The sequence below is a fragment of the Diabrotica virgifera genome, chromosome 1 (genome assembly GCF_917563875.1).
Source record: "Diabrotica virgifera virgifera chromosome 1, PGI_DIABVI_V3a".
Classification (NCBI taxonomy): domain Eukaryota; kingdom Metazoa; phylum Arthropoda; class Insecta; order Coleoptera; family Chrysomelidae; genus Diabrotica; species Diabrotica virgifera.
This window is the reverse complement of record NC_065443.1, coordinates 31,527,482-31,599,570: the sequence shown is the minus strand read 5'-3', so window position 1 is coordinate 31,599,570 and position 72,089 is coordinate 31,527,482. Positions and strand designations below refer to the sequence as shown.

Sequence of the window (72,089 nt, the reverse complement as noted above, 5' to 3'; positions counted from 1 at the left end):
GAAAAGTTGTTTGGAATTAAAAACTTTATTCTAGTATGCAACTACATTCTTCTAAGTGAAATTTTTTTTTGAAAAATTATGGATAACGAACAATATTTTCAGTTATTTCAATTCAGATAACTCTTTTATTATTCATTTTACGAAAAAAGTGATTCTTAATAAAACTTAATTCTGCATGGTCGAAAACCTAAAATACAACCATCTTATGTCAAATTTTATCAATTTTATAGGAGGTATGTCAACAAATATGAATTTCGCTTAAGGTCAATACGTTTATTTTTCACAATATCGAAAATTGTTATTATGAAAAGTTATTTAGAATTAAAAACTATGTTTCAGTGTGTAATTACATCCTTCTAATTGAAATATTCTGAACTATAAAGGTACTTTACTTTTGATCTAAATTTATCTGTTTTGACATACCTCGTATAAAATTGATAAAATTTGATATTAGATGGTTATATTTTAGGTTTTAGACCATCCAGAACTTTTTATTAAGAATCACCTTTTTTCGTAAAATTTTTAGTAAAAGAGTTATCAGAATTGAAATAACTGAAAATAATGTTATCAATAATTTTTCAAAAAATTTTTTTTTTCATTTAGAAGGATGTAATTGCATATTAGAATATAGTTTTTAATTCCAAACAACTTTTCGTAATAGCAATTTTCACTATTGTGAAAAATAAAGTTACTTTATTCTCGAGTGAAATTCAAACTTTTTGACATACCTCGTATAACATTCATAAAATTTGATATCTGATGGTTGAATCTTGGGTTTTGGACCATGCAGAACTTTTTATAAAGAATAACTTTTTTTCGTAAAATTAATAATAAAGAAGTTTTCCATGTGGATACAACTTACAGGGACATACTGTACTTATATGTAAAAGGGCAAAACTGACCGACAACGGCATAAACATAAACGGAGAAAAGCTTAGCCATCTGAGATTTGCAGATGATATTGTACTAATAGCTGATAGGATACATGAGGCCAAAGAACTCTTAAATCAGCCCTACCTTTCCTCGCTAGAAGGGCGATTAAAAATAAATAGATCTAAAACCCAGATGATGACAAATCTTGTAGTGTGCGAAGATATATGCGTAGGAACAAGATCCATAGACAAGATAATGGCCTATAAATACCTAGGTCATGAGATTCGCATAGGAAAAAATATCCAAACCGTTGAGCTTCTTCGTCTTATAAGACTGACCTAGGCAGCCTTCGGCAAGCTGAACTATATTTTGGAATAGTCTGACATACCAATATGCCTTAAAGGAAAAACCTTCAATCAGTGTGTTTTGCTTAGACGAAGATCAGGAGTGGCTGATGCAGCCCAACGTGTCCACCAACACGTTGGGCTGATAACGCTGATAACTGAAAACGTTGTCATAGGAATTAAATGCAAGAAGCACAAGATCGAAATAGATGGAAAAGTCCATTAGTGGACAAGCGAAAATTGAATGATGAATAAAATATACTGTAACGTTCTATCATTCACTAATAACTATTCTTCGAATACAGTGGCGTGCTGGCCATATAAATCAATCGGTGCAATCACCGAGAGGCTGCGGCCTCTTGAGACCGGTTAATAAATTTTTTTCACAAAAAATTTTAGATGTAAAATTTTTTTTTAAATTCTAGTCGAATGATATTAACAAACCATTAAAAAAATAAATCTTTTTTAATTGTAAAATACAGTTTAAGTAAATAAATCTATATACCTACATAAACTATTGCTACAGATAATATTTATTTTTATATATACAGTCATATAAGTATACAGTCTATTCCAACGAAAATTTGACCCCCCATAAACTCAGAAACCAACAGCTTCTTCAAAATAAAAAAAAAACACGTCAATTTTTAATGGGAGGGCGACGAATTTTCATGCAAAAGTCATGCCCTCAAATGTAACCCCCTACTGCCCCGCATCGACCCCCACTTTTTTTTAAATAGCAAGTGGGGTCGAGTGGCACATCAGTTGAAATGTTATTTTTTTCTCTACATGACGCTCTATTTCTTTTTAATTTACGTAATAAGTTTGAAGATAATTTTGGACTTAAAAATTTATTATAAATTAGTTAAATCCAAAATTATCTTTAAAGTTATTCCACAAATAAAAAAATTAGAGGGTGCTGTAGAGAAAAAAATACCTTTCAAATGATGCCACTCGACCACACTTGCTATTTAAAAAAAACTGGTGGTTGATGCGGGGCAGGGAAAGGGGTACGAATTTTGCATGAAAATTCGCCCCCCTTCCAATACAAATTGACATGTATTTTTTTTTAAGTCTGAAGAAACTCTTGGTTTCTGAGTTACTGAGGGTGGGGTCAAATTTTCGTTGGAACAATCTGTATTTATGATTTTCCAATTTCCTTCAAACATCTAATATGTTCTCTGCAGAATATAAAAATGGAAACACGTTTTGCACATTTTGGACACAATTATTGGAAGTATCGAAAACGATTTAATCAAGACAAATCGTTTTATGATTATATAAGCACTCTACATCATAGAAATTTTGCTACAATGTTACTTTAACGCCATTTAAATAATTTACTGAAAAAATTTTATCCTACCATAAAAGAAAAAAAGAAATTTTTATCCTATCATATCTGCGACTGCAATTAGAGAAGGACTTGTGGATTTTGGTGATAAATGGATTGTATTAAAAAATAGGATTTTGCAAAATACCGAAATTATAGAAAATCGAATTAATGATGAATATGTTCAGTCTACAGAAAATGTGAAGGATATTATTAATCTGTAAAGATTGTATAGCTTGGTGTTACGCTGTTTTGCATAAGTACAACTTATATCAGTGTACTTATCCAAATTTAACTATATAAGGATTCTTTCAGTGATACCAAATTTCTTGCGAAAGAAGCTTTTCAACGTTGAAATACATAAAAAATCGGTTAAGAAGTAGGTACTTGAACACAAGATCACTTGGAAACATTTATGCTAATGACAATAGAAAAAGAAGCTTTGTATGAGCTTAAAAATGATGAAATAATCGACGAACTTCTTTAAAATATACTGTAATGCGGAAATTATTGATCGAGATTTAATTACTTTATAAAATAATTGCAAAAGGATGTTTAGATTATTGCGTTGTATTAACATTTAAATATTGTTAAATTAAAGTATTTGCACTCTACCTATTTCTCTACCTGACTATTTAGAGCAATAAATAAATAGTCAGTCTGTAAGAAAAATTTTAACACCCCGTATCTCGAAAACAAATGAAAATCGAATAACAACATATTATAGATTATTTTTAATTATTAATACGTATATTATACATTAATTATTTATATGGGAAATAAGCCACAATTAAAATGAAAAAAATAATTTTATTAACGTTTCGAGTATTATTATTAATAGTACATATTTTATATTTTAGTATTACTTATATATCTAGTATTATTAATATTATTTATAATTTAAACATGTTACAAGTCAGAATTTGGTATTATTTTTTGAGAGTAAATTAATGTAAGACCAAATACTTACGATGTCGGGATAGTATCACAGGTTTTTCCTGGTTTTCCCTTGTGATTTACTATGAGGTCTCTAACGCGAGAATTTTACTGTCGTTGCATTTGGTTGTCTTTTTAAAGACATATCACATGCTATAATTTTTTATGACGGATATTCTTGAGTTGGGGTTAATTTCATGTAATCGAATGAACTATCTTTCAGTAAGTCGTCCCAGGAACGCAACTCATAAATATTGGCAATATCATTTTAAAGTCTTCTACTTTAAAATGTATAATATATGTCTGAATTGCCAATATAAATGAGTGAGATTAAATAAATTATTAGAAGAATTTTTTTGCTTAGCAACAACACTTTAGTTTATTTTAGTAATATTTTGTATTTTGACAACGGCACCCGATTTGGGCGTCGAAACGTTAATAAAATTATTTTTTTCATTTTAATTGTGGCTTATTTCCCATATAAATAATTAATCATAAAAATGCCACAAGGAAATAGCTTCAGAACAACAGTATATTATACAGTCTTAAAGTTTTTGGCTTTCCTCCCCACTCACCCTGTATATTTATTCAGGAAATTATGGTTTCTGCCTTACTGCACACAATATTGTCGTACGTATGATAATATTTATTATAATTAACTATTTAGATGAGAAATAAGCCACAATTAAATTGAAAAAAATAATTTTATTAACGTTTATAATATTTTTTCCCATCTAAATAGTTAATTATAAAAATGCCACAAGGAAATAGCTTCAGAACAATATTTATTATTTGTAAGATTGTTTATTCTTAAATAAAAAAATATAGCAAATTTAAAAACATTTCATTAAATGAAACGTTTTATAAATGTATAAACATTCTTAATTTCTTTGCAACACGAAAATGCAGCAGCTGCATAATACTCATCAGTAGTCCCATATCCTCCTCTCTCAGATTCTTCCACGTACCACACTTTGGGCCTTTCCGAATTGCAAAGAAATAAATGTCACGGATAAACTAGGGCCATCTACCGAAAAACAAAGTAAGTTATCAATCGAAGTAGCACAGAAAACGATAATAAATATCGTCTCCATACCACCAGATTGACAACAGGTGGAATACTATCTTTGGTTACAGCTCCTGAGATTTTCAAAATTTATAAATCCTACAGGATGCCGAGAAAATTAAGATGAGAGAATTTTAAATAATTCACAACTCATCTGCTCAGCGTGGTAAAAGCTCCAACAAGAAAGATACCTTAATACTCAAACAAAAGAGTAAATGAATTAAAAATGTATAAACATTCTCAATTTCTTTGCAACACGAAAATGCAGCAGCTGCGTAATACTATGGTCAAGTCTGAGAGTGCAGGAAGAGTCTATACCGGTTTCGGGGGTTGTTTCCCCCTCATCAGTAGTCACATATCCTCCTCTCTCAGATTCTTCCACGTACCACACTTTGGGCCTTTCCGAATTGCAAAGAAAGAAATGTCAGGGATGAACTAGTTTTATGTTTGATTTAAGAGTAATTTATATTTTTGTTTTATAAATAACGAATAAAACATCCTGATAATAGAAGGTAAAATGAGGATGGGAGGCCGTTTTTCTATAAAATGACCGGGCCACTTGAATGGTTCCAGCACGCCACTGTTCGAATATCAATACTATAGAATTCGTGTATCCGCCAGGATCTGTCTGTTATTCTGAATCTGTACTGAAATTTTAGGTGCGTGTCCTAGAGGTGTCCTACTTCGTTGCGCTAAGATCCACATCTTGTTTAGGTGACAATCTTCTTCTTTATTATTTAACTTGATCGAATGTTTTGAATTTTGATATCCTCTCTGAACGACCGTAGATAGTAGTACGATTATCGATTAAGCATCTGTGTTTTTCGGATAAAATTAGACGAATATCTTCTGTGGTCGTATATTCGGTAGTATCTGATCTACAGGGAATGCAATACATTTCTGGTTAATTTCTTTGTTTCTAATTCTTTAATAATAATAAGTTTGCATTGTCTGTTGTTATTTGCATGTTATTCAAGTTCCACGCGTACTCCACGCGTTCCATTCAAGTTCCACGCGTATTGTTGTCGCCGTTTGAGCCACTGGATATAGCTCAGGCTGTAGAATGTCTGACTTCCAGGCAGACGGCCGGATATCGAATTCTAGTGCCGTCGAGAACATCTAAATATTTTTAAATATCTACTGGCCCCCAGGTCGACTCAGCATGAATAAAATGAGTACCTTGGAGGAAGCCAGGGGTAATAATAGGAGGTTGAAGTGTAGCACTGGTCCTATTACCTTCCGTACTTACTTACTTACCTACCGTAGGCCCAAGAGATGGCAAACTACCCTGTCTCTCCTGTCGTTTCCCCATTACTGAGGATCGTGATTTCTTCCAATATTCCTAACAATGTTTCTCCATTGGTCTCTATCTTCAGCTGCTCTAAGAGCTTCGCAGAATGAGTTTCCAGCTGAATGCTTTATTTGGTCAGACCATCTAGTTGGTGATCGTCCTCTTGATCTTCTCCCCGGAACTTTTCCAGAAACAATTACCTGCTTTATTCCTGCTATATTCTAAAAGCCGCGTTAGTTGGTTGCTAGGACCCTCATATCCGCAGGCACAGGTCCAGTATCATATTTTACCCGGACCCGGACCCAATATGGCGCCAGATGCCAACCGAATCACATAGTGCATCATTTTTATCTTTTTAATAGTAGAAATTATGCGCTCAAGGTAGTTAATAAGACCAGAGTTATAGTGTCAACAGGAGAAACAGAATGCATAGAACTAAAAGGAGGAATCCGCCAAGGAGACTCGCTCAGCCCGTTGTTATTCAATATGGTGATGAATCAAATAATTCACGAAGTAAGAAAACGACATGGATACCACATGGGAGCGCATAAAATCACGATACTACACTATGCCCATGATGCATTACTAATTGCTGATAACGAGGATGACCTACAAAGGCAGCTCCACACTTTTAATATCCCAGCAAATAAACTTAATATGAGAATATCAATAGAAAAACTAAATGTATAGTGATAAGTAAAGAGCCGCGTAGATGCAAGTTAGAAATAGACGGCAAAATTGTAGAACAAGTAATGAAATTCAATTACCTAGGAGTAGAGATAACTAGTGACAGGAATATAAGAACAGAGACCACAACACAAGCAACAAAAGCGGCAAGAGTAAGTGGTTGCCTCCGAGAAACCATATGGAGAAACAAATATCTGATCATGGAAAGCAAAATAAAAGTATACACGACAACAGTAAGACCTATCCTAACATATGCAGCGGAAACAAGGATCGATACAAGAAAGACGAAACAACAAATCAACAATATCGAAATGAAAGTATTAAGATCAATAGTGGGCATATCATTAAGAGACAGACAAAGCAACAGAAGTATACGAGAACGATGCAAAATTCAAAATATTAAGAGGTGGATAAAAACAAGAAAGAAAAACCGGAACGAACATGTAAACCGGATGGAACCAGATAGACTAGCTCTGTAAAAACAACATAGCAGAGTACAGCATAAAAACAACGTATAGCAGAAGACCCGTTGGACGGCCGCCGAAAAGGTGGAAAGACAATGTACAGTCAACAACAACTGAAACAGAATAAGAGGCAGACAAACAGGAGTAATCCTAGTCGCGCGAAGAAGAAGAAGAAGAAGGGAGTTAATCAGGTGGCTTCCCGTTGCTTACCTGATCATTATTTTCTTGACCACTTCGTCTTCGGGGCTGATTTCTCAAACCAGGATAAAGGTTCACTGCTCTTTCACTTACCAACTCATCCGCCTAAGCGTCATTGGTCAGTAAGTGAGGGATTGCTTACTCCGGCAATCACTCGGTGAATTATCTGTTGGTTCGCGAGAGGTATTTCTTTTCTCTCCTACCCACCGGAATTGATTAATAACGTTAATAACCTACAATGCCACCGGTAAACCAAGTCAGGCATTTCTCTATCTATTAACAGGGGACGTGTTTTCTACGGGTTACAGGTTCCCTTGGCAGGTTAAGGTTTACGACACTAATAATATTTTATATCTTTAAGGTGCGTAATGAGTCTTAGGCATTTTTCTCCGAATGAACCGAACGAGAAGAGCGCGCTGTAACAAATTATTCTATTCAGTACCTACGTGTTCGCGAGCAAAATTTAGCCGAAAAGACTGAGCTTGAGCTGATTAGATTCTCTGCTGCCATGGTCGGACGAACATTAAAATAAAATGAGCAGAACATGGGAACGCGGCGAATAGAACGAACACTTCGAATAACCTGAGCATTTACTTGCCTGTGCACGTTTGGCTCGTTCGTTTCGTTTGGTTCGTGTGGAAGAAAATGATCTAATAAGTGCGCATCTTTATGTCGTATAATTTACACAAACAATATGCACTGTATTGCCTATAATAGGTCTGGATCCCGCGTATGAAAAAAAGTTGATTAATAGCAAGCTGAAAATTTGTTAATAGCTTAAGGGTGTCTAGTCGGATAAACTTTGATATATGGGAACACTGGAACAGGGGCAGTTTTAATTGTGGAACAGGTTAAAAATTTGGAACGATCACACCGCGAAAACGCCACATTTATTTTGTCCGACTGAACAGACTTAAACTCTCGTAACAGAGATTAAACTGTCATGCAAAAATCAGACTGCTATTTATCACCTGTCATAATTCCTGTCATTTGAAATATTCCACATGTTCCACTCATTAAAACGCCCATTTGGTGATAAATAGCAGTCTGATTTTTTCATGAGAGTTTAATCTCTGTTGGGAGAGGTTAAGTCTGTTCTGTCGGACAAAATAAATGTGCCGTTTTCGTGGTGTGACCGTTCCAAATTTTTAACCTGTTCCACAATTAAAACTGCCCCTGTTCCAGTGTTCCCATATATTAAAGTTTGTCCGACTAGACACCCTTAAGCTATTAACAAATTTTCAGCTTGCTATTAATCAACTTTTTTTTTCATACGCGGGATCCAGACCTATAACTGACCTTATAACTTTCACACACCATTTCTGAAATATGTAAATTGCATAATTCTATACTTTGTACTACTTTGTAGGTAATTCTGCGAAGTATATTTTTCCCTGTCTATAAATTAAACAAACACACTATTATTTATCTTTTCTGTTTTCATAAAAATAATTTGTTACAAACGAAAATAACTTATATAAACATTTTTCATTTGAAAGCGGTATAGGTCTGGATCCCGCGTATGAAAAAAAAGTTGATTAACAGCAAGCTGAAAATTTGTTAATAGCTTAATGGTGTCTAGTCGAATAAACTTTGATATATGGGAACACTGGAACAGGGGCAGTTTTAATTGTGGAACAGGTTAAAAATTTGGAACGGTCAGACCACGAAAACGGCACATTTATTTTGTCCGACAGAATAGACTTAAACTCTCCGAACAGAGATTAAACTCTCGTGCAAAAATCAGACTGCTATTTATCACCTGTCATAATTCCTGTCATTTGACATATTCTACATGTTCCACTCATTAAAACGCCCATTTGGTGATAAATAGCAGTCTGATTTTTGCATGAGAGTTTAATCTCTGCTCGGAGAGTTTATGTCTGTTCTGTCGGACAAAATACATGTGCCGTTTTCGTGGTCTGACCGTTCCAAATTTTTAACCTGTTCCACAATTAAAACTTTCCCTGTTCCAGTGTTCCCATATATAAAAGTTTGTCCAACTAGACACCCTTAAGCTGTTAACAAATTTTCAGCTTGCTATTAATCAACTTTTTTTTCATACGCGGGATCCAGACCTAGTATGCTTAAGCATGAAGGCTACACACTTCCCACACGTGTTATTGGTAAGTATGTCTGAAAAAGTTTCACAGACATCATGAACAGAAGGTCGGGAAAATATTTTTATGTCGCATAATCGTTTTAATCACTTCAGAAATTCCACAGAATTATTGATAAAAATTTATTTGCTACATCTAAAATTTATCTTTGTGGATATTATATTACCACATTGTTTATGAATCGGTCTCATGTTAGGGCAAAATATACCTAATTTATCAATTTTTTGACAATGACTGTTAGTTTTCGCAAGGATGTGCAATGTAGAAAATATAAATACAGTGGAACCCCGATAAGTCGGCCCCCGATAACCCGGAAATCCGGCTAACCCGGACCGATTTTCATCAGATAAACATTTTGATTTTCAATATTTTGTATTTTTCAATTTAATTGTGGCTTATTTCCCATCAAAATAGTTAATTATCAGACAAACCTTTCAACAATAAAAATGTATGTAATATAATATTTGAGAGATAATGTGTATGTGGGTAATTTGAACTATACGATATTAAAAATGACTCATAGCACACGCCGCAGAAACAACAGCCACCTGTCTGTAGTATCTATTCCTTTTTATTTCAAACTGTCAACATTGTTTAGGAAAGACTATTTAAAAAATTCTTTTAAAAACAATGGTCTTTAGTTTTCACTGTTCTAATAATAACATTACATCGTTGTAACTGTATTGTGTGTCTTGTATTGTTCGCTTCCATTTGCTTACGTTTGTGTTTGGTGTTTTTTTTTAGTAATTTTAATGAGTAGGTACTGTGCATATTTAAAAATATATTTCATGTTATTTCAATTCTAACGGAGTTTATCTGTAAGTATACCGTATTTTATTAATTTTTACCATATTCTCCGGCTATCTCGGATTTTCGATAACCCGGATCGGTCGCGGTCCCGATTAATCCGAGTTATCGAGGTTCCACTGTATATGAGTGAAAAACAACTAACAACATGAATGTAACGAAAAGAATTATGATACAAAGAAATTATTAATATAAAAGGATATTTGTTGGCCCAAAAGCTTATCGGTATAATGGGTGATTTTACCAAGGGTCAGTGGCGTAGCTAGCCCCACAGGGGCCCATATCAAAGTTTGTAGCGGGGCTCTTTTCCACCACTTTTACATATCAGACTCAACTCGTCAACCTTAATCAGCTGCAAATCCCTGGCACGGAAGGGTGCTTGGTAAAAAGAGAATAAGTAAAAAATTGTCAAATTATTAATTGTGCCGAAAAAGACTACAAAGGACTATATCTTGACCTTGGTATCATTAAATCAAGTCAAAATGGTAATATAAAATATACATTAAATACAATTAATAACAGTTTATGTTAAACGGCATTATTATTATTTATACAGTGAGGACGTTTGAGTTGGAATAAATTCATTATCTCGAGAATGAGCGAATTTGGAGAGAAATCCTGAGACGGGTCGATTTTTATTTTAAATTATGACTTTTTGGCATATACAGTAGAACCCCGAAAATCCGAACTAATTGGGGGGACAGCCTGTTCCGATTCCGAAAAGTTCGGATTATCCAAAAATTTGCCTAACTAATAATTCAAAGCTTTCATTGTCGTTGATTTTGAGTCACAAAACGTTCTCACAAGAGTGTGGACAATATTTTTGGACTCCAGTTGACTACAATAGAATCGAAGAAAGTTCATGTTTAACCTACTAGTATATAATATAATCACCTACTAGTATATAATATCACAATAATATAGTATATACTATATTAATGTGATATTATTCTAAGCACTACATATACACATATGTCCAACAGTTTGGAATATTGGAATATTTCGTCTTTTTATTGATTTTTATATATTAACTTTTCTGAATAGTTAAACATCATTTTGTTTCAATTCTTAACAATACTAAATAAATCTCAAAACCAGATAAACGATATGCAAAAAAAATATTTATTCTCTTGGAGTGAACAACTTAGAAAGTACAACTTACATTTAAAAATAAATTAGTAAAGAAAAAAATAATTGTTAATTAAACTAATAATTAGTATTTCCTCCATTGGCCTGTATGCATGCCTGTAGGCGATTTGGCATGCTGCCGATTAACTGGTCGAGCTGGGCTTGCGGAATTTTCTCCCATTCTTCACGAGCAGCATCTTTTAGTTCGCGAAGTGTAATAGGGGGATTGTTTCGCTTTTTGATGCGTGTCTTGAGAATGTCCCAAGCAGGTTCAATAACGTTCATATCGGGGGAATTCGAGGGCCACTGTACTGTAATGTAGATATTCCTTCTTCTTCCAGAAAATTGTGTACTGCTGCTGTTCGATGAGGAGGTGCGTTGTCAAGCATAAACACAAATTCACCACCTACTGCCCCTCGGAATAGACGTACGACAGAATTTAAAACTTCCTCGATGTACACAGCACCAGTGACACTTCTCTCCAGAACCAGCAGTGGCGTCCGTGTACCACTCATAATAGCACCCCAAACCATAATACTGCCACCTTCAAACGGGACACGCGGTTGGACTGTTTCTAGTCGGGCTAGTTTCGGGCTAGTTTCTAGTCCTGGGGCCCTCCAAACCAGTGTTCTTCGCGAATCAGATACCAAGCCGATTTTTGACTCATCAGCGAACATCACGTTATTCCAGTTAGGACCATGTTGCACCATTTCTCTAGCCCATTGCAACCTTACTATTTTGTGTTGGTAGGTTAGTTTAGGAACATGTAAGGGCCTTCTACGATACAAATTTACCGCATTTAGCAAGCGTGTTATTGTTTGCCGTGAAATATTCAGTCCTTGCAGCCTAGAAATTTCTCTGGATATACCACTTGTGGATTCCAGACGATTTCTTCGAACTATCAACGTTATCTGCCGATCTTGTGCTGCTGTTGTACATCGACTTCTACCACTTCTGGGACGATCCTTGACGTCATTTGTCTCTTGGATTTTTTTTTTAATTTTAGATACAGCACTCTGAGTAACATCAACAATATTCGCGATATCACTTTGGCTAAAGCCCTGTTGTAACAAAGCAATTACTCTAGATCTGTCAAAGTGAGATATCACGTTTCTAGGCATTTTTAAACGGCTCAATTCAAATTTAAACACATACTGAAATAATGTGTAAATACGTAATCAGTTAAATGTGACCAAAATGGGAAAAATGATACAAAAACGATTCAAAGTTTTTATCATTTTCATGTAAAAACGCTCTAAAATAAATATCAACAACAGTTTTGAAACCACATAGGGGTAGATATATTATTTGTACGTATTCCAAACTTTTGGACATGTGTGTAAAGTACCTACGTATTCATTTTCAAGAAATTTTATGAAATGTCAAAGTACTATGCAGGGGCGTCATTTGGGCGTCCAGGGGGGCATTTGCCCCCCCCCTGGTCCTAAAAAATGACTGAAATTTACAAAAAATACATCAATATTCATCATAATATCATATATAATGTATAATATATATAGTGCTTGCCCCCCCCCCAAACAAAATTTCAAATGACGCTCCTGGTACTATGAATCCTACATTGTTCAATTTTCTGGTTTTACTCTCTATAATAAACATGTTTTTAAGTTTTTGTCTTAAATTTTTAAGTTTTTTTCACATTCCGTTGTTTCGGATTTGCCGAATGTTCGGATTAGCGGGGTTCGGATTTGCGGGGTTCTACTGTATATCATACTAGTTACGTCATCCATCTGAGCGTGATAACGTAATCGATGATTTTTTAAATGAGAGTGGGGGTCACGTGATAGCTCATTTGAAAGGTTATTTAATTCTCTATTCAGTAATATACAGGTTAACATAGTTATTTATAAAGGGTGTTCAAAAAATTAATTTTGAATTAAATTAATTGAGACAAATAGAAGAATGTATGTAATTTATTTAATTCAAAATACATTTTAGTGCTGTCAGAAAACAGAAAGAAATGTTTATTTGACAAAAAAGTATTGTTTTCGCTTAAATTCAATGTTAAAGCTGCAACCCACTTATCTCTTAGCAGTTTGAACATTGAAATAGCCACCTTTACTTAACAAGCCATGAAGTTGAAATATGGTAAAATCTATTGGTAGACTGATTAATTCTGACAGTTCTCATTTGTTTTTAAATAATTTTCACTGTATTTACAGAGAAACTGAAATATTTTACAATATTTCGTGCTCCAAATTATAAAGAACATTAAAAGGTATGTTATTAAGATGATTTTAGTTCAATATAATATATTTTTATATAAACTTACGTGCATATAGAAATCCGTCCACTTAAAAATTTTGTCATGTTTAATGTCTTATATTTCCTTAAACCTGTTGGCAGATTTAAGTGACTTTTTTAATATGTTATAGCCTAATTCTTTTACAATACCGCTGTAATAATATTGTTGCTAACAAGTTAAATTTTTATGGTGTACCGGGCATTTATAAAATACTGAAATTAAAACCCAACTATAGACTCCGGTTTTCTTAACATTTTGTTTTTTTGATTATTTCGCTAATGTTTAACAACTAGATTTGTTCTTGATCAATTCAGGGTGTTTCTAAATAAGTGCGACAAACTTTAAGTGGAAAGGAACAAAATGCAAAATTTTGACGCCTGTATTTTAAATGTAATCATTTTTTTCGAATCCTGAGAAAACTAATAAGTATTTTTAAAAAATTTAAACGCAGAATGAAAGATTACTTTATTACCGAGAGCCGAAAGTCCGTTAGAATGAATAAAAAGTTTTTTTAATAACCTATTTGAAACTAAAAATCACACTAAATTTTCTTAGTTTTTCACCCCTGTAACTTATTAAAATAAACATAAAAGTTTTCAGGGACTTTCGGCCCTCGGTCCTAACGTAATCTTTCATTCTGCGTTTAAACTTTTGAAAGATACTTATTAGTTTTCTTAGGATTCGAAAAAAATGAATCCAGTTTATATTCTTGTTATTTGGTTTTTTTTGTATAATAAACGTTACTTACAAGGAATTACTTATAATATTATTTTGTAAAAACTTCTAATTAATAATATTTTCTTATTCGACTCAAAAAATACTATAAATTTTACCAGAATTTGTACTTTAAAATTGTAGTTTCGAAAGCGGTAGTCCGAAAGTCAGACTACCGACGTCATCAATTGTGACATTGCCTTTTTCTCTTCATGGCTTGTAAAGTAAAGGTGGCCATGACATTGAATTTAAGCGAAAAGCAACGTTTATTTGTGAAATAAACGTTTTTATCTGTTTTCTGACATCAGTATATAAGATGTATTTTGAATTAAATAAATTGCTTACATTCTTCTTTTTGTGTCAATTAATTTCAAATGAGCTATCACACTACCCCTACTCTCATTTAAAAAAATCATCAATTACGTCATCACGCCCGCATGAAATGACGTCACTATATGATATATATGACAAAAAGTCATAATTTAAAAATAAAAATCGAATTTGTTCCAGCATTTTTTCTAAATTCACCCATTCTCGACATAATGAATTTATTCCAACTCAAACGTCCTCACTGTAAGTTTCTATATTGTTTTTTTTTATAAAATATTGCATAAATATGTTTTTATTTTTTTTTTTACAAACGACAAATTTTTTATATCGAGCACCTAATACTATTGACTGTATTGGAAATAAATTATCGTTCATATTAAATTATCTATATATTTATACTAATAGGTAAACCTCAAATTTTTGCTTTATTGCTTGTTTTTTTTTGTAACGATGTGGTCGCCAGCCTTCGCTAGAAGACGAAAAGAAGAAGCATGATAAACTCTTTTTTACATACATATTCAGTTATTAATTTAGTCTTAGTAATTTGTCCTATATTATCTTCTTGTACCCTTCCAATTTCAGGGAGTAGATAAGGGTATTTTTTAAATACCCTTAACCCGGGAACGAAAATAAAACTTTCGGTATGATTTATTAAATCGAAAGAACCAGTTTACACAACTCGTACCGAAAATAGGTACTTTCGGGACTAATTTTTTCACTTTCCGGACGCTTTTTTTACTTTAAGGGACGATTTTGGGTAGCTAGGTAACGGCTTTGACAATAATATCAACTTTGTATTTTATTGTGACAACGCTTGTCATAATTAAAGTGTTTAATAAAAGTTCATAAGTAAAGTTTATATGTACAGCCGGTTCCTAAAAAAACTGATACGACTCTTATTAAGATTTGATCATGTTGAGCAGTGTATTTGATTGATCTGACATTATATTTATTATGACAGACAAATAATAAAATAAACAAACAACAAACAACTGATTCATGAAAAAACTAATAAGTTTTTTAGAAAAATTTAAACGCAGGATGAAAGATTACATTATTCCGAGGGCGGAAAGCCCCTTAGAATAAACAAGCAGTTTCTATTGAATGAAATATTTGAAATTAAATATCACACTTTTTTTTATTTTCAGCCCTGTAACTTATTAAAATAAGTATTATAGAAGTTTTCAGGGACTTTCAGCCCTCGGTAATAATGCAGTCTTTCATTCTGAGTTTAAATTTTTCAAAAATATTTATTAGTGTTTTTAGATACAATTAAAATCCATTGAGAATTTTGACATGCGTCACAATTTTGCATTAACTCAATGTAAAATTCTAAACTGTTGAATTCCAGCTTCCCTAATTATTTGACATCAAAAGACATTAGAAACTATTTGTAGAGGATTGAAATCTGTATTGAAAACAACTGTTAAAATTGGTCTACGTAATTAAACATATTCCAAAATTTTGTAAAAATTTAATACATTTCAGTTTTCAGCCCAAACTTAGGCCACACACAATGCAATAATATTCACATTTTGGAACTGTCAATATTTTTATTTTATCATCTATTGTTTAAAAACAATACAGTTGATAAGATACCCTCAGTTGCGGAGCAAGTATTAATAATAAAGATTAATAATAAAGTCTAAGGCATATATTTTTAAGGCATATAATGACAGATTGGAAGACTAAAATTCACCTCCAAATACCTGGTAAAAACAATATCGAAACGGAAAATATCGCAATCAACCGGGGCCTGTTTCAAGGAGACTCGTTGAGTCCTTTGTGGTTCTGTTTAGCTTTGAACCCCCTTTCCCAGCTATTAAACTCTACTGACTCGGGTTTTAGCATTAAAAACAATAATACTGTGGTAGCGAAGCTCAATCATCTGTTGTATATGGATGATTTGAAATTAATGGCTTCCACTCGAGAACACCTAGAACAGATGCTAAAAACTGTAGAAACATTCTCTAATGATATTAGTATGCAGTTCGGCCTAGACAAGTGCCGTGTTTTGAATATAGTCAGAGGAAAGGTACAGCCCGGTGGATTCGATATGCAAAATGGCCAGAACATCGAGGCCATGGGCGAAAATGATATGTACAAATATCTTGGAGTAAAGCAGGCGCGGAAAATTGACCATAAGCAAATGAAAACAGAGATAACTACTGAGTTTATACGAAGGGTAAAACAGCTGCTTCGTTCACAGCTTAACAGTAAAAATTTGTTTAAGGCACTAAACACCTACGCTTGTTCCGCGCTTAGCTATTCATTTGGTATTGTTAAGTGGACAAAAACGGATATAGAACATCTTCAGCGAAAAGTACGAACACACCTCACAAAAGCACAAAAACACCACACTAAAAGTGCAGTAGAACGAACGACATTACCGCGGTATATAGGAGGCAGAGGTCTTATGGATATAGGTGAGCAGTTAGATAAACAGATTGCTAATTTAAGGACTATATATATAAATATAATATATATAAATATGTAATAGTAATTGTAAGGAAAAATTAAATCTTTCAGCCCTAGGCCTTCACGGCCTGTTGAGCTTAATAAATATAATTTAAGGACTTATTTTCAGATGCAGGCTGAGTCATCTACTCTACATCGCGCTATTTGCGCAGTAGATGACACAGCACCGATCAAACTGAGGGAACCAGAAATGCGCATAAACCACCTCACTAAAGACGAAAAAATGCGCACCTGGATGAGTAAACCTTTGCACGGGCGACATCCCAATGAGGTCAGCCAAGACTATGTCGACAATACAGCGTCGAACTATTGGTTGACGTCAGGAAAGATGTTCCCTGAAACGGAGGGTTCATTACTGGCCATTCAGGATCAGGTTATACCAACCAGAAATTACCTGAAATATATCATCAAAGACCCTCAGGTTCAAAACGACAGATGCCGATATGGATGTCAAGCCCAAGAAACCATCCAACATATTACCGGGGGCTGCCAGGCATTTGCTGCAACTGAATACAAGGAACGGCATGACGCAGTGGGAAAAATCCTTCATCAAGAGATAGCTATCAAGCTGGGACTTCTCCAAACGGACCATCTCCCTTATTATCAATACGTCCCCGAGAGTATGCTTGAGGATGGCAACTACAAGCTATACTGGGACCGCACTGTGCTCACAGACCAAACAGTGGCACATAATAGACCAGATCTCGTACTAGTTAATAAATTAACAAGACAAACAACACTAATTGATGTGGCGATACCTAACAACAATAATCTACGCAGTAAATTTACTGAAAAGATCGCCAAGTACAGAGATCTGGAAATTCAAATACGAAGGCAATGGAGAACGCAAAGTACCCAGACGATACCGATTATTATGTCTACTACTGTAGTCATTCCGAAGACCCTCCTCGAAAGCATAAAAAAGCTGGGTCTAAACGAACACCTTTATAAGACCATGCAGAAAGCTGTATTGCTCGCGACGGCCAGATGCGTACGAAAATTTCTGGGAGAAACTCCAGCATACCAAGTCACCTAGGGCTCGATAACACGGAAAGAGTCCCACCAGAGCTCAATCCTTTTGATACCGTAAGTATCTGGGATGAGTCAATTTTCCCCTTATAGGGAGTGTGAGCCGTATGGCTAAATCTGATAAGTCTAATAACCGTGGAACAGAATAAGCTATCTGACAAATTTTAAGATTTGGCAGTGACATTGACAGTATGTAAATATTAAGTATTTATCCTTCAAAATACACTGCTCAATTTTCTACAAAATACGCGTCAAGAGTCGTATCAGTTTTTTTTGGAACCAGGTGTACATATTATTGTATATTTTTTTAACATACAAAACGGCTGCAGAAAAAATATTGTACGTAAATCCAAAAGTAATTTTACGAGACTCGCAGGATTCCCAGCCTACGGTTCGCCCTGGAAACTTCCTACACGTCTCGTAAAATATCACTTTCGGAATTTATACGTTACGTAAATTACTATTAAATATTATTAATATTAAAAATTAAATTATTAATGTAAAATATTTTATATTACAAAATTTTGCTAGAAACTATTTTTTGAAAATATGGCAACATTGGTTGAAAGGTGACATGACATCCTGACAAGATAGCACTTAGCACTGACGCATGACGGTGGCACTGACATGACACTGACTGACAACTGTCACTGACCACTGACAGCATAATCAAGATGGAGGATTTGTTTGAAAGTTTATGGTTTAATTATGTCAAAACAGTAAATTTTAAATGAGGAATATAGAAAAAATATGCATTGAAATCTTTAAATACAGAACCCGACATTTTTAAAGCATTATAAAGTGAGTGAAAAAAAATACATAATAAATATTTCAAATTTCAGCTAATATTTATTGTCACATTTCTTTCACCCACAGATTTACCTAATTTTAACTGAAATTTGCATATAAAATCAACTTTAATAATATGGAAATAAAACAAGAAACTACGGTGAAAACTTGTAAAATAGAAACATATAATGAGGCGTGTGATGGTTCCTTGGATGTCTTCAAAATAATTGAAATTAAGGAAGAACCCAAGGGAGAATGTGCATATTATGATACATTTGATTATGGAGACTTAAAAAATGAATTTCCCCTAAAAACTGAAGTAGAAGATGAATATAAATTGACATCTTTTGAAGAAAAGCAAACGAAGAATGAAGAAAGTAAGTAAATTACATTGGTGTTTAAGGCCCCCATTCACGTTGAGGTCAATATCCATACATGTCACAAGTATCAGTATCGCGATACAAATCTCATAGTGTGTTTGGCTGTCTCAGTATCGCTACATCAATGTCACAAGGGTATCGTCATCTGTATCACTGTCTTGAAAGCTTGATACCACTCCTTATGGCAAATATTAAATCTTTTGACAATGTAACTGCTATAGCAGTGATCACGGGTGATGGCGGCAACTCCATTTCTAAGTAATAATAATAATAATAGCTTTATTGTCCAACAGGTATCCATTTATAGGACAATTTTACATTAATTATAAACTAAATTTTAAATTACATTACTTTGTATTGAATGTAGATGTGAATTGAAGAAAATTTTATTTCAACTGATGTTATGTTTCATAAGAACTCAATGTATAGGTGCAGTCCAGATACAAATCTCATTATATGTATATCACAACTTGTCTCAATACAGATCTCAACGTGAATGGGACCTTTTGTAACAACTTATAGAAAATTAATTATACTTTGAGCAAGTTCATTGTTAACTGAAAGGTATACATAATATTTATGTAAATTATACAACTATTTGAAGTTGATTTTAAAGGGACGTTTTAACGCTCATGCAACTTGCAAAAATTGACTTGTACATGCAAATGGGTGCATGAAATCGAAAATTGTTGACTTACACAAGCCATAAAGTTTGACTTAGTAAAATCTGGATGGTTAGATAACTTGCATGGAGTTGGCGCAAATGCATGAAAATGTAAACAACACACCAATGTCACTCATGCCTAGTGGGTTGAATTGGTGGGGTAGAGTAAGAATGTGAAAATATTTAAATTGATTAAGATGTTTTCTTACAAAATATGTTTTATTCTGTGGATGAATATTTTAGTAACTGATGATATATTTTACATGCTTATAATTTTAAATTTTGTTTTTTTGTTTGTCTTGTACTTATGTAATCTGATTTAGCGTAATTTTAAGCTACGCACTGCTCTCTAGTGCGCTCAGGACTTGAATACTGCTCTGTTGTTTGGTCTCCATTTCATCAAGTCTACATTGATGGATTGGAGAGCGTTCAGCGGAAGTTTCTAAGATCTTTGGCTTATAAAGCACATACTAATATAAGAAATACTAAAAATTTTGTCATAGATTATTCTGGAATAATGTCTCAATTTAACATTGCTACACTGAAGAACCGCAGGTGGAGAGCTGATATGTTGTTTTTATTTAAACTTCTAAACAATGATATTAATTGTCCCTCGTTGTTGGATAATGTGTACTTCAATACAATTCATAGAACTCGACACACTGCACTCTTTTATATTCCTTTTCATAGAACTGAGTATTCTCGTCATTTTCCCTTGTCGAGAATGCTCAGTTTTTGCAATGACATGAAACTTGATCCATTCTGTCTAGGCATTAATGACTTCAAGAGGCAACTTGAGAATTTAATTAGTTAAATATGTGATATTTTTCATTTGCTAACTGTGATTTGATATATGTACTGTGTTATTTTACAAATTTTATTGGTTAATTGTCTTATATTCATTGTTTTTTATACATGATCTTACTTATTCTATTTTTTTTTGTTTTTGTATTTTGTAAATGGTTCTACCGTAGAAATAAATAAATAAATAAATAAATAAAATTTTACATATACAGTAGAACCCGATTATCCGTGCTGCTCGGGATTGGACATGGCAAGGATAATTGAAAAACATGGATAATCTGAACATTTATTTCTTATACTCCATCTAATTTACTTACCGTTGCACGTCATCTGCGTCATCGCCCAAGACGTCACATGATACCAACACGAAATATTTAGGCGGTAGGTGTGTTCTTTTTTAGAATCACTTTACCGAGTACACTAGCGTTACAGCCACTTGGCATATTTTATTATATACGCGTAGAAATAATATTTAAAGATTTCTATTAATGTTAACTTAAAGAAATACACAATAATATGTTTCATCTAATTTGTATAAATGGATTATAAAGCGTTTGTATGAAGCACATTTGTTCGGAATACACTGTAACTATAATCGAACGGAGGTGATATTTTGGCATAAATTGGTAACATTTATTTGACAGTTGCGATGATGACACTTCATATTTGTTTATATTCTTTACTATAAGTATTTGTTTCATTATATTTACTGTTTTTATTATGTACTTTAACGTAAGATTATAACTTAATTCTTGTTTTCTATTTCTAAAGTTTTTATTTATTTACATTGAATATTAATTTGTTTTGCTGTATAATCCACTTCCGCAAAAATTGTGTGATGTATTTGATTTAAAATGAATTCAAGAATTTTTTGTAATTGGGCAACAATGTCAACTTAGATCTCTAACGTAAATAATGACGTGCAACGGTAAGTAAATTAGACGGACTGTATATAAATATAATACATATGTACGTAATACATACATATGTACCTACCATAAAAAGTTAACAGAAAAAAATAAGTCTTTCATTATGAGTCTCCCTCTCGGCGTATAGAGTATCCTTAGAGTGACTAGTGATGTAAGAAGAGAATATTCTCTGCCAGAAAATTCTCAGCGAGAATATTCTCAGACAGAAAATTATTTTCGAGAATTTTCTATATTGTTTTTGCCAGTTCACCTCGTATATTTTTTACATCCCAAACATTATTATTCTTGAAGCTCAAACACCTACTTGCCGCTTCGCTCATGAAATGCTTTTTCGCTTTCATGCGATTTTAGATCAAATCCCCAAAAATCTAAGTAGGCGGGGCTGGGGAATCCCATGAACCACTAGCTAGGGTGTTTACAGTGTCAGTATTTATTGTTTTGATGCTATATTAACGTGCAAATATTTAGAATGAATCGAAGTAAAGCATAATTTACTAAAAAAACCTAAAATGCTCACTATACTATTCGCAAAGTCGATTGAAGTTCAGTGAGTACGAGAGTGTAGACAGGTTGTTCATGCGACTTTGCTGCGCCTCGGCCTACTTGCATTCTGTGGCGGTTTTTGAGACCAAGCCAAAAGAACCGAAGTCCTTATTATCGCCTAGCGTGAATGTGTTCCTCACGAAGTAGAACGATTGTGTAGTGATGGGTACTTCAGAATTCGATGAACTTTCCTGCAGTAGCTTCGCAAGAGTGTGGTGCTCGCTTTAAAAGGAATATATGGTACTGTAAAATTAAAAGTGTACAAGGTAAAACAAGTACTTTTGCAAATTTTGTGATAGTCAATACTTGAAAAATGCAACAAGAATGACAAAACATTTAGTAAAATGTGTTAAATGTCCAGTGGGAGCGAGATAATTATTTGAAAAGGATCAACAGAAACATTCGTCAACTGCTTTTCAGCCAACACAGTTGTTAGATTCGTCCAATGGCGGTAAGCATGCCTTCATTCAGTGCATCGACTGAAAGAAGTTTCAGTACTTTTGGTTTTCTCCACTCCTCTAAAAGAAACCGGCTTACTGGTAAACGGGCTGATAAGGTAACTTTTATTGCTCACAATTATAAATTGTTAGACGTAGGTAGGGATGGCAACGATGTATCGATAAATTAAATTTATCGACATATTTTAAAATTTTATCGATATTTTTATATCGATATTCAACTTTTGATTTATCGGAAAATATATCGATATTTGAGATTCAATATATCGCCCACCCAAGATTAATATGCCATATTGGCAAGATATAAAATTATAATAAAATCTTGTAATATAAATCATATCCTTATTTTTTTGAGACGCTTAGGGCCAATTTCTCATATCGAGTTCAACTCCAGTTTAACCTGAACTTCTAGTTAAACGTCAGTTTAAAGTCAAAATCATCTTTCTCAATTCACGTTCAGTCGGTGATAGTTTAAACTTGAACGATGCTTGAACGGTGGAATTCGGCCGTTCAAAGATTTCAGAACTCAGTTCAGATGATTTCATGGACTACGCATGCGTTGTATTAACATGAAACGCTGTCATAATATAAATATATCCTATTTTATTATATTAAGCCTAACAATAAACGATAACATTATTTTTGTTTTTATAATATTTATTTATAATTATTATTAAAATGACTATTTGACTATAAATACTTAAATTTAACTTTATTCAAAAACAGCATAAAAAAGGTTGTTCAAAATGGCGATAGTTTTTTACCTTTTGCCATTTATTGGCATTTCTCGAAAGCTGTAGAACGAGCACTGACATGAACGTGTAATGAGAAATGCATTCCAAACAAAACCTAAGATCACCAGTGAACCTGGTTCAACTGAACCATAGATTACCGCAGGTATGAGAAATCGACCCTTAGTATATTATAGGTATGGTTTGTTCAACAGTAAATAGTTTGAGTTCAATTAGTGCTGTCATAAATATTATAAATTTATCTGACCTGGCCCATTGTTAAGACCCACCCGGAGCGATAAGCCACCCAGGTAGACAGAGTTGGTCTTTTGCAGTTAACACTGACTAGATGGTACTCCCATAATAAAGCCTAAAATAAATTTTACCTGAAACCGGGCCTTTTATTCTATTATCGGTTAATCCGCGCTGTTTATAGTGGTAACTAATTGTACTTAACCATTTACTGTTTAACATACCATACTAAAGAAATATTCTACTACACTATAGAAATATCATAATCAAGATTTTCGACCAGTATTATTTTATTTGAATGTCATATACCCACCCTTGCCCTTAACTTGTTGTCCAAGTTGCAGGTAGTACCATATTTTTTAACTTTTAACAATGTTTTTCAAGAGGACAGGCTATGTAAACCCTAATAAAACGATCTCAAATTTACTATTTGTCACGTTCACGTAGTATGTTCTATAAAGTTTTAAAATAATTGTATTGTATTGACAAAAACCCTAAAACTGAAGATGTCAATATTACTGGTGTTGGAAAGAGCAACTGCTACCAAAACAAGGAACTGCTTAGCAGGCAGACGGTTGTCAAAATTAATATTTTTGAATTCACTGGCACAAGAATTAAATTTATTTTGAATATATATATTCATAAATACATACATAAGACATACATTTATATAAACATACATATAATTATACAGGGTGTAACAAAAATACAGGTCATAAATTTAATCACATATTCTGGGACCAAAAATAGTTCGATTGAACCTAACTTACCTTAGTACAAATGTGCACATAAAAAAAGTTACAGCCCTTTGAAGTTACAAAATAAAAATCGATTTTTTCCAATATATCAAAAACTATTTGAGATATTTTATTGAAAATGGACATGTGGCATTCTTATGGCAGTAGTATCTTAAGAAAAGAATATAGTGAAATTTAGACATCCTATAAAAATTTTATGGGGGTTGTGTTCTTTTAAACGCCAAACTTTTGTGTACGTTCCAATTTAATTATTATTGTAGTACCATTGGTTAAAAACAATGTTTTAAAAACTTTTTTGCCTCTTAGTACTTTTTCGAAAAATCGAGTTTTTATCGAGATATTTTGAGTATTTGTCAAATCCACCACATAGACCAATCAAGTTAGTAAAAAATAAGCCGTTTTTCGACATAACTGAAAAGACGAGGTTTGACAGTTGAAATGTGTAGTATGAGATATTACAAAAGGGCTGCCATCTTGGGATTCATCAATTTTTTAGTGGAACAATTTTTAAATAAACAATCAAAACGTCAAACTTAGTTTTGTGCTCATAACTTAAAAACTTGTTTATTTAGAGATTTGACGTTCACAGGTAACTTTTTTAGAATAAAAAGATACATCGAATGAGATACGCCAAATGAAAATCGGTTAATAAACAAAAAAGTTATTGCAAAACAGACGACAAAATCATTGTTTTTTAATATTGTTAATAACAATTTTATTGTTTATTAGAATATGTTTAAATATACCTAAACTTGAGGGCATTATGGTGTTTGAATGGTGTGCAAAAAATGGTCCAGATCTGTTTAATAGTTTTCGCAAAATTGAATTTGTTTATAAATTTTTTTTAAAAACGAGCTAAATTCTGAGGCTGGTCCAGTTAATATAGCTGAATGTATCTCAATAATCGGGAGCTCATTTCCTTCGTTAAAATGTATACTAACAGCCTATGAAAAAAAAAAGTAAAAAAAATTACATATACGTACACAAAATTATTTGTTAATAAATAGCAGTTTTTAAGCTTATAAACAATTACAATAATTTCGTAGAAATTAGATCAAATTAAATGGCAATAAAAAATACGGAAAGCTGGTTAAAATACACAACTTCTAAAAAAAAATTTTAGGTCGTACGACCCTTGGGGTCTGAGATAGCCCCTTTTTTTGAAAAAATCACTGTTACGTTAATTAACAACACTAAGATCTGAAATTAACCAATATTTTATAAGAAAAGTCAAAGTTTTTAACAAAGTTTTTAGCAAGAAAAAATGTTAAAAATTGTTTAAACAGTAGTGTTATAAACAAAAGTATTTTGCGTTCCGACTAAAGTAAAAAATAGCGGGCGTAGTCGACTGACTGAATAGTGGGCGCGCTTGGCGACCGGCAGCAACTCCTAAAATTACGTTATACCGACCACAAAAATCAACTTTAAAGTGAATAACAAATTTTCATCATTCCTTATGTTTTCGAGGTCTCCGAATCCGAATATGGAGTTTATTTTTTTCTAGAATTGGTGGAACATGTTCAAAAATCAAATTTTATGCCAAAATACGATAAATCAATTTTGATGATTTTTCAATTTTAACTCACTGTATTTTTGGTCGCTGTGAATATTTCCTTTTGAAAATTTTACTGTGCTATCTTTGAAGCATTTAGATAACGATGAGATTTGTCCAAAATTATTAAACACATTAAAAGAGAAGTTGTAAATTTTTAAACATTTTGTCGTCAGATTTCGTTAGTTTCATGCTTACTTAAAAAAGTTGAGTGACAAACTTTTAAGTTTATAATTTTAACTAACACAGAAATCAAATATAATTCATTAGTTTTCCAAAAAAATTTAATTTAAAATATGCAATAGGAAAAATGTTATGTGACTTTATAGACGAGCGGCACACTGGCACACCCCAAAAAAAGCTTGTAATACTTTATATTTTTGATGGTGCCGAAAACGAAAATTAGGGTTGTTTTGAAAAAATGCCCCTTTTTTTGAAAAAATCACTGTTACTTTAATTAACAACACTAAGATCTGAAATTAACCAATAATTTATAAGAAAAGTCAAAGTTTTTAACAAAGTGTTTAGCAAGAAAAAATGTTAAAAATTGTTAAAACGGTAGTGTTATAAACAAAAAGTATTTTGCGTTGCGACTAAAGTAAAAAAAATAATGGGCGTAGCCGAATGAGAATAAATTCGCGGACTACCATTCGCTAGTGCTAGACCGTTGCAGCCCATTTTTAACATTGACAGTATACCCGATTTGAAGCTTAATATTATATTTATATATTTTGGTAGAAACTTGCATTTTATGAATATTATTATCTTGCACATTTATTTAGTAAAATTATATTTTAAATAAACAAATATAAAAAATGACAATAAAAAGGCCACTTAAAAAAGGTTTATACATCCTATTAGCTGCTTTGTTTTGGATAATTTTGCAATGAAAATAAGATAAACATGATCATTTTAATGTGGTACCATAGATAAAAAAAATAGTAAACTTGGTACAGTAGAACCCGATTGGTAGGTATAGACCATTTTTTATTCTCTATTTTGAATCCGTGTGTAGTCCAGGCTGTATCGTCGACCCCGTTAGGTAAATTATTCCGATTCTTATTTTTTGCACAAACTTACTCAAAAAAAGTTCCTTATAACAAATCCAAAAGGTACCAAGAGCTACCGCGGCCGGAAAATTGTTTAAACAATTTTTTCATTAGTTTTCTGTTAATTTATAAAAGTTTGGTGACAAACTGTTTAGTTTATAATTTTAATCAACGCAGCATTAAAACATAGGTCCTGAAGAAGTTTTCTGGAAAATTTCAGGTCAAAATATGCAACAGAAAAAAAGTTACGCGACCTTATAGACGAGTGGTACTCCCCAAAAAAAACGCTCATTTCTCGAGATATCAACCACACTGTGGTGAATGGCTAATTTTGGTCTTACTTTATGTTTTTGATGGTGCTGAAAACGAAAATGAGTTCTATTTTGAATTTTAGATGGGGAAACATTGTCAAAATCGAAATTTTACCCTAAAAATAAAAAAAAAATGAAATCACGTTTTTCTTAAAATTAAAAGTTACACCACCTTTTTTCTATAAAACATTTTGTTCTCTGTACTATAGATTTTAACATAAAATTAATTGAACAGCTAAATTTCAAATTTTGTCATTCAACTTTTGCGATTAAACTTTGCAATTCAAGAATCTGCACCTTTTACTTCAAACAATTTATAACTTTCTTTATAGCAAGACAGAAATATTGAATCAGGTCCCATTGTCTTCAGAATGGTGAGAAATATATACTATAAAAATTTCAGAAAAAAATATTACAATGGAACTGAGTTGTAGCAAGCTAAACGCAAAAAACGTGATTTTTATTTTTAGGGTAAAGTTGCGATTTTGATAATGTTCCCCCACGTAAGATTCAAAACAACCCTAATTTTCGTTTTCGGCACCATCAAAAATATAAAGTACCTATTACCAAAATTAGTATCAGTATCTCGAGAAATAAGCTTTTTTTGGGGTGTGCCAGTGTGCCGCTCGTCTATAAAGTCACATAACATTTTTCCTATTGCATATTTTAAATTAAATTTTTTTGGAAAACTTCTTCATGAATTATATTTTATTTCTGAGTTAGTTAAAATTATAAACTAAAAAGTTTGTCACTCAACTTTTTTTGTAAGCATGAAACTAACGAAATCTGACGACAAAATGTTTAAAAATTAACAACTTCTCTTTTAATATGTTTAATCATTTTGGACAAATCTCATTGTTATCTAAATGCTTCAAAGATAACACAGTAAAATTTTCAAAAGGAAATATTTACAGCGACCAAAAATACAGTGAGTTTAAATTGAAAAATCATCAAAATTGATTTATAGCATTTTGGCATAAAATTTGATTTTTGAACATGTTCCACTAATTCTAGAAAAAAATAAGCTCCATATTCGGATTCGGAGACCTCGAAAACATAAGGAATGATGAAAATTTGTTATTCACTTTAAAGTTGATTTTTGTGGTCGGTATAACGTAATTTTAGGAGTTGCTGGCGGTCGCCATGCGCGCCCACTATTCAGTCAGTCGACTACGCCCGATATTTTTTACTTTAGTCGGAACGCAAAATACTTTTTGTTTATAACACTACTGTTTAAACAATTTTTAACATTTTTTCTTTGCTAAAAACTTTGTTAAAAACTTTGACTTTTCTTATAAAATATTGGTTAATTTCAGATCTTAGTGTTGTTAATTAACGAAACAGTGATTTTTTCAAAAAAAGGGGCTATCTCAGACCCCAAGGGTCGTACGACCTAAATTTTTTTTTACAAGTTGTGTATTTTAACCAGCTTTCCGTATTTTTTATTGCCATTTAATTTGATCTAATTTCTACGAAATTATTGTAATTGTTTATAAGCTTAAACACTGCTATTTATTAACAAAAAATTTTGTGTACGTATATGTAATTTTTTTTACTTTTTTTTTTCATACGCTGTTAGTATACATCTTAACGAAGGAAATGAGCCCCGGATTATTGAGATACATTCAGCCATATTAACTGGACCAGCCTCAGATATTAGTTCGTTTTTCAAAAAATTTTATAAACAAATTCAATTTTGCGAAAACTATTTAACAGATCTGGACCATTTTTTGCACACCATTCAAATACCATAATGCCCTCAATTTTAGTTATATTAAAACATATTCTAATAAACAATAAAATTGTTATTAACAATATTCAAAAACAGTGATTTTGTCTTCCGTTTTGCAATAACTTTTTTGTTTATTAACCGATTTTCATTTAGCGTATCTCATTCGATGTATCTTTTTTTTCTGAAAAAGTTATCTGTGGACGTCAAATTTCTAGATAAACAAGTTTTTAAGTTATGAGTAAAAAACTAAGTTTGACGTTTTGATTGTTTATTTAAAAAATGTTCCACTAAAAAACTGATGAATCCCAAGATGGTAGTCTTTTTGTAATATCTCATACAATACATTTCAACTGTCAAACCTCGTCTTTTCCGTTATATCTAGAAAAAACCTAACTTGATTGGCCTAACATATTTGTATATGGTTAAGTACGATTATGGAGACTTTGTAATAATATGAAAATTTATTTATGATTTACATTTTTAGGTATATTTTGAACCATATTAAAAAAGAAGCCACATCTCGATAAAGGTGCCTTATCAGAAAAATACAAAGAGGCAAAAAAGTTTTAAAAACACTGTGTTTAACTAATGGTACCGCAGTAATAGTTTAATTGGAACGTTTACAAACATTTGGGGGGTTTAAAGGAACAAAACCCCCATAAAATTTTTATGTTAACATATTAAAAAAGAAGCCGCAACTCGATAAAAACTGTCTTATCGAAAAAATACCAAGAGCCATAAACGTTTTAAAAATATTGAATTTAACTAATGGTACCACAATAATAATTTCATTGGAACGTACACAAAAGTTTGGGGGGGTTTAAGAGAACAAAACCCCCATAAAATATTTATGGGGTGCACAAATTTCACTATAATTTTGTTTTAAGATTTTCCTGCCATAAGAATGCCCCATGTCCATTTTAAATAAAAAATCTCTAATAGTATTCGATATATTCGAAAAAATCGATTTTCATTTTGTAACTTCAAAGGGCTGTAACTTTTTTTATGTGCACATTAGTACTAAGGTAAGTTAGGTTCATTCGAACTATTTTTGGTCCCAGAATATGTGATTTAATTTATGACCTGTATTTTTGTTACACCCTGTAATTTAAGTAATTTTTTAAACGCTTTTATTTAGTTCAGTAGTTTGCGTCAAATCTTTAGACGTTAATTTGACTCCCTTTTCTTCAATGCAAATGAATGAAAATTTGCAGACATATGCATTCGCGGGAACAATACACGAATAGTCAATAAAATTTTTTTTTTCATGTTTATTAATTGCTTAAATAAAAAAAAACGATTTTAATGGAAAACGCCTAAATTCTCTTGTTTTTTACAATGTAAAAACTTGAAACTTTTACGGATTATATAGCTAATTATATGAACAATACATAATTCACTTTTTACGTCAATTGTTTACGTTATGCTTCATTAATAAACAATAAAGTTTCAAATTTTTTACCGATTCCGACTACTTTTCATGTTAGTATATCATATGTTTTATACATATTTTAATAAACATGACGATATATTTTAATGTTTGAAAAGTGTAAGACTAAAAAGTAAAAAATAAAAAAATATAAAAAAAATTTTTAAGAAACGCTTTTCTTTAGTTACGAGTGACTAACATTAAAAATATTATAAAAAAATCAACGAAAAAGCAAAAAAATAAAAAAAAAATTGAAAAAATCTAACACATTCGTTAAAGAAAAGCGTGGGGCGAAAACCGTTTATTCGATGAACACGCGCCACGCTTTTCTTTGACGGATGTGTTAGATTTTTTCAATTTTTTTTTTATTTTATGCTTTTTAGTTGATTTTTTTATAATATTTTTAATGTTAGTCACTCGTAACTAAAGAAAAGCGTTTCTTAAAAAATTTCTTTTATATTTTTTTATAATATAATAGTTTTAAAAATTCTGTATTGATACTGTATGTACTTCTTTACTGATACTCTGTATGTATTAAAAATATTAAAAGATTTTATACGTAAGTGCATCTTTACTTTTAAATTTTGAAGAAAACCTCATCCTTTTGTTTATTATTTTGTATAATTTACTTTTTTAGTAGTTTATTTTAGTAATTCTTTTATTTTATTTAATTATATAAGAATATGTATATCGATATATCGCACCTATCGATATTTTTTCTCCGATATATATCGTATATCGATATCTTCATTCGATGTATTATATGATACAATATATCGATGTACAATTTGTTTTTGCCATCCCTAGACGTAGGTAGACCAATCCATGACTGAGCTGGTGACTAGTAAAAAACAAAATCCCACAACTTCTCATGAGTACATTGAAATGCAGAATGTACCTAGATGACCAGGATGAGCTAATGATAGAAAACTCTAACATGAAGTAAAACCATTTCTATGTAAAAGGTATATTTAATAACATTTTAAAAATCAAAATGGATTGATTAAAATAGGTTCATTCAGAAAGTTAACTTTCAAAATTTAGATTCACTGATGATGGACTAATAGGTTCGAAAAGTTCTGAATGAACCTATTTTAATCAATCCATTGGGATTTTTATAATGTTATTAAATATACCTACCTTTTACATAGAAGTGGTTTTACTTCATGTTAGAGTTTTTTAACTGTAAGTATGGTATACAGCCAATCCAGGGAAATACCTCTGGGAATATTAATTTAGGGAGCAAACAATAATAATTTTTATAGTTAATGTCAATTTCGGTTTTGTACTGAACTACTTGTAGTGTAGACAAATTTGTGCATGAGACTTAAATGGGTAAATGGATCCAAATTGTTCAGTTCAATTTCCACAAGTTTGCATGCGCAAGTTGCATAAGCTTGAAAACATACCTTAATGAATCAATTATAGAGAATGAATGTGCAGTTTATGTTATAAAGAATATTTTGTTAAACAAAAAACAAATCGTCGGTGATGTGACAATACCTCCTATCTGATTTTTCATGAATTTTGTAAGAGAGATTTCAAACTTTTTTTAGGGTCACCTCCTGTTTTCATATGATATTTTTTGACTTGTTTTGTAGTCAATTCAACTATTTATTTACTACAAAACTATTTTGGGTACGCGGGATCATGGTCTAATAGGAGGTATTGTCACATCACCGATGAAATTATATAATATTTTATAATAAATGTATTGATATTATTAGCACTTTGTGTTCGAAGAATATAAATTATTATTCGATAATAGACAGGTCATACTAGTGGAGTAAGTTAGGTCCTCTAAGAACCTTAAATTAATTTCGCTTTAAAATATATGTGTTGTTTTTAAATCCACTACCATTATACAACATAAGCTAACAAGACAATTTCTTATTAGATTGACATTTAATGCAATCCTTTCATGCAAACCCTGCTCAAAGGGTTGCCAGGACAGTTTTTATTTCTTCAGTAGATTTGCTGTCAAATACAACAGAGCATTAATTATCCAAACTAATTGAGAGACAGGGGTGTTTGGAAAATTGATTTTTCAGATAATCAAACTGTATTGACATAGCTCCACATATTTATACACAGGTGAATAAAAGCGATATGTACATACTTATATATGTATATTTTTAAGATTCAATTACTAACGCTTAAAAAAATCTTTAATTTTCATCTGCAGAAGAAAATCTACCTGTTTTCGAGCGGCTACGTGACATATTTTTTTAACTCCTTAATGTACACATTAATTTTGAAGTTTCAGTAAAAAAATGATCTAATTTTCTTAAAGTGGAAATGTTGTGTTTATATATAATTTAATTGAAAAAAATATATTTTCACTGGCGTAGCACCTTCCTTTTAAATAGGGATGAGGATAGTGATTAAATTCTACTTTCATACATAATATAATAATATACGCATATTGTAATCTATTTAAAAATTAAGGTAGTATTATTATGGTTTATATTGAAAATCAAAGCAATTAAAATATTTTTTTGCATATAAAAAGATTTATTGACAAAATAACCCTAAATACTAAATTTATATAAAAAATAAAATTCTGAGAATAAATTATATGAATAAAGATCTAAGAATAAACAAAAAAAAGAAGAGTCACTTAAAACTTCTTCAAATGCACTAAAGCTTTGTATAAAAACAAAATTCTGACAATTTAAAAAAAAATAAATTAAAGCGTTTATTTGAAAAACAACACTTGTCCAAAAATTAAAATTTTGGCAAATCAAGAAAAACTTTCCAGACATCTGTTGTTTGTCTGTGGTTATGGTTATGGTATATCGGGACAGGGCCCACTTGTGAGCCCTTCAGACACTTAGACCTCCTACGGCGGGTCCATTGTATCACCCCTATCTTACGGACCAGGTCCATAAGAACCTGGTCATTGGCGTTTATGAGGCCCAGGCTGCACCGATCTCCCATGCTAGTCCCCCAGAAACCTTATGGCCTCACAGAAAGCCATAAGTTTCTTAAAAGACAACTCCCTCACCTGACTTGGCTGCATAGATGCCGATCTCAGGATCAGCCACCTCCGATAGGCCAATGCCGGGCACTCCCAGAGGGCATGTGAGGTTTCCTCCTCCTCATTACATAGACGGCACCGTGAGCCATCCGCCAGTCCAAGCAGATGAAGGTGCCGTCGGAATCTACAGTGGCCGGTGAGCATACTGACCACCAGGGAGGATCTTCTACGATCCAGAAGAAGCAGTTGGGCTGTAAGACTTTTGGATGGCCCCACTATGTGGAGCCTGGCCTGTCTCATACCTCCACAACTGGCCCAGGAGTCCCGGAACATCCGCAGAAGCTCCTTGAGACTATCCTGACCACTACTGAAGGGCACTCCAATCACAGGTTCGGGTCCCACTGGCAGAGAGGATGCCAGAAGTCTTGCCAGGGCGTCATCCCGTTCATTACCTTCCACACATGTGTGTCCCGGTACCCATACCAACCTAACCCTGTTGGTTATAGCAACATCATCCAGAGCTCTCTTGCACTCAAGAACCAGCTTAGAGCTGATCTTGGGCGCTTCCAAAGCCCTTAGCGCTGCCTGGCTGAGCAGATAGAGATGGTCCTGTCTGAGCAAACCCTATCTGCAATCTCTTGAGCACATGCCAGGATCGCAAAGATCTCGACCTGAAAGACTGATGCATAAGAGCCGAGAGACTGGCTAGACTCAAATCCGACTCCACCACCATACACTCCAGCCATGATATTATGACAGGAAGATATGCACACTTGCAATTCCAAATTCAATCGACTGGCGCATGACGTCAGTGCGAGACTAAACCAGGGAACTTGTGTGTAACTTATTTTGAGGATGAATCATATGGCAACGCTGTTTCATTACTATAAATGAATAACTTGAAACTTGAACTGTTAACGGTGAGTGGTCCTTGATGCCATATGTTGCACTAAGAATTCATAACTAGTTACTTTATGTGAATACGTGGTTTGAAAATGCATAAGTAATTAATTTGTAAAATTAATTATAGAAATATATGAGTCTACGATTTGTTTGTGTACATTACAAACAAAATAAATAAAGCTATAAGACATAAATTAAATATTATACAAAGCCGGTAAAACGTAAATAATTTGAAAAATAAACGAAAAGCGTGTCATACTTCAGACTTTATGAATATTATTTATTATTATTTATTTATTTATAATATTTGACAATTTTTATGATTTTTTTCTTTCGGATATTATAATTATCTTAAATATTTTTAAAAACGAACAACCATTTTTAATTTCGTTGCAACACGAAACTACAGCCGCATCATTATTCTAGTTCAATCAGAGAGTGCAGCAAGCACCTCTACCGGTTTCGAAACTTATTAGTCTCTCATCAGGAGGCACATATGCTGCTCTCTCTGACCCAACTAGGACAAACCCCGGCGTGCAGTCACGGATTGCAACGAACGAAATGGCAGGGATGCCTTAGCGGCAACTGCTATCAAAAAACTAAGTTTTCAATCTAATAGCACATAAAACAACATTCGAAAATGTTATTCTACATGCTACTAGACTGAAAACAATGGGAACCTTTTTTTTAAATATTTTTATTTAGCATCCTTATTTTAAAATACATTTTACATCTAAAAAAAAGTAATTTTACGTCGTCACTGAGATTTACTTGTTTTGCGGCTTCTAATAGGTTTTTCAGATAATGTTTACTAATTTTTAATGTACTGCGATTATAAGTACGAAAAATATGCTCCAGTTCACTACATTTAGTTACAAATTCCAGGGTTGGTTTTAGTAAACCACCCTCAGAAACGTGGTTTACCCAAGTAAACGATTTATCGTTAGCCTCCGGAATCCCATCGTCTTAACGTTCCTACAGCTGGAAGGGGGTAGCCTCTTTTTCTTAATAAACGATAGTAGCTTGCCCCTGCAGCGTTCAAAGAAATTGCTGAAGCAATGTTTTCACTTGACCACTTAATTTGTTTTTTAGTTTTTAACTGCCCTTTAGTAAAAATTCTTTCAAGAATTACTTTTTTCCTCCTTCTCTCTACTAAGAAGTTCCTTCAATTTTTTATTTTCATTTTGCAAATTCTTTATTTGTTCCATGGCTTTTTGACTATGTCGTTTTCACTGAAATTAAATAATTTTTAAGTAGATCATAACAAATATGTATTATGTAAATTTGTAGATTTCAAAAATAGGTACAATTTGACTAGCGATATCCTTAAATTTTGTGTCGCAAGTTTCTTCTACTGCTTGTTTTGCAATCAGATCTAACACATTTGACATTTCAGGTTGTAGTTCATTTGTGTTTTCTCTGTAATAAAAGTTAAATAAATAAATAACACATTTCATTACCATATTCGTAGTAAAAAGTACATCCAAAATGAGTTATTTATGGAGCTATCAAAATAGGCCTTGGGCCCGCATATAAAATTATTATTTATGACCACACCGTTGAAACTTTTTGTACTTGTTATTTGGATGGAGTCGGACAAATTTTGAGCTTGGCGCATTATGGTAGTGGGGCGTTTGTCTGTCAAGCGGTGACGAAGTTGTCAATTTTATCCAAGAAAAAAATTTATTACCACATTGGTCATTCTATTTTAATCAATGGATTTTATCATATAAACAACGAAAACAATTTTGTCGGACAAAAATATTGGGGCATATGACGCGTCGGACACGCTAAATATGTCAAATTTATGAAAATAATAAATTTATTACCACATCGATAATTTTAACGGTATCTATCATAAAACCTTTTTACAATAATGTGGTAACCTTGTCGGACAATTTTCACGGGGCATATGCGCAGTCAGACGCGCCGAAGATGTCAATTTCCTGAAATTTTTTTATTTACAACCATTTTTCCGACAACATTAGTAGGTTATAAGTAATTATATTCTTAATCAAAAAATCAAAGCGTCGGACAAAAATATTGGGGCAACTCGACAGTCGGACAAAAAATTTAATTTTTATTAGTAAAGTATACTTTCAAATTATGCTGGGTTCGTGCATCCCTTATCTTTACAACCATTTTTCCGACAAAAGTAGTAGGTTACAAGTAATTATATTCTTAAACAAAAAATGTAATTGTCTGACAAAAATGTTGGGGCAAACGAACAGAAAACTTAATTCTTTTAGGCTATCGACGAGGAGGTATTATCAAAAAAAAAATTTAAAACAGTGTTTCTCGGTTACTTTTGAATCGATTTAGCTGAAAATTGGTACACACACTAAGTAAAGCATTTAAAAGGGTATGACGCAGATCGGAACCCAAAATTTTCTTAAAAAATTTTCCGACAAGAGGGAAAATTTTAGAAAAATTGTGATCTGATAATTTGTGTACATACTCCTTGAACAACGACAAACATCGTTCTATATTTTTTTTTCTCGAATTAAAAAAAAAATTTCAGCACATGTATCAGGTTATAAATAGTTATATTTCAAATCAAAAAATCTAAGTGCCCGACATAAATAGTGGGGCACATCCAAAGTCGGACAAAAAATTTAATTTTTATTAATAAACTATACTTTGAAACTATTCTGGGTTCGTGCATCCCTTATCTTTACAACCATTTTTCCGACAAAAGTAGTAGGATACAAGTAATTATACTCTTAAACAAAAAATGTAATTGTCTGACAAAAATGTTGGGGCAAACGAACAGGAAACTTAATTCTTTTAGGCTATGGACGAGGAGGTATTATCCAAAAATATTTTAAAACAGATTTTTTCGGTTATTTTTGAATCGATTTAGCTGAAAATTGGTACACACACTAAGTAAAACATTTAAAAGGGTATGACGTAGAGCTGTACCCAAAATTTTCCCAAAAAAATTTCGGACAAGAGGGAAAATTTTAGAAAAATTGTGATCTGATATTTGCGTACATACTCCTTGAACAACGACAAACATCGTTCTGTAGTTTTTTTTCTCGAAATAAAAAAAAATTTCCGACACAAGTATCAGGTTGTAAGTACAGTCGGAAAAATGAAAGAATACCCATGAACGAACATATAAAACACGCTGTATTTTCCTGTCACCGTGCCACAAAGAAAATTGTCCAGTGCAAGTGCATGTAACAATAATTATTACATGTACTTGCGCTGGCCAATTTCTTGTCTGACACGGTGACAGGAAAATACGGTGTGTTTTATATGTTCGTTCATGGGTATTCTTTCATTTTTCCTACTGTAGTTATATTCCAAATCAAAAAATCTAAGTGTCCGACAAAAATATTGGGGCAAATCCAAAGTCGGACAAAAAATTTAATTTTTATTGATAAATTATACTTTTAAAATATGCTGGGTTCGTGTATCCCTTATCTTTACAACCATTTTTCCGACAAAGGTAGTAAGTTACAAGTAATTATATTCTTAAACAAAAAATGTAATTTTTTTACAAAAATCTTGGGGCAAACGAACAGAAAACTTAATTAATTTAGGCTATCGACGAGAAAGTAATATTAAAAAATTTTAAAAGAGTTTTCTCGGTTATTTTTGAATCGATTTAGCTCAAAATTGGCACACACTAAGTAAAACATTTAAAAGGGTATGACGTAGAGCTGTACCCAAAATTTTCTTAAAAAATTTTCCGAAAAGAGGGAAAATTTTTGAAAAATTGTGATCTGATATTTGCTTACATACTCCTTGAACAACGACAAACATCGTTCTGTAGTTTTTTATTTCCAATTAAAAAAAATTTCCGACACAAGTATCAGGTTATAAGTAGTTATATTCTATATCAAAAAATCTAAGTGTCCGACAAAAATATTGGGTCAAATCCAAAGTCGGACAAAAAATTTAATTTTTATTAATAAACTGTCTTTTAAACCTTACTGGGTTCGTGCAACCCTTACCTTTAAAACCATTTTTCCGACAACATTAGTAGGTTATAAGTAATTATATTCTTAATCAAAAAATCAAAGTGTCGGACAAAAATATTGGGGCAACTCGACAGTCGGACAAAAAATTTATTTTTATTAGTAAAGTATACTTTCAAATTATGCTGGCTTCGTGCATCCCTTATCTTTACAACCATTTTTCCGACAAAAGTAGCAGGTTACAAGTAATTATATTCTTAAACAAAAAATATAATTGTCTGACAAAAATGTTGGGGCAAACGAACAGAAAACTTAATTCTTTTAGGCTATCGACGAGGAGGTATTATCAAAAAAAAATTTTAAAACAGTGTTTCTCGGTTACTTTTGAATCGATTTAGCTGAAAATTGGTACACACACTAAGTAAAGCATTTAAAAGGGTATGACGTAGATCGGAACCCAAAATTTTCTTAAAAAATTTTCCGACAAGAGGGAAGATTTTAGAAAAATTGTGATCTGATAATTTGTGTACATACTCCTTGAACAACGACAAACATCGTTCTGTAGTTTTTTTTTCTCGAAATAAAAAAAAATTTCCGACACAAGTATCAGGTTATAAGTAGTTATATTCCAAATCAAAAAATCTAAGTGTCCGACAAAAATATTGGGTCAAATCCAAAGTCGGACAAAAAATTTAATTTTTATTAATAAACAGTCTTTTAAACCTTACTGGGTTCGTGCAACCCTTAACTTTAAAACCATTTTTCCGACAACATTAGTAGGTTATAAGTAATTATATTCTTAATCAAAAAATCAAAGTGTCGGACAAAAATATTGGGGCAACTCGACAGTCGGACAAAAAATTTATTTTTATTAGTAAAGTATACTTTCAAATTATGCTGGCTTCGTGCATCCCTTATCTTTACAACCATTTTTCCGACAAAAGTAGCAGGTTACAAGTAATTATATTCTTAAACAAAAAATATAATTGTCTGACAAAAATGTTGGGGCAAACGAACAGAAAACTTAATTCTTTTAGGCTATCGACGAGGAGGTATTATCAAAAAAAAATTTTAAAACAGTGTTTCTCGGTTACTTTTGAATCGATTTAGCTGAAAATTGGTACACACACTAAGTAAAGCATTTAAAAGGGTATGACGTAGATCGGAACCCAAAATTTTCTTAAAAAATTTTCCGACAAGAGGGAAAATTTTAGAAAAATTGTGATCTGATAATTTGTGTACATACTCCTTGAACAACGACAAACATCGTTCTGTAGTTTTTTTTCTCGAAATAAAAAAAAATTTCCGACACAAGTATCAGGTTATAAGTAGTTATATTCCAAATCAAAAAATCTAAGTGTCCGACAAAAATATTGGGTCAAATCCAAAGTCGGACAAAAAATTTAATTTTTATTATTAAACTGTCTTTTAAACCTTACTGGGTTCGTGCAACCCTTACCTTTAAAACCATTTTTCCGACAACATTAGTAGGTTATAAGTAATTATATTCTTAATCAAAAAATCAAAGTGTCGGACAAAAATATTGGGGCAACTCGACAGTCGGACAAAAAATTTATTTTTATTAGTAAAGTATACTTTCAAATTATGCTGGGTTCGTGCATCCCTTATCTTTACAATCATTTTTCCGACAAAAGTAGTAGGTTACAAGTAATTATATTCTTAAACAAAAAATATAATTGTCTGACAAAAATGTTTTGGCAAACGAACAGAAAACTTAATTCTTTTAGGCTATCGACGAGGAGGTATTATCAAAAAAAAATTTTAAAACAGTGTTTCTCGGTTACTTTTGAATCGATTTAGCTGAAAATTGGTACACACACTAAGTAAAGCATTTAAAAGGGTATGACGTAGATCGGAACCCAAAATTTTCTTAAAAAATTTTCCGACAAGAGGGAAAATTTTAGAAAAATTGTGATCTGATAATTTGTGTACATACTCCTTGAACAACGACAAACATCGTTCTGTAGTTTTTTTTCTCGAAATAAAAAAAAATTTCCGACACAAGTATCAGGTTATAAGTAGTTATATTCCAAATCAAAAAATCTAAGTGTCCGACAAAAATATTGGGTCAAATCCAAAGTCGGACAAAAAATTTAATTTTTATTATTAAACTGTCTTTTAAACCTTACTGGGTTCGTGCAACCCTTACCTTTAAAACCATTTTTCCGACAACATTAGTAGGTTATAAGTAATTATATTCTTAATCAAAAAATCAAAGTGTCGGACAAAAATATTGGGGCAACTCGACAGTCGGACAAAAAATTTATTTTTATTAGTAAAGTATACTTTCAAATTATGCTGGGTTCGTGCATCCCTTATCTTTACAACCATTTTTCCGACAAAAGTAGTAGGTTACAAGTAATTATATTCTTAAACAAAAAATATAATTGTCTGACAAAAATGTTGGGGCAAACTAACAGAAATCTTAATTCTTTTAGGCTATCGACGAAGAGGTATTATCAAAAAAAAAATTTAAAACAGTGTTTCTCGGTCAGTTTTGAATCGATTTAGCTAAAAATTGGTACACACGCTAAGTACTACACTTAAAAGGGCATGACAAAGAATTGTACACAAAATTTTCCAAAAAGATTTTCCGACAAGAGGGAAAATTTCGGAAATTTTTTTTTAAATTTTAGAATGTTCTCTACAAGGCGGAACCCGACATCCGACGCCCTGAAGGGCACTAAGGATTATGAGAAAGAAGAAGAAGAAGGAATGTTCTCTACGTTACGTTCTTATAAATATTATAAGGTGTATTTCTACAAATTTTCAGTTTGATCTATGTAGATCTAACCGAGAAAAATTGTTTATAGTTCGCTTTGGTCTCCTTGATGCTTATTATTTTTTTATATCCCAGAGAACGGCTGTTCCCGTACATGCGACACTATATTATACAAGAAATTTTCGATTTTCTAAATGTGACTGAATTGAAAAAATTGGGCCAAATCCAATCTTAAAATATAGGAAAAGAGATATATGTCAACCATCCATTTTGGTCCAAGGGTGTGGATTTTACGTCCCATTTAGAGTCTGTTTTTCGTTCTCGTCCCCAAAACTCCCAAAAATTTAGAAAATTTAAGTCCGACTTTACAGCTTCCTTTAGTACTGAACATTACCTTTCCAAAGCATGTTTAATTTTGAAAATTCTTCTCTTCTTCTTCTTCTTCTTCTTCCTTTTATATAGACATTACTCTGTCTGTTTTTCAATGTGCCTCCAGTAAGTTGTCATTCCACCTTTTTCGTGGTCTTCCCACTGATCGTCTTCCTATTGGGGAACCTTCTCTGACCGTCCTTACTACTCTATTTGTTGTCATTCGGCTTATGTGGTCGTTCCATTCTACTCTTCTGCTTTTCACCCCATAGGCGTAACCAGGGGGTGGTTTTGGGGGTTATAACCCCCCTTTTGGGTGTACTTTGAGCTCTATACGCTTAACACAATTATTATTCCATACCCCCAGAGACCTTCAAGTAGACGTAACTCCCCCTTAGGATCATCCTGATTACACCTCTGTTTCACCCAGTTATTAATGTTGTCCACCTTGCATCTCCTTCATATATCTGCACTTCTAGCTCTATCCCACAGCGTCTTACCATCGATTTTTCGCAATGTTTTCATCTCTGCTGTTTCTATAGCATTCTTTTTGTCCTTTCTGTATCAGGTTGTGTTTCTGCCGCGTATGTCATTATTGGTCTGATGACTCTTTTGTAAATTCTGCCTTTCACTTCTTTTCTGATGTTTTTATTTCTCTATATTGTTTCATTCAGGCAACCTGCGGCTCTGTTTGCTTTATTCACCTGATCTTCCACTTTTGTTTCGAGCTTTCCGTAGCTGCATAGTGTGATGCCTAGATATTTAAACTCCACGACTTGTTCTATTATTTGACCCTCCAGCTCTAATTTACACCTTATTAGATCTGCTGTTATAACCATGCATTTAGTCTTTTTTAGGGAAATTTACATGTTAAATTTTCTAGCGGTTATATTAAATTCGTGCAGCATACGTTGTAAATCATCTTCACTTTGAGAGATTAGTATTGCGTCGTCTGCATAGCAGATTATTTTAAGTGGTTTTTGTCCCATTTGGTATTCTTTTTTTGTTCCTACTTTTTTTATTATTTCGTCCATGATCAGGTTGAACAACAGAGGACTCAGAGAATCTCCCTGTCTTATCCCATTGTAATTTTGAAAATTGTATATACCATTCAAAAGTTACCGATCTCAGAAATTTTATTCAATTTCTATTTAAAAAGGGAAAAATGTTTTTTCTCAAAGTTCGCATCACCCCGTGGAATATTCTAGCATCTATAAAATACTAAAATTAAAACCTAACTATAGCCTCATTCCTTCTCAACATTCAGTTTTTTCATTCATTCGTTTATGTTGGATAATAAAAAAGTTAAGGACTTTAATAACTAGCCATGTTTTTCATAGACAAAGTGTGTTTTTAAATGGCAAACTTTAAGGAGTAATTGTGCATGACAAAATAAAGTCAGTTTGCTTTACGAGAAAAACGTATGTCCACAAATGCATCGTTTCCGAGATAGGGGGTGTTGAAGTTTTTCTGACAAACTGACGATTTATTTATTGCTTTAAAACCAGTTGACCAGTTGGTGGGTTTTAAGAGGTAGTTATTGCACATTTTTTAACTACAGTTAAGAATTTAATATTCACCATTGGCGCGCATACGGGTAATATGAGCCGAAAAATACGTAATTTAATATGAAGTCAAAAATGTATAAAAATTAATTTTTTTTAAATTGTACCAAAACGCCCCATTATTTTTGTCCGACAAGTGATCCAATATGCATTACACATGTAAAAAAACAGTACAAAATAAAAATAACATCTGTGGTAATAAATAAAAAAATTTCAGGAAATTGACATTTTCGGCGGGTCCGACTGCGCATATGCCCCGTGAAAACTGTCCGACAAGGTTACCACATTATTGTAAAAAGGTTTTATGGTAGATACCGTTAAAATTATCCATGTGGTAATAAATTTATTATTTTCATAAATTTTAAGTTATTTTTCGGGTGTAACTTCAATGATATTATGCTAAAAATGATGGTGTATCGCATATTTAAAATGCGTTTATCTCGAAAACGGTTGAGTTTAGGAAGATGAAAGAAGTATACCTTTATTAAGTAAAACTAATAGAAAAATAAAAATTTTAATGTCAAAATTATACAGAGTGAGGGATAAAAAAAATTGAACGTAATAAATGAGTGCTGAAAGTCATATGTGGCGCCCTCTGGGCAATGCATAATTTTTGGTAAGGAATTTAGATTTCTCGACCCAAGAAACCCCCAAATATAAAATTTCATGTTGTTATCTCATACCTATCAGGAAATATTAAATAATAAATAAAAAAAAAGTTTAACTTTGACACCCTGTATCTCGGCTCTTATAAACTTTGTACTAAGGTAAGTTAGCTTAAATCGGCCTATTTTAACCTCAGGAACCTGAGGTTAAGCTATGGCCCATTCTTTACCAAACACCCTGTATGCATAAAAATTACTTCTTCTTTTAATTGTACCAAAACGCCCCATTATTTTTGTCCGACAAGTGATCCAATATGCATTACACATGTAAAAGAACAGTACAAAATAAAAATGACATCTGTGGTAATAAATAAAAAATTTTCAGGAAATTGACATCTTCGGCGCGTCCGACTGCGCATATGCCCCGTGAAAATTGTCCGACAAGGTTACCACATTATTGTAAAAAGGTTTTATGATAGATACCGTTAAAATTACCGATGTGGTAATAAATTTATTATTTTCATAAATTTGACATATTTAGCGTGTCCGACGCGTCATATGCCCCAATATTTTTGTCCGACAAAATTGTTTTCGTTGTTTATATGATAAAATCCATTGATTAAAATAGAATGACCAATGTGGTAATAAATTTTTTTCTTGCATAAAATTGACAACTTCGTCACCGCTTGACAGACAAACGCCCCACTACCATAATGCGCCAAGCTCAAAATTTGTCCGACTCCACCCAAATAACAAGTACAAAAAGTTTCAACGGTGTGGTCATAAATAATAATTGTATATGCGGGCCCAAGGCCTAAAAATAAAGTGTTACTTCCAATTCAGAGTTCTATTGTAATGGCCATTAGTATCTATAGAAACATTTTGTCTGTCGTTAAATTGTATATAAAATCAAAATACATGTTCTTTAATACATTTCTTATCTCTATCCTTTTGCGTGTATTTTCAATCGATGTTTTAGCACTTGGGGTCTTTATTAAATGAAGAGAAGGTATTTCTCTTCTGAAGAGAAGGTTTCTTAACTTGCACTTGTTTGTCAGGTAATCCCAATAGTTTTTCTTTTAAACAATAGTCAGCTTCTGTAAAATGTTTTGAGCATATTATTCTCGCGGTATCTACATTAAATTTGTCTCGCTGAAAACACTTGGAGACCCACACTTTACGTATGTGTTTGTCTCTAGGAAACACGAAAAAACGACAACGAAAAGTTTTACTTTTTTTATTGTTATTGTTTAAACAACCCACCACTGCACAATACATGGTAATCAAAAATTAGTCTTATTTATAAAGTAGGTACAGATAGCCGAGAGCAACTTGCGTTCGATAAACAAATTAGGTCATATTAACACAGTAAACTGAACGTTTTTACCACAGAATTTATATAACTATATAATATAAAAGTTTTACTACATAAACGAATAAACAAAAATCTCATTCAAAACGTTTTGAAGCAACACGTAAGGGATTACTACTGTATTAACACGAATGAACATGAACAGAAATAAAGAATTCAACTTGGCGCTAGGAAAGTTGTCTCTGGTTTACGTCACAGTGAGCGATAGGGATGGAAGACAATCATGCGCGTTGATTTATCTTCTTGTCATACACTGCACTCCAGCACCTGCCCGCTCGTCTGTTCTAGACCCATCTGTGAACCAGGTGAGCCCACTCAGACAGATTAGTGTAGGTTCTCGTTCTACCCATTCATCCCGGTCAGGAAACTGAACCAAGAAGGAGGATGAGAACTCAAATTGAGGGGACATGCTGTCCTGTACCATAGAAAGCACAGGACAACACTATATAGCCTGACTCGAAATAAGAGAAGTGAAGAAGTAACAAAGCGAAAACTAGCAGACAACAAAACATACTGGGGATATCATGGGCTAATGAAGGACAAGAACTTATCCAGAAATACAAAACTGAAAATATACAGAGTTGCAATCAGACCAGTAGTTATGTACCCAGCTGAGACAATGATCCTCAGACGGATTATGGGCCCAATAAGAATGGACAACGGAGAAATGAGAAGAAGAATGAACCATGAAGGAAGAAGATATATTTTGATTTATTAGAGCGCAAAGACTGAGATGGCTGGGACACATAGAGAGAAGGAAAAATGACCTACTGATTAAGAAGATCACCAGATGGAAACCAGAAACTGAAAGACCAAGGGGAAGACCCAGAGAGAGATGGGAGGACCAGGTCATGAGAGATATCAAAATATATAATGATGTTGAATAATCGAGTACAAATATAAAAATAAATAAGCAAAATTATTGGGTAATACTGGTAAAGTGAATGTGAATTTAATTGGAAATACATAATGATGAAGCATCATTATTCCATACATTTCTGGGCAACTATATACACCGGTGTTTCGGCCTAATTGAACCTCATCAGTATAGTGTACCAAGTTAAAAAAGTTGTATGTTAACTTGTACAAGGATCACTACAGGAGCAAAGTTACCATTTTTGGTCATATTGTTAGAAGACCCGCATATCGCAAGGCTACAACTATTTTATAAATTTTTTACTATTTTATAAATTTTATATTGTACATATTGTTGAATTTATATTTCCCTCGAATTAAATAATCTATATTATTTTAATTTCAAATTTTTATACATAGTTTTATAGATTATAAATTATACCTATTTATATTATTATGTAACCGAAACAAGTGTGTAGACACTTATCGGTATATGTACTACTTTATTCAAATATTTTATTTATATATGTATACAAAGCTGTAATTTTTTTTTAATAAAGTTCATTCATTCATTCATTCATACAACTAACACTGCCAAGGAGGTAAGGCTACCTGAGGAAATGAAAAGTCATAACACTATTAAATAAAATGATGTTGAATAATCGAGTACAAATATAAAAATAAATATTGGCAAAATTATTGGCTAATACTCGTAAAGTGAATGTGAATTTAATTGGAAATATATAAAATGATGAAGGATCATCATTCCATACATTTCTGAGCAACCATATACACCGGTGTTTCGGCCTAATTGGAATTTTATGATAATCTTAATATTAAAATAGATATTAATACATTAAAAATAATTTACGAACATATCAAAAACTGTAAATATAAATTGGAGCAAATAAAATTTACCCTGTATTTAAGTAATTTTGTTAAAACAAAACAGACATGTTTGTTAAAACAAAACAAACATGATTGTTTTGTTGTTATGTTTTTAAACCCTGTTGATTTAAGTAATTATTGTGTATTATAATTGAAAAAAAGAAAATAAAAAAAAGAGGAAAAAAGCAAAAAAAAAAACTAAGAAAATGTAAACCTCCGAGATGTTGAATCGGGTTTATGTCTTATCGTAGTAAAAAAAAACAATTATTAAAAAGTAATAATAAAACAAAACAAATTAAAGATATAAAAAACATACAAAAAAATTTTTACAACCAAAACAGTGTGTTATTTAGATAATAATTTTAATATGTTAGTTTATGTATTTAGAGTTACAAAAACAGAAAAAATTCCTCCGATTTAAAAAAAATGTTTATTTTTAAAATAACAAAATGTCTGGCTCATTGGCTCGGCCAAGGCCATCAAATTCACAGAAAAAACCTTTTTTTGGTACGCGGGATGCAGGCCTATTCTGTAAAACTGAACAAGCTGATATTATTCTTTGAACAGAAGGTAACTTGTATCTCATTCCACATGTTAAAATGGAAAATCTCTGGAAAAACACAAAATGCTCTTTCAATAATAGTTCTTGAAGCAATTTGTGATTGATTCTACAGCACTTCCTGCTGTCTGAAGATTATGCAATGGTGTCATTAGGTAGTTGAGCACTGGATATCCACTATTCCCTAATATTACATTCTCCAGAAATCCCCCATTTTATAAACCCATAATGAATTGCCACCTGGATTGCATCTTAAAGTCCGTCTCAGTAATAATAATAATATCAGCCCTATCTATAAGCTGAGCTGGGCTAAGCTGGAGCTTAAGATTGGTTGGTGCTACCACGTATTAATATTTATAAATATCACTGCACGACACCGCTTCAAGGGCTTATATAAGATTAGATATGCGTATTTATTATGTTTTATTTTGATTTGTCTCTACATTTATTTCTCCCGTGTAGTTGAATGTTTATATTACAATTGGTTTGTATTTTAGGTAGTCCCCAAGAAGATAACAAAACTGAGATTATGGAAACTTCAACTGCACATCCATCTCATAAAGGAAAATGTAATAGGCCTTACAAATGTGAAACTTGTTTTAAACAATTTACTCGACCACGCAATTTGAAAATTCATTTGAGAGTGCACAATGGAGAAAAACCTCACAAGTGTGAAATTTGTTTTAAGCAATTTAGTGAAAGAGGCACTTTGAAAAGACATCTGAGAGTTCATACTGGGGAAAAACCTTACAAGTGTGAGGTTTGTTGTAAGCAGTTTTCTCAGAAAGCTAATTTGGAAACTCATTTGACAGTGCATATTGGAGAAAAACATTACAAGTGTGAGATTTGTTTAAAGCAATTTTTTAGAGGCAGTGCTTTGAAAAGGCATATGAAAGTGCACACTGGGGAAAAACCTTACAAGTGTGAGATTTGTTTTAACCAATTTAGTGAAGCAAGTACTTTGAAAGGTCATTTGATTATACACACTAAAGAAAAACAATACAAGTGCGAGATTTGTTTTAATACATTTTTTAAAGCCAGTGCTTTGAAAATGCATGTGAGAGTGCACACTGGGGAAAAACCTTATAAGTGTGAGATTTGTTTAAAGCAATTTTCTAAGAAATCCAATTTGGAAAGTCATTTGACAGTGCATACCGGAGAAAAACATTACAAGTGTAATATTTGTTTTAAGCAATTTGTTAAAGTCAGTGCTTTCAAAAAGCATATGAGAGTGCATACTGGGGAACAGCCTCTCGGTGTGAAATTTGTTTAAAGCGGTTTTCTGACAAAAAAGACATCTGAGAGTTCATACTGGGAAAAACCTTAGAAGTGTGAGGTTTGTTGTAAGCAGTTTTCTCAGAAAGCTAATTTGGAATGTCATTTGATACAGCACACTGGACAAAAACAATATAAGTGCGAGATTTGTTTTAAGCAATTTAGTGAAAGAGGCACTTTGAAAAGACGTCTAAGAGTTCATACTGGGGAAAAACCTTACAAGTGTGAGGTTTGTTTTAAGCAATTTTTTAGATTCAGTGATTTAAAAAGAGATACGAGAGTGCATACTGGGGAAAAACCTCACAAGTGTGACATATGTTTTAAGCAATTTAGTGAAGCAAGTAATTTGAAAGAGCATTTGATTACACACACTGGGGAAAAACGTAAAGCGTGTGAGATTTGTTGTAAGTGATTTAGTGAACCAAATTCTTCGAAACATCATTTGGTAACACACACTGGGAAAAAATCTTAGAAGTGTGAGATTTGTTTTAAGCAATTTTGTCAAGATTACATATACACATATACCGGGTGGTGAATTGGAAAACGGGCCACAGGAAACTCAATGTAAAATTCTAAATTGTTGAATTCCTGCTTCCCTAATTATTATACATCAAAAGTCATGAGAAGCTATTTGTAGAGGATTAAAATCTGTATTAAAAACAAAAGTTAAAATTGTTCTACGATTTAAACAGAGTCCAAAATTTAAAAAAATAGAATACATTTGCCATACCTAAGTAAGTGCGTAAAAGTAAGGCCATACGTTACTATTTCTGACAGTACGCAAACTATTGACTGAATAAAACACCTTTATTATTACTACTTTCTCCTCAACTGAGGACATCTTTTCGACTTTATTGTTTTTTAAATAATTAAAACGATAAAATAAAAATACTGACAGTTCAAAATATTGTTAATATAATAATTTCATTGTGACCGAAGGCAACCTTATACACATTCTTGCAGTATGTGTGGCCTAAATTTGGCAAATACTTTGATAAAATTTATTATATTTTACAAAATTTTGGAATGTGTTTAATTTGTAGAACAATTTTAACAATTGTTTTCAATAAAGATTTCAATCCTCTACAAATAGTTTCTCATGTCTTTTGATGTAGAATAATTAGGCAAGCAGGAATTCAACAGTTTAGAATTTTACATTGAGTTTCCTATGGCCCGTTTGACAATTCACCACCCTGTATATCAAGATACACATACTTACATATTACACTTACACCTTCTGAATTCGAATTCATTTTCAGAGGTCACTCTATTTTGATAAATGTAAATCCAATTATACTTCTATAAATCCAATTAACCTACAAAGATCAATGGAAGTACAGAATACTATAAAACAAGAACAAAATAAAAATTGATAAAAATAACAAAATGAAAGAGGTAAACACAGAGTATTAAAAAGAAATTTGTTCTTAATACTGTCATCGAACAACGGTGTTCGGTGATACTGTGCCTACTGTGGTAAACAGGTCTATTCACAAACCATACATACTCTAGACGTTTCACGACCATGTTAATCTTTCGGATCGAATTAACGCCATCTCTTGATTGGAATGGGAACTAAATTGACAAATTTTAATTACGTGGAAAGTTCAAATTATAAATTTTGCGGGATTTTTGATGAAATTTCGCAGGAAATTAAAACAACAGAAAGACAATTCAATGTTGTATTCAATAATTATACTATGAGTTAAAATTACCTTAAAAGTTCCATCTACATAAAAAATACCTACTAAAAGTATTGTCTAAAAGTTCTGTTAGTAGGTAATGCTGTAATCGGGGCTGAAATACCAATATAACCAAAAATCATAGTTTTACGGTTTTACTGAAAACTTTAAATATTCCAATTTGTTTTCAAAATGCTAAACACTACTGCCATGTGTCACGTGAAAGCACTGATGTACAATATTGAGTTGAATGAAAATTTTTGAAAGAATCTTGCAGGATGATTGTTCAGATAATTACCTTATAATCTTTTACAAACTTCCAAAAATATATAGGCCCGAAATGTTGATGAAAAACTTGTCTATTGGATAAACTGTTTCAGGATCTATTATATTGTTTTTTAAATGTGGAGAAACACAACACGGGATGATCAAGGTAAACTAAACATTCTACTCATAAAAACGGAGAGGAGGTTAATACAATTGATTAAAATTGTGATTAAATCTAATTAAAAATGTAACACCACTATAATAAAATAATTAAGCCACAAACTGTAAAATAAAAAGTAAATAACAAATTAATTTAATTGTCAACTGTCAGTTGTTAAATATAACAAGAGAATTGACTGACAGCGACATCTCTGGATTGGAATGGTAACTAATTTGCTGTCTTGACCTTGACAATTTATGTGAAACATCTATGAGTATGTATGGTTTGTGGCTCTATTTTCGAAAGTTGACAACCGAACTGCGAAGTGTCGAATCGAAAATCTGTGACCCGTGATTGGTCCAAATTCTTCCATAACACAAGTCCTGGAGAAACTGATATCTCGCGTTACTAACGGCGCTGGCGAAAACTATTTAATCCCCTTTACTCATCGGCTCACGGCGAATAAAAACCCTTGCAGTCGTCTGTCAAGTGGTGTCATACAGTGATATTATATAAACATTAAATGACGTTTAATAAACGTCCAGAATGATTCAACCGATTTGGCTAATTTCGATTTTGAAACATTTGTAGAAGTCCAAGGAAAGTTTAAAAGGTGAGAACATAATGTGATGAAATTGTAAAGAAAATATTAAAACAACATGTTATTTTCAGATACAAACAGCTATATTAAACTCCTTTAGATTTATGTCACTAAAACTGCGGCTATCTTCGCGTCTATTTACTTTTTTTAGGTTTCCCGTGATCTGTAGTGGGAGCACGCCAAATAGAATTCTATTTTAGTGACGTCACCTTGCCTAGCAACCGTCGATTCTCGCATTGTGAAATTCGATTTTGTGACGTCAGCAAAATAGAATTCTATTTTGCGTGCTCTCACTACTGAGTTCGAATCTCTGCCAGCGAGAATTTTTAAGTGAAAACTTCTTTAGAGACACTTTTTGGACGGGGAAAAAGTAATTAATAAATTAGCTACCGTCATCGCTTTGGCGAAATAAAGAAATGAAAGCTTGTTTAGGGACGTTGTGCACTTTTTGAAGATATTCTTCTTTAGCGGCGAATCGATTGAGGGTAAAATTGTACATCAACCACGCGCCTGCGCACACTGACAGTATGTAGTTCTGACAGTGTGTAGTTCATTGCTAATCTTTCAATATAGTTATGTATGTATCTGTAACCGTGCAAATAAGTCATTAAAAGAATATATTAGTGGTTTTAGGAAATGTATTATTTATTATAATTCTTGTGTTTCCCTGTAGTAAAATAATAAAATATGTAGGCATAACATTTTTACAGTTTGTCGCCGTGTTGTGTAATTATATCCGAAACTTACGTGTCAATTCAAGTGGCTCGATGGCGTAGTTGGCATAGCGGTGGGACAGAGAACGGAAGCACACGGAAGGTCGCGGGTTCTAATCCTGGACGATTCATACTTTTTTTTATTTTTCGTTATTTTAATAAAAAAATTTTGAAAGTGGTAGATAAGAAAGTTAGTTTAATTTTTAAATAAAATACAAATAACCTGTTAAGTATATTTACTTCGTTTAAATTACCTATATAATAGAAGAATATCTTCTTACGTACGTACAAAGTACACACACATTCTTTTTTTAATGGGGAAAAAAGTATTAAATTAGCGACCGTCATCGCTTCGGTGAAATAAATGTTTGAACTGAAAACTTCTTTAGGGACGTTGTGCACTTTTTGGATGGGGAAAAAGTATTAAATTACCGACCGTCATCGCTTCGGCGAAATAAATTTTTAAAGTGAAAACTTCTGTAGGGATGTTGTGCACTTTTTCGATGGGGAAAAAGTATTAAATTAGCAACCGTCATCGCTTCGGCGAAATAAATTTTTGAAATGAAAACTTCTTTAGGGATGTTGTGTACTTTTTGTAAAACATTGAATTTGCGACCGTCATCACTTCGTCGAAATTAATTTTGTATGTATATATATATTATGTGTATGTATACATAAATAGCATAGGACGTACGCAACTCGTATATAATATAGCTATAACACTCCTTTTTGGATGAGGAAAAACCATTGAGCTCGCGACCGTCATCGCTGCGGCGAGATCTTAGTAATTTATATACTATAAGTCGAATTTCATATAAATTCGAACGAAGTTATAAAGGTTGGAAGAAGGATAGAGTGTGTACACGAAGGCGCTTGGTTCGCCAGAAGTTTTCACTTCTGTCGGCACTCCCACGAGTGCCTTAAAAATTTTTGTCTTTTTTTTAATCCTTAATTTCGTATATTTTACTAATTGTACCCGAACATCTGCGGTACTCACCGGAGGGATACAATTATGCTGGTCACTCACCTGCGGATTTCGAATAGGCGATCCACGACTTAAGGCCGTTATCGAAAACCGACACATACGAACTGAGTTCGTTTTCCGACAACCATTTCCTTCAGTTAAAGATGTGTAGGAAATCGCAACTCTTACCACATACAGTGCAGTTATCGATGAGAAAGCATGTCGCTCTGGCAAAAAAGGGTGTGCCTTTAATAATTGTACTAGAAACCCAAAATAAAAAGAAGAGTGTATTGGGTTAACTGGTTGATGAAAAAAAAAAAAATGGGTTATCTCACATGTCACTTATGGCAGATAAGCTTTGCTATACGGACGATTATAAAAACTATTTACAAATGAATGAAACATGTATAAAAAACTACCGAAATTAGTGACACCTTTAATTACAAAACAAAACACTAGAATGAGAAGTGCCATTTCTGCGGAAGAAAGACTAATTGCAACATTAAGGTTTTTAGATTTATCTTTAACCTTCCGTAGGCAAGAGTGTGATTGATAAATATAAATGAATTTACGTAAAAACTCGGAATTACTTGCGCGTTTGTTTGTCAGCTTCTTTACAAAAAAATAGATTTGCTCAACGATGTCAGTTAAGTTAGTGAACTGCAGTTGAGATGCCACACACTTGCAGTTCGTGAAGCGAGCGCGCCAACGACTTTATGATAACTGCGTGTATGTGATGATTTTGGCCTTCAGTCGTCGGGGCTCTTCGATATACGAAAGTGAGTGGGCAGCTTTAGCGTCTCTTTGTAAAGACAATGAAGTCGACTTTTCAGACATTTAAGAAGATACTTATTCAAAACATACACTACACTAAGGTATCTGATTGCAAAATCAACTGTACTATGCCAATTGCCGTAAGTTGGCGAGACATTAAGCTAAATAAAAAAATATTTTAAATCGTATATTATGTGATTAAAGAATCAATCTAATTAAAATGAAATAAGTAACCAGTGTATATCTTTCAGTTTTACTTCATATTTAACACTAGCTGACCCAACCACACATCGTTATGGATTGATTATTGTACGATTAATATTATACAGGGTGTCCCGAAAAGATTGGTCATAAATAATACCACACATTCTGGGGTCAAAAATAGTTCGATTGAACCTAACTTACCTTAGTACAAATGTGCTCATAAAAAAAGTTACAGCCCTTTGAAGTTACAAAATGAAAATCGATTTTTTTTTCAATATATCGAAAACTATTAGAGATTTTTTATTGAAAATGGACATGTGGCACTCTTATGGTAGCAACATCTTAAAAAAAATTAAATTTTTTAGGGGTTTTGTTCCCTTGAAACCCCCCCAAACTTTTGTGTACGTTCCAATTAGTTCATTATTGTGGTACCATTAGTTAATAACAACGTTTTTAAAACTTTTTTGTCTCTTAGTATTTTTTCGATAAGCCAGTGTTTATCGAAATGCAGCTTATTTTTTAATATATTTACATAAAAAATTTATGGGAGTTTTGTTCCTTTAAACCCCCCAAATGTTTGTGTACGTTCCAATTGAACTATTATTTTAGTACCATTAGTTAAACACAGTGTTTTTAAAACTTTTTTGCCTCTTAGTCTTTTTTTGATAAGTCACCTTTTATCGAGATGTGGCTTCTTTTTCAAAATATACCTAAAAATGTAAATTATAAATAAATTTTCAGATTATTAACAGGTCTCTATAATCGTACTTAACCATATACAAATATGTGGTGGATTCGACAAATATTCAAAATATCTCGATAAACACTAGCTTATCGAAAAAGTACTAAAGGCAAAAGTAGTAAAGAGGCAAAAAAGTTTTAAAAACATTGTGTTTCACTAATGGTGTCACAATAATAATTTAATTGGAACGTGCACAAAAATTTAAGGGGTTTAAGGGAACAAAACCCTCATAAAATTTTTATGGGGTGTACAAATTTCACTTTAATTTTTATTTAAGATGTTGCTGCCATAAGCATGCCACACGTCCATTTTCAATAAAAAATCTCTAAGAGTTTTCGATATATGGAAAAAAATCGATTTTCATTTTGTAACTTCAAAGGGCTGTAACTTTTTTTGTGTGCACTATTGTATATAGGTAAGTGAGGTTCAATCAACCTATTTTTGACCCCAGAATCTGTGGTATAATTTATGACCAATCTTTTCGGGACGTATAACACAGTTAAGTAAATATCGTGAAATCAATGCCTGTAGCACTTTGTTTGATCTAAATATGGGTTAGCAAAAATTAATGACAATTCTTTATATGTTTGTACTTTATTAATATGGTTTTATATTAACCGGTTACAGTTTATTACTTTTGGTGTTAATTTCAAGGGACTGTACATGTGGTGATAGCCTAAGAGCTAGTGAACCCTCCGACTAACGGTCTTCCTGTAAGGCTAGAAATTTTTCTAGTGATAATTCATAGCAAACCAAGGCTAAAAACCATGACCTGGCAGGCATCAGGCCTGCACGTGTATCTACCAGGTGAATTGAAAAGTGCATAGTTTAGGGGGAAAATAAACTTTCTCCTGTAAAGTTTAAATTTAAGTATGTGATTGAGTAAGTCATTTAGAAGAAATGTGTATAATGACAGACGATTCTGAAGAGCATAAGACCTTGCCAGGCGAGGGGAAAGATTAGGGGTTTTTCCTAAAATTATTTTTTTTGCATCGAACAAAATTTTTTTAGGTTTTTTGAATCATTCTAAACAGAAAAGGTATTTAGTGATTTTTCTCTTAGGTTAATAGTTTTTGTTATATAAGCGATTAAAAATTTTGAAAATTGCGAAATCAGCCATTTTTAGGTAGATATTCTTTAAACATTGATTAATAAAATCCCAAAGAATTTTTTGCAATACAATATTGCAAACCCCTTTGTTTTTTAATTGCTAATCAAGCGGGCGCGACACTGTAGTATAAGTGAGGACATTTGAGTTGGCATAAATTCATTATCTCGAGAATGGGCAAATTTGAAGAGAAATCCTCAGACAGGTCGATTTTTATTTTTAAATTAGGACTTTTTGGCATATATACATATATATATATATATATATATATATATATTCAAAGCTCGACAAAAGTTCAAAGTGTTTCACTTTTAATCAGCCCAAAACACATTGACTGCATTCCCCAAAATTATTCATTTTTTATATATATATATATATATATATATATATATATATATATATATATACATATATATATATATATATATATATATATATATATATATATATAAAAACATAAGATGTAGATCTTTGAAACACACTCAGTGAACCAAAGATCCAAGGTTATTGGTTTAACGACCACTCGTACGAAATCAAATAGATGAAATAGAGAATGTGGAAAAATCCCCTTACGAACAATTCACACATCCACCATTTCGGTCCACCACATATATATATATATATATATATATATATATATATATATATATATATATATATATATATAATACTACTGACGTCATACATCTGGGCGTGATGACGTAATCATTTAATGATTTTTTTAAATGAGAGTAGGGGTTGTGTGATAGCTTATTTGAAAGGTTATTTAATTCTCTATTAATATAAACATTAACAATTATTTATACAGGGTGTACAAAATTTGTTTTTATTAACCTTTAACTACACGCGCTGGCGTACTTTGTACGCCAGATATAAGAATTCTACTGGAAATATATTTAAAAATTTAATTTTTGACCTGGCTTATTTTTCTAACCTATCACTGGAATGTGCTTTACAATTTGGTTTTAGTTTCGTTATAATCGGCATTCTGGAAAGATCGTAATTTACATTTTATTATTTGTTTCCGGTGGTGGACAATATACCCCAGGATTATATTACTATAAGTCGTAATATAAGTACATATTTTAATTGTTTATTAGTCATTATGGCAAAAAATATATTTTTCTTTGTAAACAATACTTTTTCTCCTGTAAAAAATCACATTTAAAAAATTTTTTTATTAGTAATTTTATTTATCATGGAATCCAGTTATTCCATGTTTCCAGTTATAAATCCCAATTGGCTTACTGAAAAGGAACTCCAAGTATTCACTGATGCCGAATAAGGTTTATAACAAACAACTAAGTGTATTTTTTCAAAAAAATTTTTAAACAAATCCGCTGTTTTTAAGTGTATTTTCTTGTGGCGTACAAAGTACGCCACGCGTGTAGTTATGTGATAACTTGATGCGCGGGTAGTTAAAGGTTAAATTAACCTTGATTAAATTTGACAAATAGAAGAAACATTTTTTTGTACACCCTGTATAAATAACAATGTTAATGTTTATATTACTGAATAGAGAATTAAATAACCTTTCAAATGAGCTATCACACAACCCCTACTCTTATATAAAAAAATCATCGATTACGTCATCACGCCCAAATGGATGACGTCACTAGTATTATATATATGCCAAAAAGTCCTAATTCAAAAATAAAAATCGACCTGCCTGAGGATTTCTCTTGAAATTTGCCCATTCTCGAGATAATGAATTTATGCAAACTCAAACGTCCTCACTTATACTACAGTGTCGCGCCCGCTTGATTAGCAATTAAAAAAACAAATGTGTTTTCGACATTTTATTGCAAGAAACTCTTCTGGATTTCATCAATCAATGTTTAAAGAATATCTACGTACCTTGGCAACATTGAAATTTTTAGATAAATGTCCGATTCAGGGTTAAAATGGCCGATTTCGCAATTTTCAAAATTTTTAATCGCTTATATAACAAAAACTGTTAACCTAAGAGAAAAATCACTAAAAACCTTTTCTGTTTGGAATGATTCAAAAAAACCTAAAAAAATTTGTTGGATGCAAAAAAATAATTTTAGGAAAAACCCCTAATCTTTCCCCTCGCCTGGCAAGGTCTTATGCTCTTCAGAATCGCCTGTCATTGTACACATTTCTTCTAAATGACTTACTCAAACACATACTTAAATTTAAACCTTACAGGAGAAAGTTTATTTTACCCCTAAACTATGCACTTTTCGATTCACCTGGTAGATACACGTGCAGGGCTGATGCCTGCCAGGTCATGGTTTTTAGCCCTGGTGTGTCATGATTTATTACTATACAAATTTCTAGCTTTACAGGAAGACCGTTAGTCGAAGGGTTCACTAGCTCTTAGGCTATGAGCTGTTGTCTGGCAAAAGTTATTTGAATACACATTTGAGATTGCACACTGGAGAAAATTGCCTTACAAGTGAGAAATTTGTTTTAAGCAATTTAATGAAAGAGGCACTTTGAAAGGACATCTGAGAGTTCATACCGGGGAAAAAACTTACAAGTGTGAAATTTGTTTAAAGCATTTTTCTGGCAGGTGTGATTTGAAGGCACATTTGAGATTGCATACTGGAGAAAAGCCTTACAAGTGCGAAATTTGTTTTAAGCAATTTAGTGACAGATGTACTTTGAAAAGTCGTCTGAGAGTTCATACTGGGGAAAAACCTTATAAGTGTGAGGTTTGTTGTAAGCAGTAGAGTCAGTGCTTTGAAAGGGCATATGAGAGTGCACACTGGGGAAAAGCCTTACAAGTGTGAGATTTGTTTTAAGCAATTTAGTGAACTTTAAAAAGGCCTCTGAGGAGAATACACACTGGGTAAAAAACTTATAGATTCGAGATTTGTTTTAACCCCCGGGCGGGCACGCTTTTAAAAATCAAGATTGGGAGCACGGCGTCTCTTATGGCGGGTTGACCATAGACATATTAACGATAGACTAGGCTACTGATATGCCACTCAATGTATCGAGGTGTAACGCCAATATCAAGTACGGTGGTCTAGCTATCTTTGTCTGTCGTACGGGTGTGAGCGTATTTACCAAGAGGTGGGAGTAATGGAACGACACAGACACAAAGGCAACGACCATCATATGCTAGAAAGAGAAATCTAAGCGCCGGTAGAGAGAGAGAGATAGATAGACCACAGACCCGAACTGCTCCGCGTTACGCTATTTTTCGGACCTTGCCTAATCTATGTGTTATTATATCTATGGAGTTGACACGATCCAAGTGTACTTGGTCAAAGCCCACTTGGGCGCTGCGCGCGGAACACTTGGAAGCTACTTTGAGCGTGTGTCACCTATTAGTCCAAATACACTTGTATCAACAGGTTCTATCCAAGTTTCCAGTGCCAAAGGGTAAATACTTTTGGATTTTTTATAAATTCTTTACAGAAAAACAACCAATGTCATTTTGGTCTTATTATGGTAGTCCCGACAGTACATAGCTTAAATATTTAAGGCCTTGAATGAATCCTTAATTGCCTTAACTTTCAAAACAATTCAAATCTACACGCGCCAGATATAATCACCCATCTTACCTATTATACCGTTAAACTTACACACATTTAAAAAACGGCCAGAAAAAGCCTAAAATGAAATAAACACATAAATATAATACCATGTATGTCTAGTTATACAATGATAATACCGTTCTAAATTCTTATTTTACCCAAATTATTTATACAGTGATGAGCGCACTAATAACCAACAAAATAGTGCAAAAGATGGAAAACATAATACATTGCGAAACAAAAAGAGATGAAACTAGTGGAGCTAGAAATGATCGTTATAAACGTATAAATAGTCTAAGAGCTAGTGAACCCTCCGACTAACGGTCGTCCTGTAAGGCTAGAAATTTGTATAGTGATAATTCATAGCACACCAAGGCTAAAAACCATGACCTGGCAGGCCTCAGCGGTTCACGTGTATCTACCAGGTGAATCGAAAAGTGCAAATTTAGGGGGTAAAATAAACTTTCTCCTGTAAAGTTTAAATTTAAGTATGTGTTTGAGTAAGTCATTTAGAAGAAATGTGTACAATGACAGGCGATTCTGAAGAGCACAAGACCTTGCCAGGCGAGGGGAAAGATTAGGGGTTTTTCCTAAAATTATTTTTTTTGCATCGAAAAAAGTTTTTTTAGGTTTTTTAATCAATCCAAACAGAAAAGGTCTCTAGTGATTTTTCTCTTAGGTTAATAGTTTTTGTTAATATAAGCGATTAAAAATTTTGAAAATTGCGAAATCGGCCATTTTTAACCCTAAATCGGACATTTAACTAAAAATTTCAATGTTGCCAAGGTAGGTAGATATTCTTTAAACATTGATTGATGAAATCCCGAAAAGTTTTTTGCAATACAGTATCGAAAACCCCTTTGTTTTTTAATTGGTAATCAAGCGGGCGATAACACTGTAGTATAAGTGAGGACGTTTGAGTTTGCATAAATTCATTATCTCAAGAATGGGCAAATTTGAAGAGAAATCCTCGGACTGGTCGATTTTTATTTTTAAATTAGGCCCTTTTGGCATATATATAATACTAGTGACGTCATCCATCTGGGCGTGATGACGTAATCGATGATTTTTTTAAATAAGAGTAGGGGTTGTGTGATAGCTCATTTGGAAGGTTATTTAATTCTCTATTCAGTAATATAAACATTAACATAATGATTTAGACAGGGTGTACAAAAAATTTTTTTCTTTTTGTCTAAATTAATTTAATAAAAAAAATTTTTTGTACACCCTGTATAAATAATTATGTTACTGTTTATATTACTGAATAGAGAATTAAATAACCTTTCAACTGAGCTATCACACAACCCCCACTCTCATTTAAAAAAATCATCGATTACGTCATCACGCCCAGATGGATGACGTCACTAGTATTATATATATGCCAAAAAGTCCTAATTTAAGAATAAAACTCGACCTGTCTGAGGATTTCTCTTCAAATTTGCCCATTCTCGAATTAATGAATTTATGCAAACTCAAACGTCCTCACTTATACTACAGTGTGATCGCCCGCTTGATTAGCAATTAAAAAACAAAGGGGTTTTCGATACTGTATTGCAAAAAACTCTTCGGGATTTCATCAATCAATATTTAAAGAATATCTACCTACCTTGGCAACATTGAAATTTTTAGTTAAATATCCGATTTATGGTTAAAAATGGCCGATTTCGCAATTTTCAAAATTTTTAATCGCTTATATAACAAAAACTATTAACCTAAGAGAAAAATCACTAAAGACCTTTTCTGTTTGGAATGATTCAAAAAACCTAAAAAAAACTTTTTTCGATGCAAAAAAAATAATTTTAGGAGAAACCCCTAATCTTTCCCCTTGCCTGGCAAGGTCTTGTGCTCTTCAGAATCGCCTGTCATTGTACATATTTCTTCTAAATGACTTACTCAAACACATAATTAAATTTAAAATTTACAGGAGAAAGTTTATTTTACCCCCTAAATTTGCACTTTTCGATTCACCTGGTAGATACACGTGCACGGCTGATGCCTGCCAGGTCATGGTTTTTAGCCTTGGTGTGCTATGAATTATCAATAGACAAATTTCTAGCCTTACAGGACGATCGTTAGTCGGAGGGTTCACTAGCTCTTAGACTAAAATCAACATTACATTACATAGTTTCCCACCTTTAGACGTCTGTGACAGGAATATTTTATAAAATTCTACTGGCACAGTGTCAGTTGTCATACTCCTCTGATACGTCTAAAGGTGGGAAACTATGTAATGTAATGTTAATTTATACGTTTATAACGATCATTTCCATCTCCACTAGTTTCATCTCTTTTTATTTCGCAATGTATTATGTTTTCCATCTTTTGCGCTATTTTGCCGGTTATTAGCGCGCTCATCACTGTATTGTCTAATAAGTGTCTAAACAAAATTGTTAAAGAATGAAGGGCAGCAGCTGTTCAAGTGTCAAATCGAAAATCTGTGACTCGTGATTGGTCCAAATTTTCCCATAACAGAAGTCCTAAAAAAACTGAAATCCCGCGTTAGTAGCAGCCATGAAGACCTGTAAGGAGTTGAAACGCAATGCATCGTTTGTGGGCTAACTTTTTAACATCTAATTCAGCTTTCAGCAATCGCTGCTAGAGGCGCAAGTGTTGGAATAGGTGCTACAAATGCATTAGCTCTTATGGACTTATTTATTATTTAACTCATTTTAGTAATGTTTTTAGCGTAATTAGACAGTAATTTATTGGTTGATTAGTGCTGAATATGTTTTATGCAAAAAATAAATTATTTTAACTTTATAACATATCGACGTGTGGTAAAAGGTGTATTCTTTCTATAACATTGTAGATGGAGATGTGAAATCAAATTTAAATTTGTCATTACTTTAATTTGGGAAAGCTTATTTTGAAGCGGAAATACTTTGTCACATTATTATCTAACTGCCACATTTATATTTTAATGGTATTTCAACTGCAAATTAATTGATATTAAAAAGATTTTTGAAAAAATTGAATTTAACTGTACCTAATTGTTTTTGAAAAGGTATTTAAATTATTTGAAGTTTATTGATAAGTTTTGTTTTTTGGAATGAGCCTTTTTATCAAAATTTAAAATGCTTTTTCTTTTGAACACATCATTTATATTCTGAAAGCTTATATACCGATGTTAAAGTTTAGTTAATAAAAATATACGTAAATTAACTACAGACGACAGTCTGACTTTTACAAAATTAATGTTAATTTTTGTGAAATATTTTGTCTCAAAAAAATGCATTGTTTCGACAGAAAAACTTCTAAGATCCTCTTATTACCTATACCTACTATTATCATTATAATTTTCAGGTTGAAATAAAAACTAATAATGGGTAAATTACAAATTTTATTTACACCCAAGAAAATAACATATAAACGAATATAATCCATGAACGTACTCGTATAAATAGCATAAAGACAAATCTTCATAAAAAGTCTTGTATTAACTTCGTTAAGTTCCCTTTTTAATTTTTTATCGGAGCGATATCCCGGTATAAATCCCGGTACGAAGCAAGTTCTTCTAGTGTAAGCTTTCCGGGTACTCATATTTAAACAATATTAACCACCAAAACCAGTAATCTTATATTAACTACGAATAATTAATTATTTTCGAAATTTTCACATTCACTCCAATGCAAAACTAGCAAGGTTCATAAATAGACAGGTTGCATGGTAACTTTCCACCAATCAACGTCGAGAATCTAATGGCGGGAGTGACGTCACCCAGAATGCTGCATTCAAATTCATTCACTTCACTCACTGAAATGAACTCGGAAAGTAGGAATGTATTGAAAATGTGTATATTTAAAAAAAAAATACGTTTGGATTTTTAATGACTATTTCATATATTCTTTAAAAAATGTGGTAGATACCTGTAGAGTTACAAAAATCATAGAATATAATTGCAATTAAATACATGCAGTAGAATAGCATTACTACTTAATTAAAGCAGAAAGAGATTCTTTCTTGTATATATATGGGACTAAATCATTCAAATATCCTAGGTATATTAATAATGGGTTGAATACAATTTACTTTTTTAAATGATTTTGAGTAGGTATATAATAATTTTGAATTGGGGATAATGCATGTAGTACATTATTATCAATTCCTCCTAACATGTAAACCATGGTGAAAAAGAGATTCAACTAAAGATTTATGTATCAAAATTAGTAGTTTTTCCCTTAAGTTTAACATTAGAGCATCTGATTACCTTAGGTACTGGATTATAATATCCAAAACTATTAAAACATTATGATTCCATTCAATAGGTACCTGTGAAGTTTTACATTAACAGTAAATTATAAAAAAATACAATTTCAGTGCAATAAAGGGAATTTTCCCCATTTTATAAATTCATTTAGTTTATAATTGTTTATTCAAACGATCTTCAGATGGCTTCAATATTGGTTATAATTTTATATGAAACAATTACATATAATAGATCTATTATCTATAGACTTAATTAGATATATTGTTCAATAAGTCTAAGATGTAAACTTGATGTGAAGAACTGCAAGAGACATTACAGAACTGTAATGTCTCTATACAAGAATGTCCTTTACTATACAATACAGCAGAAAGAAAATCCAGTAAGTAAGTAGGTACTTAATACAACCACATTAAAATGTATCTTAACACTTGTAAAAGAGTTTTGGGTTTAAGTTATTATACTAAAAACACTTAATGATATCTATAGATACATTATATCTCAAGATATAAACACAAATTAAAACACTAACCATATTTAATAACAAAATATAGCCTCCAAACCACGTATCCTATTATGTTTACAAACAATTCGTAAAATTGATCGTCTGGGTGACGTCACGATGACAATATTTCATTTGTCAATGTCAAAGTTACCATACAACCTATAGTATAGGGACCTTGCAAAACTAGCATCTATTTCTACATCAACGCCGCCCTAGCGACAAACCAAGTAAACAGGCAAAATAGTGTCCACACATTTCAAGGTCGCCGTATCTCGATTCCTCTCCTGTGTATAGAGGTCTCCATAGTAGCAGTATTTAACTTGAACAATAGGCCATTCCAACATGCTGTCAATTTTAACATCAATCTGACAGCGGGAGGCAAACATAAATGTTATTCTATCAGTTCTTAATGTGTTTTACATCATTTTAGTTGCATTTTTGCATGTCTTTGTGAAAGACAGACCTGGATGGGGAAGTCCTTAACCCCAACACGGCGCGTCCCAATGGCTGATAGGGAACGTTCCTGTAGATATACAGGACAGGTACGAATAAGGCTTCGCCAAATAAGTACCGGCGGATCAACTGAGGACATGACACAGGACAGCAGCTGTGTCATTAGTGGCTCGCGGCTAAGGAATACAATTCCTAACAGGTGCGGTGCCATAAAGTCGCAGGCGACAATCAAATAATGATTTAACCGGCTGCGATACTGCGAACCTAAACCTAAATAAAAACCGAATGTGCGCCGGTATAAGCAATCAACCGTTACCAGGAGGTACGGAAGGGCACTCTATTGTCCTGGGGTTGAGAAATCGGCCCCGAAGGCGGATGAGCTGAAAATTCAGTCAACGGCAGTGGAATCAGGAAAGCAACGGGAAACTACCTGATTATAACTTCCCTAGTAACTCATGATGACAGATGTTAATAATGTAAATATATTTACTAATCATGGGACTCGGAATCCAAGATTCGGCGTGGGAAACAGCAGGGTTTCCCCAGTCGTCAGCAAGCGAATTCCCTGTAATTCATCAAATTTGGTAATAGATAAGGAATGTTTAATAGCGACTTGGAATATTACAAGTATGTTTGAGTCTGGAAAGATTCACAATACGATCAAGGAAATGCGAAGGTTAAATATAAATATCTTAGGTATAAGCGAGATGAGGTGGCCGGGTTCTGGCCATATAACGATAGATAATTATGAAATTTACTACTCTGGTGAAGAAGGTCCGCAACATAGAAATGGTGTGGCATTTATTTTAGAACAAAATGTCGCAAAATCAGTAAAAAATATCGTGCTATACTCAGATAGGTTAATAATGTTACAAATAAAAACAAATCGTACAGACTTAAACATCATTCAGGTATATGCACCTACACAACAATATGACGATGAAGTTGTCGAAAGCTTTTATTCAGATCTAGACTATTTATTATCACTCACAGGAAGCCAAGATATAAACATTGTATTGGGGGATTTCAATGCCAAGGTTGGAAGAGGTAGTGAAGAAGATGTCGTTGGCAAGTTTGGTTTAGGAACGAGAAACGACCGTGGAGATAGAATGATTAGATTTTGTGTAGAAAAACAATTAGTAATTTCCAACACTTTTTTTGACTTGCCTAAGCGACGACTTTACACCTGGAAATCTCCTATGGACACTTACGGAAGAATAGTAAGAAATCAAATTGATTATATCTGTATATCAAAAAGATATAGAAATGCTATCTTGTCCTCCAAAACATATCCAGGAGCGGATGTACCCTCCAACCACAACTTACTAGCAGCTAAAGTATTACTTAAATTTAAAAAGATTAAAAAACCCAAAATATCTCCTAGGATCAGCAAAGATAAACTTTCAAATGCGGAAGTGAAAGAAATAGTAACCGATAAATTAGAAGATCAGTTTCAGAAATTGGGAAATAAAAATTCAGAAGAACAATTATGGGAGTCATGCAAAGAAACATTGGAAAAAGTCCAAGAAGACCATCTAATGGAAAATCAGCGTAGGAATAAGCAACAGTGGATGACAGAAGAGATATTGAATTTAATGGATGCAAGAAGAAAATATAAGAATGCTAATCTGACAGAATACAAAAAGCTAAACAGTATGATTCGAAGAAAAATAAGATCAGCTAAATCAGAGTGGCATAAACAACAATGTAAAGAAATTGAGAACTACGAGCGTATCTATGACGCATTCAATATGCACAAAAAACTGAAAGAAGTTGCAGGACTGAATAAAAAATGTAATCCTCCACTAATCGAAGATAAAAACGGAAAAATTATAATCGATATCGAAGGTCAACTAATACGATGGACAGAATATATAAAGGAATTATTCGATGATGAAAGAAGCGAACTAGAAACGCTAAATGACATAAGCGGTCCTCCAATATCTAAGGAAGAAGTGCAATACGCTATAAAGAACGCAAAAAACGGGAAGGCGATCGGACCAGATGGGATTTACGTAGAAACACTAAAGCTTTTAGGTGTCGAGGGCATTAAGATACTTACGAAATTGTTCAACTTAATCTATGAAAGCGGAAAAATTCCTAAAGATTGGCTTAAATCCTCATTTGTTGTACTACCAAAAAAACACAGAGCCACAAAATGCAGCGACTATCGCACCATCAGCCTAATGAGTCATGTATTGAAAACGTTTCTTAGAATCATTCATCAAAGAACATATAGAAAAATTGAGGAAAGAATCTCAAGTACTCAATTCGGTTTTCGCTGTGGCCTTGGAACGCGTGATGCACTATTCGCAACCCAAGTTTTAATTCAGAGATGCAGAGATGTAAATCATGACGTTTTCATGTGCGCGATTGATTTTGAAAAGGCCTTTGATAAAGTTCGCCATGAAAAAATGCTACATATTCTCAAAACTACCGGTCTGGACGGTAGGGACATTAGAATAATCGCAAATTTGTATTGGGGCCAGGCTGCATGTATTAGGGTTGCGAATCAGTGCTCTGAAGAAGTAAAAATCAAGCGCGGAGTTCGACAAGGCTGTATATTGTCACCAATGTTGTTTAATCTTTACGCTGAAACAATCTTAAATGAAGTCTTGGAAAACGCAAAAGAGGGAATACTCATTAATGGTATGCTTATGAACAATATCAGATACGCAGATGACACCTTGTTGCTGACTGGATCAATTGAACATCTTCAAGCGTTATTGAATCGAATGGTGGCATTCTGCGCGATATATGGACTCAAACTCAACGCAAGAAAAACAAAGTTTATGGTTATTAGTAAACAGGCAGCCGTAAATAATAATAACTATAACGTAACAATCGGTAATGACTCAATTGAACGAGTAAGTAATCTTGTATATCTGGGTACTCATATTAATGAAAGCTGGAACCCTAGTACAGAAATAAAAAGTAGAATTGCCAAAGCAAGAACAAGTTTTATGAAATTTAAGAAAATCCTGTGCAGTCATGATCTAAATTTGGAACTTCGCATAAGAATGGTCCGATGTTATATATTCCCAGTACTACTTTACGGGGTTGAAGCATGGACACTGACAGAATCGCTTTTAAAAAACCTAGAAGCATTTGAAATGTGGGTCTACCGCCGTATTCTGAAGATCAGTTGGGTAGAAAGAGTCACAAACGAAAGGGTTTTGCAACGTTTGAATAAAAGTTGCGAAGTAGTGAACACGGTTAAAAGGCGCAAATTGGAATACTTTGGTCATATAATGCGTCACCCAGAAAAATATGACATACTTCACCTTGTCATGCAAGGTAAAATAATGGGAAAAAGAAGTGTGGGCCGCCGTACAACTTCTTGGCTTAAAAACCTACGCCAATGGTTTGGGAAAACTAGCACTGAACTATTTCGTGCGGCTGTAAATAAGACAATGATTGTTAATATGCTGCACAACATGAGAGCCAACGATCGACAAGCGGTCTCGGCACCTTAAGAAGAAGAAGAGTTGCATTTATTTGTAATTTTGTTTTGTACAAGGAGTAGTTTAACATTTTTACTGGAATAATTCATAATATGTTTCATTTCTGTTGTGTTTTGAAGTGTGGAATGAGAAGTAATCGTGATAAAGTTCAGTTTTATCGGTTACCATCAGTGCTAGATTTTAAGCATAATAACAACTGAACTAAATAAGGTATGATCTGAAAGATATAAACAATGGTTAAATATAATAATAAAGCTATAAAATGTACTATAAAAATGCTAAATAACTAACTACTGTATCTACAAGCAACATCTGTATTGTCTGCCAACAACTTTCGTTAATATGCACTCATCTTTATTTATTCACTGCTTAAAACTAAATAAAGTCGTTCAAGTACTTCTACAACTAAAAACTACACAAAATCAACAACAAAATGTTCGCAAAATAGAACTAAAAACTATTTAAGGTGTAAAAAATTTAAGAAACACAATGTCAAAGAATATAAACAAATAAAATATGTTCGTTCGCGGACTTTTAGTCATGGCATGCTCCACTTGTCGTATGCTAGTCCCTGACTGTCTCTGCGAATATATTTATTAATTGCCTCCCAGCAGTGACAAACGTCAAAGTGTTGAAATGGCCTATTTTACAAAAAAAGTACAAGTTTCAAACCGCAAGTGAGCGCTACTAGCGAAACTCACAGCGAATAAGATTAGATATGCGTATTTATTATGTTTTATTTTGATTCGTATCTACATTTATTTTTCCCGTGTAATAGAATGTTTATATGCATTACAATTGGTTTGTATTTTAGGTGGTCTCCAAGAGGATAAGAAAATGGAAATTATGAAAACTTCAACTGCACATTCTTCTCCTAAAGGAAAATGTACTAGTCCTTACAAATGTGAAACTTGTCTTAAGCAGTTTACTCGAACAGACGGTTTGAAAATTCATTTGAGAGTTCACACTGGAGAAAAGCCATACAAGTGTGAAATTTGTTTTAAGCAATTTAGTGAAGGAGGCACTTTGAAAAGACATTTGAGAGTTCATACTGGGGAAAAACCTTACAAGTGTGAGGTTTGTTGTAAGCAGTTTTCTCAGAAAGCTAATTTGGAATGCCATTTGATATAACACACGGAAGAAAAACAATACAAGTGCGACATTTGTTTTAATAAATTTTTTAAAGTTAGTGCTTTGAAAAGGCATATGAGAGTGCATACTGGGGAAAAACCTTATAAGTGTGAGATTTGTTTCAAGCAGTTTCCTCAGAAAGCTCATTTGAAAAGTCATTTGATATTGCATACCGGAGAAAAACATTACAAGTGTGAGATTTGTTTTAAGCAATTTTTTAGAGTCAGTGCTTTGAAAATTCATATGAGAGTGCACACCGGGGAAAAACCTTATAAGTGTGAGATTTGTTTTAAGCAATTTAGTGACGGAGGCACTTTGAAAAATCATTTGATTACACACACTGGGGAAAAACCATACAATTGTGAGATCTGTTTAAAGCAATTTACTGAATCGAGTGCTTTGAAAAAGCATGTGAGAGTTCATTCTGTGAAAAATCCTTACAACTGTGAGATTTGTTTTAAGCAATTCGATAAAGGAAGTGCATTGAAAAGACGTCGGAGAGTGAACACTGGGGAAAAACCTTACAAGTGTGAATTTTGTTTTAAGCAATTTAGTGAACCAAATTCTTTGAAAAATCATTTGAGAACACATACTGGGGAAAAGCCTTACAAGTGTGAGATTTGTTTTAAGCAATTTAGTCAAGCAGCTACTTTGAAATGGCATCTGAGAATACACACGGGGTAAAAAACCTTATAACGTATACACGACTGTTTACTGTACAGGTATTAATTCAAAGATGCAGAGATATGACTTGCGATATTTACACCTGCTTTGTGGAATACCAAAAAGCATTTGGTTCAGTTCAACATCGAAAAATGATGGATGTTCTAACAAAAGCCCAAATGGATGATAAAGACCGGCATATAATACAAAATTTATACTGGAACCAATCAGCCACAATAAGAACAAATGTTGGAGATGAACCAACGGAAGCGATCCAGATTCTACGAAGCAATAGACAAGGATGTATCTTTTCACCTATATTATTTAACCTATATCCAGAGAAAATATTTAGTGAAGCCTTGAAAAGTTGCGACCATGGAATACTCCTAAATGGAGAACGCCTAAACAACATTCGCTATGCAGTGTTACGACACCGTTATTTTTGCAGACAGTTTGAATAGTTTACATTAACTAATAAACAAAGTAAATGAAGTAAATGGAAGATTTGGACTACAAGTAAACATATATCAAAACTAAATTTGGTCATCAGCAAAAATAAAATTAGAGACGCCCAACTGCTTATCAAGAATACACCAGTGGACCGAGTAAAACGGTATAGGTACCTATCTTGGAACAATAGTAAACGAACAATGGGATCACTCACTAGAAGTAAAATGTAGAATAGAGAAGGCTAGGAGTGCATTCAATAACATGACCGAACTTTTTAAAAGCCACAGCCTTGATCTGGAGATAAAAGTAAGGCCCCTACGATGTTATATCTTCTCAATATTATACTACCGAGTTGAATCCTGGACGCTCACTGAAGCTATGGAGAAAAAACTTGGAAGCATTCGAGATGTGGCCATACAGGCGAATCCTAAGGATATAATTGACGGACAAGATAGCCAACGAGACATATTACGAAGAATGGAGAGAAAAAGAGAGGTGATTGTAAATAATTCTTGGTTTTAACAATAAATGTATTTTTAAACTATTTTCTGTTTCATTTTACTTGCTTTTAATGGCGGTACAGGCTCCTTTTTGCAACATTTTATTTAGTTATAGAGTAATTTTCACATAATAACATATCTCTGAAATTGGGCTCTGTACCGCCATTGTTTACTGTTATGTATTTACTGTATGTATATCTCTCGATTTGATTTTTGTACAATTTTTAAAATTGTATTACCCTTTTATTCTTAATTATTAAATTATTAGCTTTTAAATTCACTTGATTTCTGTCTAAAAACAAGTCAAAAGATGAACCCAACCTTACATAACTACAGAGTTATCTCATAACTTGAGGTTTAACGTCGCGTTATAAAGTGACAGATGATATATCAGATAACTCAAGAACTGTCAAGAAATAAGTTAAATATGATACATCACACCAATTCGAGGATTATAACTCGACTACAGGATAACTTTACGTTAAAGATAACTTCGGTTATCCATCACATGGCTGATTGTCTGGTCAGGTGAAATGTTAGATTTGGAGTTATAGAATGCATCAAATATGGCTGTTTATTATAAAAAATTCTTATATACTATATACACAAGTTCAGAACTAGAAACAAAAACTATATTAAGTCTTTTGCACACAATTCTGTGCATATCCCAGTTTTCCATTTAAAAAAAAATCCATTATCGTAATCTAGAACCTAAGGGTTAAGCATGTCCTTTGAACAAGTGAAGATCTCGAACTAAATCATATAATTCGGCTTGTTGGATGCAATAAGGTGCTTTTTCGTCGCTTTCGGGAAAATAAGAATCATTCTTTTCTGATACACCATTTTTAACGACTGTTACTCCTGCATGACAAAAGTGTCTGGGTTTTCAAGGAAGAGCAAGAACATTGAATATCCAGATATTACCTCAGCAATAAAACCGGTTTTTCGTGGAGATTATTTACCAGTTCCAGGACCTCGGCAAATTGGGAGAAAGATTTGGAAATTTATGGTGACAATAGTGGGTAGAACTAAATAAGTTTAAATGGTTAGGTTTACTGATTAAGGACCACTGGTTTATTCTTTATTTAAATGTTAATGTGTTATTCGTAGACATTAGATATCCCAGTGTTGGCAAATTATGCATAATTTTTAGAAAAAACGTTAGTTTGATAAGATCACGCCCCGATATATTACAAACGACTGTTTAAAGAAAATTAGTAAAATACTCGTAACTTAAAAAACATAACTCATTTTTTTGAACAAATCAACTCAAAAATCTTACGTGTTAGGAACTTTTTACCATCATAATTATATTTAGAGAGCAAAAATTAACAAAAAACAGCATTTTGCTGTTTAAATATCAATAATAAGGTAATATCTAGAAACTTGACCGGTATTGTTTCCTTAAATTATACTAAAATTGTCAAAACAGTTAGTGGAGTAGGCCTACAGGAGAAACCACAGTAAAAAACGCGCCGAGTACACTACCTCACAGGTGGTGTGGAAACGTGTG

At 32.7% G+C, this 72,089-nt stretch overlaps 1 protein-coding gene across 4 annotated transcripts; it reads left to right on the top strand.

Moving 5' to 3' along the window:
• Positions 1–18,710: 18,710 nt before the first annotated feature.
• On the top strand, positions 18,711–68,887 carry LOC114325631 (zinc finger protein 239-like). Of its 4 annotated transcripts, none has more exons than XR_007699222.1 (4): positions 18,711–18,859; positions 18,935–19,224; positions 47,702–48,883; positions 68,647–68,887. XR_007699222.1 is itself a non-coding variant. In XM_028273741.2 (3 exons), exons 2-3 carry the CDS (start codon positions 18,984–18,986, stop codon positions 48,475–48,477), a joined length of 1,017 nt encoding a protein of 338 aa, XP_028129542.2. In that variant the 5' UTR covers positions 18,711–18,859; positions 18,935–18,983; the 3' UTR covers positions 48,478–52,081. The 4 variants fall into 4 exon arrangements, 1 of the variants encoding a protein (XP_028129542.2); XR_007699224.1 differs by having other exon boundaries at positions 47,702–48,708; positions 68,647–68,791; XR_007699221.1 differs by having other exon boundaries at positions 47,702–51,201; positions 68,647–68,791.
• Positions 68,888–72,089: the final 3,202 nt, after the last annotated feature.

Coding starts and splice junctions, on each gene's coding strand:
- LOC114325631 (XM_028273741.2), top strand. CDS start 18,984: ATGGAAATAAAACAAGAAACTACGGTGAAAACTTGTAAAATAGAAACA. Junction 19,225..47,701: donor GCAAACGAAGAATGAAGAAA/GTAAGTAAATTA, acceptor TTTGTATTTTAG/GTAGTCCCCAAGAAGATAAC.